A 72,089-nucleotide genomic window follows, 5' to 3' on the forward strand; every position below is an offset into this window, starting at 1 on the left:
AATGTGCTTACCAAATCCTCAGCGTATAATAAAATTTCCTTTCTGAACTGCATCAAACTAAAAAACAAGGCAAAAGGAAGAATGGAAAGAAAATGCCAGGCATTTGATCGAGCAAGTTGGTTTTCCTACTAAACGCACAATTAAGAGCTTCTCACTACTTCTCAGGGCATGTTCTTATCTCATCTCCAGTAGCAGCTCAAAACTGATTTTGTGATTTCTCTGACTAGGTCTCAAAGTTTCAGACAACATTTGCTTCCATTTGTAAAGTATTTTAAATCTGGATACATCTGTTGGACATAAACCATGCTGCACCTCTTTGAATTCTTGATGCAGAGGTTTTATCAGGCCTACACATCTCACATACATGTCCCCAAAATGATGTCTTACAGAGTTACAGAACAAATCACTTCCCCAATTTCAATGTCAGATTCAATGACTAAGTAAATCTTCATATTATTCTGGAAATTAGTTAAGCAAATTTTCTTTTAAGTCAGTGGTGATGCACGTGGAAAACAAGGTAGGGAGACACAGGTTGGTTGGAATTTTTATTCTTTTATGTATTTTGTCCATGAATTTCTGGTTGGTCTCTTGATCTTATCCAATTACCACTTCCATTTTTCTGAATTTCATTGGGAAACGTTCATTTGCAGCAACTGCTATATTCTGGATTGTCATTGCAAATTGTTATTATTTATGCCTCTTTCCCTTTTCAGTTTGATATGCCAGCTTTGATCAGAATCACTATTTCTAAGAATTTTTTTTTTTTCCTGAGGAATCCTTTCCCTGAGTTAAAATCTGTTGCCAGTCTTCCTCTTTTTCTGCTTGAGGAAAATGCACCCTGAGATAACATATGAGCCAATCTTCCTCTATTTTGTATGTGGGTCACTGCCACAGCATGACTGCTGATGAAGGTTATAGGTCCATGCCTGGTAACTGAACCCAGGCCACTGAAGCAGAGTGTGCTGAACTTAACCACTAGGCTATGGGGCCATCCCATAAGAATGTTTTAATTAAAACAATTAAGAAAAATACACACCTGTTTAGATTATTATCATTCCATATATGCTTAAGTACATGTAAAATACCTTTACTATTCAAATCTATATAACCTTTTGAGTTTCTGGTCTTCCAGCCTGTTATAGCCTCTTGTCCCTTTAATGCAAATAAAATACCTCCAGCTTTCATCCCAGATCCTACTGAAAATCTCCCACTTCTATTACTAATACTTCTGATGATTCCTGAAGAGTTGCTTAGGGTCTTCTATGACTTCTCATCCCTGATACCAGTTCCCAGACCTAGTCTCAATTATCACCTGTTACAGCTGTCTTTTTTCCCTTCTGTTCTGTCCATGTGCTTATTTTTCCTCAGCTTTAATTCCTTAAAAAATAAATAAGACCGTTGTCAGCAACATGGCAGAGTGAGCAGTTTTCTTTGTCTCTCCCCCTTTGAACTCCAACTAAATGGACAGTCACTGACCAATGTAGGATATTCTCAAAGCACCTCTGGATGCCTGAGAGACCTGTGCTGCTATACATCAGAAAGTGGATGGACTACCCCTGTGGAGGAGATGGAGATAGTTGAAAACTCTCTGGTCCCTAGACAGCCTAGTACATGTGAGTGACTCTCTCCCAGCACTCACAGCACTGCCATGGTCCCAAGGGTGGGTGTGCACATTGGTGTGACTGTGGAAACAGGTGACTGCAGCCCTAAGCCACCCGTGATTGCCCTGTGTACCAGTGGGAATATCCACGGTCCCACAGCAGCCTCACGGAGAATCTCTCATCGGCCCCAGTGGAGAGGCCCAGTCCACCAAACACAAAAGCTGGGAGACCTTGGAGCAAGAGTGGTTCAGCCAGGTGAGTTACCCACTGGCTGCATTTAACAACCACAGCTCTATTGCAGCTCTGAGGGGGCAAGTGAGATCCAGCAGGAGTGCAGAAGTGCATGGGAACAATCTGGAGCCCCAGCATGACTGCTCCTTGGTCCAGGGGGAAAATCCATGGTCCCACAGCAGTCCCAGGGAGATCATCTACTTGGCCCTAGTGGAGAGGCTTCACCCACCAAGCACAAAAGCTGGGCAACCTTAGAGCAGAAGTGGCATGGCTTGGTGAGCTAACCACTGGCTGCATTAGATGCCCATAGCTCTGCTGTGGCCCAGAGTGGGCAAGTGAGAACCAGCAGGACCATACAGTGGCAGAACTTTGAGTCTGGGTGAACGAGCTCCCAGCTGCCACAAAATCCCCTAACACCACTGAAGATCCTAAGGATGGAACACGTCTAGGCGGGTCTGTGGGAGCACACACCAGTGATCTGAAGCCCCCCTGTGATTGTTACCACAGCTGATGGGAGACCCCACAGGGCCACTGTGATCCCAAGAAGGGGCCCAGGCTCAGTCAGGAACAGTAGACAGGGATCCTGGTCAGCACAGATTACACAGCTGCTTCCAAAGGCAGGAAGTGGAAGCAGTAACCAAACTCTATCTCTATGCAGAGGTGCAAATCCACGCCATCAAGCAGTTAAAAAAATATATTACTTCTCGAGAACAGAAGAAAATGACAAGTAGCCAGGAAACAAACTTGAAGACACAGAAATCTGTAACCTAAATGACAGAGAATTCAAAGTAACTATCATGTAAAAACTCAATGAATTCAAAGAGAACACAGATAGACAACTCAATGCTTTCAGGAGCTATGTCACAAGAAAGCTTGAGACTGTAAAGAAGAACAAATCAGAACGTTGGAGATGAAAAGCACAATGGAGGAAATCAAGAAAAATCGAGACTCTCTGAACAGTATGGCTGATAATATGGAGGAGAGAATTATCAGTTTGGAAGATAGGAATGTAGAAATACTTCAGAGAGAGGAGGAGAAAAAACTAAGACTAAAAGGAAATGAAGAAAACCTCCAAGAAATATCTGACTCAATTAGGAATTGTGACATAAGGATTATAGGTATTCAAGAGGTAGAACAGAAGGAGAATGGAGAAGAAAGCTTGTTCAAAGACATAATATCTGAGAACTTCACAACCTGGGGAGAGAGATGGAAATCCATGTGACGGAAACTAATAGATCTCCAAATTTTATCAATGCAAAAAGACCAACCCCAAAGGCATATAGCTTGCAAAAGTCAATGACAAAGAGAAAATATTAAGGGCAGCAAGGCAGAAGAAAATAAGGTACAAAAGAATTCCTATCAGGGTGTCAGCAGATTTCTCAGCAGATACCTTACAGGCTAGGAGAGAGTGGAATGATATATTCAAAACTCTAAAGACAAAAACTTGCAGCCAAGGATACTCTATCCATCAAGAATATCCTTCAAATATGATGGAGGAATAAAAACTTTCCCAGATAAACAATAGTTAAGTGAGTTCACCACCACAAGACCACCCCCACAGACACAAGAAATGATCTGGAAGGCCCTTATACCTGAAAAAAAAGGAAAGGGGTTACAAAACAATGAGCAAAGGAGATAAGTAGAAAGACAAAATCAGAAAATTGCAGCACTCCATCAGAACAGGTTAGCAAATGCTTAAGTATAACATTAAAGATAAAGGGAAGGGAAACATCAAGAATAAATATAATCTTGTCATTTTAACCACAAACTCAAAACTAAAGAAGAAAAAGATATCTGACAATAAGAACCTAGAAGGGGAAGAGGAATGGGATGGAACCAGCTTAGTCTAAGAAAACAACCGGCTATCAGAAAATGGACTTTCTCATCTATGAACTGTTTTATACAAACCACATGCTAACCACTAAACAAGCAAATTACAAGTAAAAATAAAACCAACATAGAAAACTACCTCACTGAATTGGTAGTCTGAAATCCATGGGATAAGAAACAAAGGAAATGCAGAACAGGAAAATAAGTGATAAAATGGCAGCATTAGGCCCCACATTTCAGCAATCAGTCTAAATGTAAATGGATTGAATTCTCCAATCAAAAGACACAGAGTGGGAGGATAGATTAAAGAATAAGACACAACAGCTGTTCCTCCAGAAAACATACCTCAGCTCCAAAGACAAACACAGACTCATAGTGAAGGGATGGAAAAAGATATGCCAAGCTAACAGTGAACGTAAGAAAGCAGGTGTCACCTTACTTATATCACATAAAGTAGACTTCAAGGCAAAACAGGTAAAGAGAGACAAAGAGGGGCAGTTTATAATGATAAAAGGGACACTCCACCAAAAGGCATAACACTTATAAATATATATGCACCCAACACAGGAACACCAAAGTCTATGAAGCAACTATTAACAAAACTAAAAAGAGATATCAACAACAATACAGTACTAGTAGGGCACCACAACATCCCACTAACAACAATGGATAGATCATCCAGACAGAAAGTCAACAAAGAAATTGTAGAATTAAAGGAAAAACTAGACAAGATGGACTTAATAGATCTATATAGAACACTCTGTCCAAAAACAGCAGGTTATTCATTCTTCTCAAGTGTGCATTGAACATTCTCAAGGATAGACCATATGTTAGGAAGCAAAGCAAGCCTCAACAAATTTAAGAGAACTGAAATAATATCAAGCATCTTTTCTGACCATAATGCTATGAAACTAGAAATTGATTGCAAGAATAAAGCTGGGAAAGGGGCAAAGATGTGGAGATTAAACAGCATGCTACTGAACGACCAATGGATCATTGAGGTAATCAACGGAAAAAACAAATATTATCTGAGACAAATAAAAATGAAAACATGTCACATGAACTCATTTGAGATGCAGCAAAAAGAGTCCTAAGAGGGAAAATCATTGCAACACAGGCTCACCTCAATAAACAAGAAAAAAATATCAAATAAACATTCTCAAACTACAGCTAACAGAATTAGAAAAAAAAGAACAAACAAAGCCCAAAGTCAGTAGAAGGAGAAAAATAATAAAAATTAGAGCAAAAATCAATGAAATCGAAACAAAAAAGACAGGAGAAATGATCAATGAAACAAAGAGCTGGTTTTTCTAGAAAATAAACAAAATTGAGAAACCCTTAGCCAGGCTCACTAAGAAAAAAAGAGAGAAGACTCAAATAAATAAAATCAGAAATGAAAGCGTAGAAATCACAACAGATACCACAAAAATACAAAAGACTATAAGAGAATACTGTGAAAAACTATGTGCCAACAAATTGGACAACCTCGGAGAAATTGATAAATTCTTAGATTCTTACAACCTCCCAAAAGTGAATCAGGAAGAAAAAGAAAATCTGAATAGAACAATCACAAGGAAAGAGATTGAAACAGTAATCAAAAACCTCTCCCAAAATAAAAAGTCCAAGACCAGATTGTTTTTCTGAAGAATTGTACCAAACATTCAAAGAAGATTTAATACCTATCCTTTTCAAATTATTTCAGAAAATTGAGGAAGATGGAGTACTTCATAAGACATCCTATGAGGCCAACATCACCCTGATCCAAAAGCCAGAAAAGGAGAACACAGAGAAGGAAAACTACAAGCCAATATCACTGATAAACATAGACACAAAAGTCCCTAACAAAATATTGGCAAACTAAATACAGCAATACATTAAAAAGATCATACATTGTGATCAAATGGGTTTTAGACCAGGGACACAGAGATGGTTCAACATCTGCAAGTCAATTAACATGATATACCACATTAAAAAAATGAGGAACAAAACCACATGATCATCTCAATAGACACAGAGAATGCATTCAACAAGATCCAACAACCATTTATGATAAAAACGTTCAATAAATGGATATAGAAGGAAAGTATCTCAACATAATAAAAGCCATATATGACAAACCCATAGCCAACATCATACTCAATGGGCAAAAACTGATCTCCATCCCTCTGAAAAAGGATCAAGACAAGGGTGCCCACTCTCACCACTCTTATTCAACATTGTACTGAAGGTTTTGGCTTGAGCAATTAGGCACAAAAAGAAATAAAAGGAATCCAAATAGGCAAGGAAGAAGTGAAAATCTTGCTGTTTGTAGACAACATGATCTTATAATAAACGCTACAAAAATCCATTGGAAAGCTACTAGAAGTAATCAACAATTAACAGCAAAGTTGCAGAGTACAAAACCAACTTACATAAATCGGTAGCATTTCTATACTCCTATAAAGAACTAACAGAAAGAGAGCTCAAGAACACAATCCCATTCAAACTCACAACAAAAAGAATAAAATATCTTGGAATAAATTTAACCAAGGAAGTGAAAGACCTATACAATGAAAACTACAAGACTTTCCCGAAAGAAATTAATGTCAACATAAAGATATGGAAAGACATTCCATGCACATGGATTGAAAGAATAAACATAGTACCAAAAGCAATCTACAGATTCAATGCAATCCCAATCAGAATCCCAATGACATTCTTCACAGAATTAGAACAAAGAATCCTAAAATTCACATGGGGCAACAAAAGACCCTGAATTGCTAAAGGAGTCCTGAGAAAAAAGAACAAAGCTGGAGGCATCACAATCCCTGACTTCAAAATGTACTACAAAGCTATCATAATAAAAACAGCATAGTATTGGTACAAAAACAGGCACACAGATCAATGAAACAGAATTGAAAGCCCGGAAATAAAACCACACATCTATTGACAGCTAATCTTTGACAAAGGAGCTGAGAATATACAGTGGAGAAAAGAAAGTCTCTTCAACAAAGGTTGTTGGGAAAACTGGACAGCCTCATGTGAAAGAATGAAAACTGACCATTCTTTTATGCCATTCACAAAAATAAACTTAGAATGGATCAAAGACTTACAGGTAAAACCTGAAACCATAAGACTTCTGGAAGAAAATATACGCAGTACACACTTTGACATCAATCTTAAAACGATCTTACCGGACACCCTGTCTTCTCAGACAAGGGAAATAATAGAAAAAATAAACAAATGGGACTTCACTAGACTAAAGAGCTTCTACAAGGCAAGGAAAAACAGGATTGAAACAAAAACACATAAACTGGGAAAAAATACTTGTAAATCGTATATCCAACAAAAAGTTAATCTCCATAATATATAAAGTACTCACAAACTCAACAACAAAAAATCAAACAACCTGATCAAAAACTGGGCAGGGGATATTAATAGACATTTCTCTAAAGAAGATATATGGATGGCCAAGAGGTACATGAAAAGATGTTCATCACTGATCATCAAGGAAATACAAATCAAAACTATACTAAGATATCACCTTATACCTGTTAGAATGTCTAAAATAACCAAAACAAAAAGTAATGAATGTTGGAGAGATTGTGGAGAGGAACCTTCATTCACTGCTGATGGGAAGGAAAACTGGTGCAGCCACAGTATGGATATTTCTCAAAAAAATAAAAGTAGGAATATCATATGACCCAGCCATCCCACTACTGGGTATCTATCCAAAGAAATTGAAATCAGCAATTCAAAGAGACCAATGCACACCTATGTTCATTGCAGCAATATTCACAATAGCCAAGACGTGGAAGCAACCTTAGTATACATCAACTGATGATTGGATAAAGATGAAATGGTATACACACACACACACACACACACACACACACACATACACAATGGAATACTACTCAGCCATAAAAAAGAATAGAATTGTCCCATTCACAAAAACATGGAGGGACCTTGAGGGTATTACGTTAAGTGAAATAAGCCAGATAGATAAAGACAATGTCTGTATGACCCCACTCATACGTGGACGATAAATAAACATGTGGACAAAGAGAACAGATCAGTGCTTACCAGGATAAAGGGGGCACGGGGGGTGGACAAAGGGTGAAATGGTGCATCTATAATATGACTGACAAATAATGTACAACTGAAATTTCACAAGGTTGTAAACCATCATAACCTCAATAAAATGGAAAATAGAAAATAAATAAATAAATAACAAGTCTATAGCAGGACACTTTGACTGAAAGTTTGAGGATAACAGGAAGATAGTGGGAAAGTAGAGATTAAAGCCCAAATAAGAACAAGGAACAAATTAAACACTTGCCATCAGTATTATTGCAAGTTCCTATTTCATCCTTCATCCTTGCTAATTTGTATTTCTTACCCTTCATAATTCTCCCCAATGCAACCTTTCCACCATTTCCTGGGTATTTCTTCCTCTCAACAGCTATTTCTAAACTCCAAAATTTGTCTTTTCTCCAGAGTTTTGAGAAGCCAATTCCTACATTTTTGACTATATTATGTGTAATTATTATATATTATATAAAGTGACATAACTCCTAAATTGCATTAGTCCTTTAATTTCAGTATACCTTCTCTCTCCATTCAAATAAATAACAGCAAATAAAAATAAGCAGACAAGCATTCAAAAGCCATTAACAGTATTTATCTAAATTACTCCAAAAGTGGATCATTCTTATAAGAACCACTTAAAGTTTAAAATGGAGGTTCTTGGACCTTATCCTAGACTTATTTATTTGGAATCAGTGAGATGTTGGCACAGCAATTTGCTTTTCAATGAGTTGGCAAAGTCATGCTCAAAACCACATAAGACTTGACAGCAATCTATGTGAAATCAAGAGTATTTTTCTCTCTTCTGAGAATTACAGCATCCTCCTTAGATCTCTTCTCAAATAACAGATATATTTTTTATTTTTATCTCAAATAATTTCCACTCTTTTGAAACATAGAGCTTTAGAAAATGTTTCTTTTAATATTTCAATGAAAAATAATGAGATATGTTAAGAAATGTAAAATGTTTTATAATCACATTTATATAAGTGGAATTTTTCAGTAAAAATGTTACAACAATGACATCTTCATTGCTTGGAATTCACCACATGAATTCATCATTTATGAGAAAACAAAGTTTATGCAAGTCATCGTACTAGACTTGATGAAAATATAAAAACTGCCCTCCTGAAACTTACAGTCCGGGGGGAAGACTCAATATAAGTACAAATTGGTAGCAAACCAAATACAACTTGATGGTGAGTATTGAAAGAGCCCACAGTGACAATTTATGCATACAGAAAATATTTTTAGCTGTAAACCAATTAATGACCCATAACTATTTTTTAAGCTGTTGTTAAGTTGAAAGTGACTGGATGTTTGCAGATGGCAATAAACAAATGATGGAGGCAGTAAAAGAGTATGATTGTGGAACAATTAGTTAGGAGATAAATATCATTGTTTAAGGATTAAATGAGAACGTATGCAAAAGAACTTAAATTAAGTGATTCTAAAGCAAATATTTCATAATATTAGTGTAAGTAAATGATACTTTAAATTGCATGATGAATAATAGAGAGCTATAGCTAAACAAGTGAGTTATTGACCATGATTTGAGTACCAGGAAATCCATATAATAAATATAATTTTGTTTAATAAATAAATCAAATACTGAAAATATAAAAACATTGGCACAAAAATTATTGAGGCATTTGCTAGATTCAATAACTTCAAGAGTTTTGATAAAAAAATTAAAAGTTAGCAAAAAGATATTTCTTAAGACCTGTGAAATGTTAAATGCAAATTATACAAAAACATGCTGTCAATTCTAAGTACAGTCTCCAAATTTTCTTATAAGAAGAAATTTTTCAAAATGATAGCCATAAAGGTTAAATATGTTGCAATACAGCTTTTGTATTCAATTTTTAAAAATTGACATGTTTAATTAGGTAAATTATCAGCGTAGCTACTGTCATTGATAATTTAGTCATTGTTTGCAATTATTTATGATTTATAGTAAACTATAATCAACTATAGAAACAAACCATAATCCTTAAAGTCTTTAGCATGCTGTTTATCATTGCATAAGTTTTTGGCTAAGGCGTAGTGATGACTATTCTCACAGAGATGACAAACTGAGAATAAAAAAAAGACATCAAATGATTTTCAACATCTCAGATGATCTCTAAAGATCGTCAGTAAAATTGAGTGTTTTCTAAGCACTGTCACCAAATGTAGCATTTAGGAAGATGGAACTGAGGGACTGACGGTCAATTAGAAGTTCAAGGACACTGTGATATGATGCGTCTCCTGATTATAGGGGGGCGTAACTCTAATGGAGAGTAAGTGGTTGATATCAAGATGAGATGGAATGACAGCTGTTAAGTAAATATCAAAGAAAGGGTCTCTTTTCAGGAAAGGTTACACTGAAAAGAAATTTTCAGTTTAGTTGTTAATTTTTGTTGGCACAGTCAGAAAAAGAGACACTGAGAATTTTTTTAAGCATAGAGTTCTGTAGGACATATATTAACTTTGCAATTGAACAGTGAAGACAGGAAATTCAGCACCTTCAGTGGTATGAGATCTATTTGCATAAAACGAATTTTATTTATAATTTTGTTTTTTTAAGCAGTATAAAAGCTTAGAATTGAGTTGTATACAGCAATCTATCAGGAAAAGAGTGAATATTACATTATTTGAAGGCAGTGGAGGCTTTGGGAAGAAAAATGTGCAGGTAATATTATAAATATAGCATCACAGAACACAAAAATATACTCACAAAAGTACAGGACATATCATTAAATGAGTGATTCAAAGGAGCATTCAAAAATTGATGGACAAAATTATTGCCTCAATGATCATATGTGTTCATCTACAAGGTAACATATTTTGTGTTCCCATCTAATAACTTCCATCTACAGTTACAGGTGATAATAAATGAGCTGGTACTTGAAGAAAAAGTGGGACAGCCAACATACAATGACGTTAAATTTAGAGAATTCTAGACAGAGGAAGCAGCGTTAACAAAGACAAGGTATGGAATAAATGGGCATATTTTGGAGTAGTTGGAATATAGGATGAGAGAATAGTATATCAAGGCAGAAATATAGGCTAGGTAGTCTAGGAACTGACCATATGTATTTTGTTTTTATGCATCAAATACAATATAATTTTCCTTAAAAAGTATCAAGAAAAAATTAACTTTATGAGATATTTTACATACTAATGATTGTAGTATAGAGATATGTTTCTAGAAGATTTAGACTGAATTAAGAAAATCTGCAAATAGAAAGAGCAGTTACAGAGATATTAAATTACTCATTTTATAGCTGGAGATGTGCTGGGCAAAGACTGTAATATTATAAATTAAAAAAAAGGGTGCACTTATGAAACATTTGGGATGATTCATTATTTACTCAGTGATGTACTAAGAAGAAAGAGTCGTAATTATAATAATTTTTCAAGTCTGTATGATTTTATAGTAATATGACTGAAGACAACAAATATAACGAAAATAAACATTTGGAAAAGGAATAGTGATTTTAGTACTGAAAGGTTTAAGTTGTCAGTGGGATATCCACTTGGAGATAATATGTAAATGACAAGTATTTTCAGAGAGAGCTCAAAAGAGAAAAAAGATGTTTGGACAATCATTATTATACTTTTGTATTTTGAAGTTTTTTGTTTTAGTTAACTTTTGCTGTGTAAATCATCCTAAAACAGTAGCTTAAAGAAATTTAAGCAGTTATTTAATGGATGCATTTGCAGATTGGCAAAACATCTAGGTGGTTCTTTTGGACTGGATCATTCTTAGCCAATCTCAGCTGGGCCCACTCGTGTTATCTTCAGTCAGCCGGTGGGTTGACTGTGGCTGGTTCATTTGTAAACGTCATTCATAAATGATATCTTGGAAAGCTTGGGTTACTATTCATGTGGTCTCAACCTCCAGCATGCTAGCCTAGGTTTGTTCACTTGGCTTCAGAATTTTAACAGAGGGACCAGGAATATATAAAGCCTATTACAGTTAGGGCTAAGAAGATGCGTACCACCACTTCCACTACATCTTGTCAAAGAGGGCCAGCCCAAATTCAAGACGAGGTGAAGAGACCCCACTTCTTGGTGATGGAACCTATTGCAAAGAGGGAAGGGAAGAATATGAGACCATATAGGATAAATTTAATAGGAAAAATTCAAGTTCAGTAATTTTTTAAAAGATGCCAATAATAAAACAAGAAAAGTAATTTTCGATATTATGTTGAAGGTTGAAACAATGAAGGAAACCAATTAAAACCAGAAAAGGTCAGATGCCTAGTGCAAGGACTATAAGAGAATTGTTTAAAGAATTACAAATCAAAAAAATCTAATCTCAAAAGTACTTATTTCAATATTTAGTTTGTTTTCATTATGTACATGTTAGTGGTGAGATAGTAGTGCTGTGATAATCAACTGCTTCATTTAACTTCTGGCAGTTTTCTGATGGAATTAGTCACTTTTACTTCTAATTTTATAAACTCATTATATCCTTTTTTCCGTATTTTAAGAAATCTAATTTAATAGATTTTACATGTTAGAGTATTTTTAGGTTTACGGAAAAAAAATGTGTTCTAATTACAGAGACTTCCCATATATCCCCTCTCCTGCACATAGTTGCCTCTATAATTAATGTCTTGTTTTAGTGTGGTACACTTATAATTGATGAGTCAATATTGATACATTATTATTAACTGAAGTCCATATTTTCATTAAGTTTCACTCTTTGTGTTTTACATTCCATGGGTTTTGTGACGTGTGTAACATATATCCACCATTATAGTATCTTACATAATAGATTCACTGCCCTAAAAATCCCCCATACTCCACCTATTCATCCTTCTCTCCCTTCCCCTGAACTCCTGACCAACCACTGATTTTTTTATTGTTTCATTAGTTTTATCTTTTCCGGAATGTCATAAAGTTGGAATCACAGAGTACACAGCTTTTCCAAATTGGCTTCTTTCATTTAGCAGTATGCATTTAACGATCCTCCATGTGGTTTTGTGTCTTGATAGTTCAATGCTGAATAATATTGTGTTGCCTGGATGCACTACAGTTTATTTATCTGTTCACCTACTGAAGGATATCCTGTTTGCTCCCAAGTATTGGAAATTATGAATAAAGCTGCTAGAAACATTTTTGTGCAGGTTTTTGTGAGGGTGTAAGTTATCTATTCATTTGGGTAAATATTGAGGAGTGTCATTGCTGGATCACACATAGGAGACTGTTTAGCTTTGAGAGAAATTGCCAAACTGTCTTCAACAGTGGCTGTAACATTTTTCATTTCCTCCAGCAATGAACAAGAGTTCCTGTTGCTCCACATCCTCACCAGCATTTGGTGTTGTCAGTGTTTTGAATTTTAGCCGTTCTAGTAGATGTGCTGTCGTATCTAATTGTCATTTTTATTTACAGTTCTTTAATGACACATGATATTGAGCATCTTTTCATATGCTCATTTTCCATATGTTTCTCTTCTTTGGTGAGAAGTCTGTTTGGATTTCTGCCCATTTATTAACTGAGTTGTTTGATTTCTTATTATTCAGTTTTATCAGTTTTTGCATATTTTGGATACAAATCCTTTATCAGATATGTTTTACAAATATTTCTTCTGTTTTGTGGCTTGTCCTTTCTTTCTCTTAACAGAATCTTTCACAAGGCAAAAATTTTTAACTTTAATGAAATACAGCTTATTGATTTTTTCTTTCATGGACTATGCTTTTGGTGGTATATCTTAAATGTCACCACAAAATCCAAGGAAGTTTACCTAGTTTTCTTCTGTTATAGTCTAAGGGCTGTTTTTCCTCATTTAATTACTTTTGCTCCATTGTCAGATATCACTTGACCATATTTGTGTCAGTCAATTTCTGGGTTCTCTATTCCTTTCCAGTGATCCATCTGTCTATTATTTCACTGATACCACATTATCTTGATTACTGCAGCTTTATAGTGAGTCTAGAAGTCAAGTAGTATGCTTGATTTGACTTTGTTCTTCTCCTTCAATATTGCAGTGGCTATTCTGGGTCTTCTGCCTTTTTATATATACATTATAATCAGTGTGTTGACATCTAAAAAGTAACTTTTGGGGATTTTGATTGAGATTATGTTGAATCTGTATATTAGAGTGGGAATAACTGACATTCTGACCACATATATTTTTTTCTATTCATAAACATGAATATTTTATTATTATTTGCATTTATTTCGATCTTCTTTGATTCTTTCATCAGAGATTTGTAGCTTTCCTCATATGGATCTTATAAATATTTGTTTGATTTATGGCCCGATGTTTTAGGTTTTTTTATGTTAATATAAATGGTATTGTGTTTTTAACTAGAAATTCTAAAAGGTTGTTGCTGATATATAGGAAAGCAATTGACTATTCTATATTAACCTTGTGTCTTGCAACATTACTGTAATTGCTGATTAGTTGCAAAAGTTTTTTGTTGACATGATTCTTAATGATTTAATTAATAATGTTGATTTCTTCATAGATAATTAGGTCATCTGCCAAAAGTAAGAGAGTTTGTTTCTTTCTTCCCGATAAGCATACATTTATATCTTTTTCTTGTCTTATTGTACTGGTTAAGACTTCTAGTATGATGTTGAATAAGAGTGGTGAGAAAGGGGAGACATCCTTATACCTGACCTTAGTAGGAAAGAATCAAGTTTCTCACCTTTAAGTATGATGTGAGCTGTAGATTTTTGTGGATGTTCTTTATCTAATTACAGAAGTCCCCCTCTATTCTTAGTTTTCTGAGAGCTTTTATCATGAATATTTGTTGGATCTTCTCAATTTTGTTTGCTGAATCTGTTGACATGATCATACAAATTTTCTTCTCCAGCCTATTGATGTATTTTGGATCTTTTTACTCTTTTCATATGGTAAAAACACCTAACATGAGCTCTACTCTCTTGACAAAATTTTGACTGCACAGTACATTATGGTTAACTATGGGAACTATGTTTTATAGCATATGTCTAGAACTTACTTATCTTGTATATAATAGAACAAAATATTATTCTGGCTTCTCGTTGTGGATTGGATTGAATAATGAACATTATAGAATTAGGGAGATTAGAAAATTGAAATGATTTAACTTAGGGACAATCACTGTTTGGTCCAAAAGCTATGGTGAATATTATGGAGAAAATTCAACATGGAATATTTTTAGATCTGTTTTGGAATTAGTACTGATGGGGCTGGCAGATAAATTAGATGTGGAAATTAATGGACAGTGGAGAATAAAAAAAGACTTTTATACTTTTGTTTGAGCAATTAATGTCATTATGTGAAATGGAGAATTTAGACAAGGAACAGTTTGGGAGAAAAGAGTGTAATTAATAAACCTGTTTAGGGCGTATGTCTCAAAGATGTCATTTTTAGCTATGATACACCTAAAGAGTGAGTGAATGCAGAAAAGACAGTAGCATCTAGTGCTCATTTTTGGTTTTAGAACATTTAGAGAGTGAGTACAAGAGTACAAGAGTAACTTCCAGTAAAGGATACTGGAAGGAGCAAGAAAAGGATGATGTTAGAGAAGTCATAAGAAAAATAAAAATCCTTCAAGGAGATGCGTTTAATCATTTATCTTAAAAGCTGTTGTGACTTTGTGTTGGAACATTGTGTTTTGATCTATTACATTTGTATTTTTCTCTGTATTATCCTCGCTAGTACTAGTAAGAAAAGCCCAGTACTAGCAGTAAAGGAGACATAATAAATGTATTGCATAATAAAATATGTATAATAATAATATAATATTGGCATTATATATTGTTATAGATATAATTGTGTCCACTAAAATTTATGTGTTAAAACCCTAACCCCCAGCACCTCAGAATGCAACTCTATTTGTAGACAAGGTCTTTAAAGAGATGACTAAGTTAAAATAAGGCCATTAGAGTGATTCCCTAATCTAATATGACTGATGTCCTTATAAGAAAAGGAAGAGACACCAGGAGTGCATGTGAACAGAGGGACAACCATGTCAAGAGACAACAAGAGACTGGTCATCTAAATGGCAAGGAGAGAGGCTTTAGAATAAACCAAACCTTCCAACACCTTGATCTTGGATTTCTAGTCTCTAGAAATGTGAGAACATGGATTTCTGTTGTTTAAGGCACTCAGGCTGTGGTATTTTGTTCTGGCAGCCCTAGTAAGCTGATACACATATACAATCGTTATACAATCGTGCACTGCATAATGATGTCTGGGTCAACGACGGACTGCATATACTATGGTGGTCCCATAAGATTAGTGTCACATAGCCTAGGTGTGTAGTAGGCTATAAGATCTAGGTTTGTGCAAGTAAACTCTATGATGTTTACACAACAAAAAATTGTCTAACAATGCATTTCTCAGAATGTATCCTCCATTAAGAGACACGTGACTATATTTATTGATTTTAATATATCTCTTATTTGTATATAATTATTCCTCAGTTGTCTTGTTTCTATAAGTAGCTACCTCTAACAAGTTAAATAAGTCATCAGTCTCTCTGAGACACAGCATAATGAAGTTAGAAGAAGCAGAGGTGCACTAAGTCATATATAATTGAGTTTTACAGAAGTCGAAGACAGTAATGTTAGAAAAATGCCCAAGTTATGTGCAATGTCATTGACTATGGAGGACCTGGTCATTAAAATAATGGATCATTATTACTTCATTAAAATAATGAAAATTAATAGGAATGATGGTATGATAAATCCCTCAAAAGAGACTTGGTTATCAATGGAATGAATAAAAGGGGTCCTAGGGAAATTGATTAGGCCCTCAAATATTATTGGTAAAATTAAAAATTTTATGATCAGATTATGAAAGTTCAATCTGAAGTGAAGAAAGGTATATCTCACTGGTTTGTCAGAAAACCGGCAAAAATTTCAACACTTTATTCATCATTTGTTCTTTTGAATAATTAGCAAATTTTATTATAACCTAAAATGCATTACATATAAGGTAAAGTAGTTTTTTCTATAGTTTTAATTTTTCTAGATATGTCCCTATTGAAATTTTCACCATAAATATGTGCTTATTTTATGAGTGAATTCATACCAAATCATCGTTTTGAAGTAATCATTAGCTTTCAATAACAAAATATCCTCTATGTCTGCAAGTTTCTCTCAAGCTTACCACAAGACATCTATAAAATATTTGTGTCTGTGCACTAAGCAGATAGAAATATAGGTCTATTTAGGATGCTACCAAAAAAAATGATAAAATTATCTTGATAATTGTTTTATAGCTTTATTCTGTTTAGTATAATAACAAATAATAATGCTAGAGGATGTATGTCCAGAACTTTAGAGAAACATTTACTTAATTTCACCAAGAGTATGATATAATAATCTTCACGAAATGATGTAAACATCTTCATATTTACAAGAATGGAAATTATTTAAAAAACATTTGGGTTTGGATAATGTCTGGTAAATGCTTTATGAACAGTTTACATCTCTCATGGAGAAATTCCATATTTAATATATGCTTCATATTTCATTTAGTGTTTAAAGAACATAGAATTAGTCATTTAATAGTAACTACCTGCATTTGCCATGTACACAAAATAGAAAATCTAATATTTTCGACCTGATGTTTGATTTGACTACATTTAATAACTTAGTTTTATATTTTCTTATTCTCCCTGTTGAAAGAATGACACCAACTAGTTTTTCCTGTCCTACTCACTTCAAATTTAATGAAATAAACGGTTTCTCAAAAAAACAGAACATTGTTGAATAATGATACTTTTTAAATTCTAATTATTATAGGCATAGAATTCCTTTGAAGTTGACAGCAAAAGATTGTATTTCTGATGTTCTTTTTAGTCTGGCAATTACTGAACCATTGAATAAATCTCATTATAACTATTTTCTGAGAAAGAATGGAAATATAATGAGGAAATGGAACAAAAATAGTGTTTGATCCTCCATCTGCATGTCAGTAAGATCGTTTTTTACTACAGACCCGTTCTTGGTGTATATGTTGTAGCTAATGTCTGTTATAGAGATAAAAATACGCGAAAGTTTGCATCGCAGTCTGTTCGAGGGAACAGATAACTAAGTGTTTTTGCCATCCTGTAGACTTGTTTTTACATTCCTTCATAAATCTGTCACTTAGGAAGGTGATCCAATTAATGTTCTTGAGTTAACTGTTCAAATAAACACATTTTTTTTTGAAAGTAGAGAGAAGAAAGGCAGAACAGGTGGAATGTGAACTTGCCTTAGAGCTAATTTTTCCCAAAATCACAATCCCCTAAATGTATAAAATTTATAACCCCCCCCAATTTTTCCAATGACATAGAATTCAGCTAATAGTAGGTTTATAATCATTTGCTTTTACATATTTCCAGCTATCTGTAAAAAAAAGTATCCACAGGGAAAGTTGTATTTATGTCACTTCATTCTCTTCGTAGTCTTCCAGAGGACTTACTATTCATGTCAACATTCCGTTCCCCAGAAACAATTAAGTCTGCTGTGAAGTAATGCAAATAAATCAATAGGTAGAGAGAGACACAGAAAGACAGACAAATAAATAAAAACAATCATTAAACTGTCCTAAAACTCTCATGAAATATCCAAGCAATTAGCATGGATCTTAAGCCACTCACTGAGATGCTGGATCAGGAGAGGAAGGAAAAGGAGCAACATCTATCCTATGAGCTGAAGAGTTCAGCAGTGGCCCTGAGATAGACAGTGATCAGAGTAAATAGGCCATTCTTTTCACAGACAAATAACTGTTTTCTGTGATTGCCAGATAGGAAATTTAAAACAAATAAATAAAATGTTAAATATAAGACAAGTATTATAACCTTCAGTTAATTTGCTAACGTATAAAAAATATCCATGAGAAAATTCAAAACTTGACTTTATTTAAAGATCTTAAGAAAGGAATTTCAGCCAAAGGCTGCCTTCTTCCCATAAATCTATCTCATGAGAAAGAGCGCAAACCTTAATCTTACCTGATTAGTAGCCCCTGAAACTGCAGCACAGCAAAATTGGTGGATGGATACCACAATTGTGCAACAAGTAGCACACTTTCCTACCTTATAGAAATACTACCTCCATTTCTCCAGCTACCCAGTCAGCAAAGGGCTCACTGGTTAGTTATTTAAACAACACACACACACAATCCCTTTGCCTCAATGATTGTTTTTCTATTTATGTCATCTCTATTTGCCATCTCTCTATAATAGTAATTCATGCTTGTTTCTAATAAAACAAAAGAAAATTCTTAAAATAATGAATATACACATGCACAGATATTTTACTACATGTATATACACTATGTATATAATTTAAAAGAGTTTAACTCTGGATGAGCCACAAAGACACCTCTGATGGTCCAAGACTTTGCCTTAGACAGGAAGACTTCTTCAACTGTAACAGGGTAGATAGAGAAAAATTGTGTGCAGATGAATTAAATTTTTAGTTGGAGTAACAGGGCATTTCAGGGAAAGTTTTTCACAGGTTTTTGTCAGTTTATTAGATTCTTGCTGCCCCATCCCTTCCAATTCTTCACAGCTAGTTTCTGTAAGACGGATTTTCTGGGAGGTGGCCAACAGCATGTGCCACTTTGACATCGATAAAATGTCACATGAATGAAAAGAACAGTGTTTTCCTGGCTGAGTTGAGGGCGCAGATGTTCCTGAAGACAATGCTCAGATTTATAAATTATAATCACAATGAGATACCACTGTACACCCACAAAAATACCTAGAATTATAAATACTGAAAACAACAAGTTTTTGCAAGAATGTGGAACAACTGTAACTTTTATCTATTGCTACTAGTGATGTAAAACGCTACAACTTATTTGGAAAAGATGAAAACTTCTTATAAAATTAAAAATGTACTTACTGCATAACACAGCAGTTCTACTCCTAGTTATTTATCCAACAATAATGAAAGCACATCTCCATGCAAGGGATTTTATACACAGAACGTTCATGAAAACTTTGTTCATCATGGCCAAACCTGGACGCAACACAACCATGAATCAAACTATTTTGTGTTTATACAAAAGACTACTACTCAGAATACAAAGAACTTAGCTGTGGATACACACACAACATCGATGGCTTTCATTGCTCTCTCTGTGGAAAAAAAAAATAGCTGGACACAAAACAACAATATCCTGGTGGCCTCAGGGTGACCAAGCTGTGGCTGTTGAATGAGAAGTACCCCAAACGGAAAAAATTTGAGTTTTTAAACATTTTATGTTTTGAAATGGATATAAGCTACATGGATGAATACACTTGTTAAAACTTAGCAAATTGTATGCATAGGATTTGTGCTTCTCACTGTATATACATTTTACCTAAAATAAAGAACTGTAAACAAAAATTATCCAGGCTTTTGTAGTTTTTCTCCCCACTCTACTCAGCAGTTAAGTAAAGGGGTACTAAAAACAAAAACTGGAGTCAAACTCAGAGTTGTGAGAGAGCAAGAGAACAGCAAGAGACAGAAGTTGAAATCATTAGGAAGAGTATGGTTAAAACGAAGAGCTATGGGGGTTGACTGTAGCGGGAAGGAACTGAACATTGGAGGGAAATCAATGGGCAAACGCAGAGAGGTCAACTTCAGTCAAAGAAAAGGTTTAGAGGGAGTAGCCAAGAAAAATGCTGGAATCATAGGAAGTCGTAGTCAGAGAGTTCAAAGTTCAAATTTAAGATTTTTATATGATTAAACAATTCTAAGTTTAACAAGGCCCAGGGTTTGTAGACGTGGGTGATGGACTGACATACAATGGCATTTTAGTTTCTTAGGGTGCTGTAACAAAGTATTGCAAACTGAGTGGCCGAGAACAGCAGAAATTTATTATCTTGTGGTTTGGGAGGAGAGAAGTTCAAAAGAAGATAGCAATTCAAAATCAAGGTGTGAGCAGGGCCATGAAAGCACTAGGAAAGGATCTGTAGCAGGCCTCCTGGCTTCTGGAGCCTCAGGTATTCCTTGGCTGTAGATAGCATTCTCCCTGTGTCTTCACACAGTCTTCTTTCTGTACCTGACTCTCTCTCTTCACCTGGCATTCTCGCTATGTGTGTGTTTCCGTGTGCAAATTTCCCATTTTTCTAAGAACGCAGTCATAACGGATTAGGGCTCAAACTAATGACCTCATCTTAATTAATCTGCTACACCTTATTCCCAAATAAGGTCTCTTTCTGAAATACTGGGGGTTAGGACTCCAACATATGAACTGTGGGTGACACAATTCAGCATGTTACCCATGGATAGGGAACTGGGTTATTAAAGGAAGTGAGAAGTTAGTTAGATGGATATTGAGAGTGGTGAGCAAGGGATGATATGGTTATCTGACATGGAGGAAGGGTAACAGTCTAGACATGGCATGGGGAACAGAATAGGTTGCCACCAAGGAGTGGATAAAAAAGTAATAATTTTTTGAGGGAAAATCATGTTGACTTTATATGCAGGCTGAGAACGCAGAAGAATTGGATTGTTGTTAAAGGTGGCACAGTGAAAGCCCGGGTGGAACAAGCGAGGTCAGAGAGAGCAGTCTACAATGTAAGCACAGCTGACAGGGCCTCCCTGGCAACCCAGGCAGGAGCGGATTCTCCCTCTCAACAGTGTGCTTCCTCACTCATTGCACTTACAAGATTTGCTTAAAATGACACAACAATCTATGTCCTTTGCTGCTTAGGAAGAAAAGGCCAAACTCTGTTCCTTGAAGGGCTTTGCAATAGCTGTTTCCTATGTTTGAAACATATTTGCATGGCTGGGTCAGAATGTCATCTGATTCCTAGTCTAAATGTTACTGTATCAGAAAAGCCTTTCCTGCCAATGGACTAAAAAATGGCTATATGGTAAATATCTCTCACATCTCATCATCTTTTAACTATTTGCATAGAAGGCATCACTCTCTGACAAATTTCTAATTTATTTCTATTTTATCTGTCTATTCCACCACACCACACTGAAATGAAGAGGAACCTTAATTCTGTTGATCTCTTCTGTGTTGCCAGAAACCATGGCAGTGATTGGCACAGGGAAGCCTTTAAGAAATATTTATTGGTTTATTTATTTATATTTTTTACTGAAGTAACGTTGGTTTATGGCATTATATAAACCTCATATATACATCATTGTATTTCAACCTCTGCATAGACTACTTCATGTTCACTACCAAAAGAAATATTTGTTGAAAGAAACATAATGTCTGTTTCCTCATTCCACAGGCACATAGCATATTCAGCACACAGCACAGAACCTGCCATATATTAGGTGCTCAATAAATAATTTTTAATTTGTTAATAAATAAATAGATGAATGACTAAATGTAATAAACATTTCAACAATTACCAGAGATAACACAGACTGAGGGACATGATTAAATTTTCCAGATGAAAGTTTCAGGATGAATTACTCCCACCAAAATACTAAGAGATATGGCAAGTATGTGGGGACTGGATAAAGGTCCCAAGAGATATTCAGTTCTAATCTTCAGAAGCAATGAATATGTTACCTTACATGTTAAAAGGCACTTCCCAAACGTGATTAAATTAAGGTCCTTGAGATAGGGAGATTATCCTGGATTATGTGGGTGGGCCCAATGTAATCACAAGGGTCCTTATAAAAGGGAGGCAGGAGAATCGGTGTTAGAGGGAAATTGATGCAATGGCAGAAAGGGAAGCAAGTTAGGGAGAAATTTGATGATTCCTCACTGCTGGCTGTGAAGATGGAGGCAGGGACCACAAATCAGGAAATACAGGAAACCTCTAGTACAGAGAAAAGACAGAGGAAAAAACTCTCCTGTAACGTGTCCAGAAGGAATGCTGCCCTGGTGTACCCACTTTAGATTTCTGATTTCCAGAGCTGTGTGTGTGTTTTAAGCCACCAAGTTTGTCATAATTTTTTATAGTAGCAATAGGAAACTAATACAGTGGGTGAGGGACAAGGACGGGAAGGTTAGATTCATGGATTCGTTGAACATGTGAAGGGATCCTTAGATAGTAAATTTGATTTGCCACATTACATTTATAATGCAGTTACTATATTACAATATATAACTGAATATGTATTATGCATACGTATATTTATATAGTTTTCTTACATGATACTGATAAATAGAATAAAATGAAATTGTTATTACCTAGTTACTATATATTTGTCAGTGAACTAAGATTTTAAAAGCCAGACATGGTTTTCTACTTTAGTCTTATTAGAAACCTAGGATTGCCCTCTATATTCTCTATCCTTTAGACTATGCATAATTTTATCTCTTACAAAAACAGGAATCCAATAAATGGAATCCTTTAATGCTGCCTCAAAGTAGACTAAATCTAAGTCATCAAATGGCAATAAAAAGCGAAAGTTTAGAGTTTTTATGTGGTTACTACTCAAATTATGATCCAGAGATCAGCAGTATCCCCATGGCCTGGATACTTACTAGAAATGCAGAATCTTACTCCACCCAACTCTTTAGAAGCAGAATTTGCATTTTAATAACACCTTCAGGTAATTTGTATGTGTATTAAATTTTAAAAAGCACCAGATTGTTTCATCTGATCAGAGAATAATGAACACACATCTTTGATGTAAGTCTGAAGATAACCAGAAGTCATCACTGTTGTCAAGGCAATACTAGCAATTTATGTTATTATATTTGAAATATTTAATCCTTAAAATTGAAACCACCAACTACTAATTGTGACTGAATATTGTACCTTTAATTACGAGTACTGCTGAGGGTTGTGGGGGTGGTGGAAGTCATGCTGTTTGATATATGAGAATTTTCTTTATTTCAAAGTGGTGGTGGAAATGTCCATAACAGAAGGAAAATGACCCTATTAAGTTGAAGAAGTCAACAAGATCTTGAATATTAACAAGAAATTCAGCCTAAAACCCTTGTAAAACCCATGTACAAATGAGAAAACAATATGAAAAGTGTTGATTTGATTAATGTTTGAATTATAAATTAAATTATACTTATTGTGCTATCCATTTGGCTGATTTTTAAAAAATATTACATGAGCACTAATTAAAGTGACTTGCAAAATATGAAATAAAATCCTCACATACGTCATTTAGAATAAATGTCTTATTTTCTGAAGACAAAGATCTAAAATAAAGCTATTTAAAAGGAGATCTCTTAAATATGATTGATAAAAATTTCAATTTAAATAGCTTCCTCTGGTATATTGATTATAATAAATCAACCGGTGACATAGATGACACAAAATTTAAAATCAGAATACAGCCAAAAAGAAAAGTATGGCCATTTAAGCAGAGGATTAAATAAAGGATTTATAAGAGAGAATCTTATTTTATTATAATTATCTTGTCTGAATCTTTTTTATGTATTGTCAAACTATACTCGTTTTGTAAATTTTCTATAGGAGAAAATTATTTATTTACTTTTAACAACCTAAAACTTAATCTTATTTATAGTATTATAGTTCTCTGGTATTGGAAGTTCTTTGGTATACTTAACATAACATGCATCCAATTTTTACAGTTTTATGCTGATCACAAATAATTCTTTCTTTACTCCACTGTTTCTCTCCAACCTTTCAGACCTGTCATGTAAATATACAGTACCCACAATGTCATTCCTTGAGAGTCAAAATGAAAGAAATCACGTTTTGAAGATATAAACATATTCAGGATATTTCATTATTTTCTTTATTGTTTAAGGTATTGGTGAAAAAATCCATTACATTTAAAATTGAAATAATAATGAGATATATCACAAGTCATCAAGTATGCTTTCTTTTCATAAAATAAAATCAAAACAACAATGACTAGATTGATTAGGTGGAATTCGATTTTTCTACATTTAGCATGAAAAATGAGAAACAAATTATTTAAAATCAATTCTATGAGAGTAAACCATATCTTAGGCAGTATTAATATAGATAGGAAATAGATTGCGCATAGATGGATGTTTGGTAAACAGTCTCGTATAAGAGACAGATAAATGGATAGATGACTGATAGCTCATATGTAAACTCAGAAAACACATTGCTGTTTTGTATAAAACTGCTGTATAGATTAGAAGACATGTATTAAAAATAGTGATAAGCCTTGTAAGTCCAGGTGTACTGTGAGGTATAGCTGGCTATGTCAGGAAAACAAGCCCCTTCATTATTTACTAGCTGTGTAAATATGCTAGTTACTGAACTTCCAATTACCTTCCTTTCTTTTCCTGTTAAAAGGTGTAGATTTATAAACTCACCTCCTAGGGATAAAGTTGAATGAATCTATTAATATTTAAACAATAATTGCATCAAACCAAGTATAGGCATCATGTGAAAATAATGTGAGAATAAATCTGAGTAATATATCTGGATATCTCAGATTATATCTGCATGGATATAACAAGGTTGTCAGTATCACATATATATATGAAATAGGCATAGGTCAACATTTAATTCAGAGATAGCACCAACAAAGTGTCAAAATAATGAATCAGTCTATCATGACATTTTTGTACTGAACATTTAATTCAAACATAAATTCTTTCTTTCCTTTCCAAGAGCAACTAATATATCTAAAATGAGATATATCTGCTCTTAGATTTAATATTATAATATAAATATATAATAATATGATTATTATAATTATATTGATATAATTTGTAAATAATTATTAATTTATAATAATGATATAATATGTTAAATGTAAAGGACTTTGCATGTACTCATAAGCATTAATTAGGTAAATAATAAATATTCCATTGAGCATGACTAATAGAATATCACATTTGCCTGTTTTGATACAGATGCATCTTTTAATAATTCCCCTAGAGAAAACAAAGATTCTTGAGCCTCTTATTTGGTCAGGAATCTTGGTTCAGATGCTTCTGGCGAGAAGAGTTAGGCAGAATCCTTCTCTCTAGCCTTTTGTGTCCATAGGTGTGAGTCACTTATGTCTGACCAAGGGCAGAGTTTTATTTTGGGGGTTTTTCTCCAGGTTTATTGAAGTATAATTGACATACAACATTGTATAAGTTTAAGATGTACAATGTTTTGATTTGATACACTCACATATTGCAGTATCATCACCACCATAGCATTAGCTAACGTCTCCGTAAGTCATATACTTATCATTTGTTCTTTGTGGTGAGCATATTTAAGATCTACTTTCTTAGCAACTTTCAAATATATAATACAATAATGTTAACTGCAATCACAATACTGTGCAATAGATCCCCAAAACTTATTCATCTTTTAACTAGAAGTTTGTACCCTTTGACCCAAATCTCTGCATTTCCTCCACTCCTAGCCCCTGCTAACCACCATTCTACTCTCTGTTTTTACAAGTTCAGCCTTTTAAGATTCCAAATATAAGTGATATCAGATAGCATATGTCTTTGTCAGTCTGACTTATCTCCCTTCGAACAGTGCCCTCAAGTTCCAACCATGTTGTTACAAATGGCAGGCTTTCCTTCTTTCTTATGGCTGAATAATATTCCAGTGTGTGTGTATGTGTGTCTGTGTGTGTGTGCATGTGTATCACACCTTTATCCATTCATTCATTAGTAGACATATAGATTGTTTCCATATCTTGGCTACTATAAACAATACTGAAATAAACATGGAAGTGCAGAAATCTGTTTCTTGTTTTCCTTTCCCTTGGATGTATACCCATAAGTAGAATTGCTGGATCATATGGTAGTTCTATTTTAAATTTTGAAGAACTTCCGTTCTGTTTTCCATACTGGCTATACCAATTTACATTCCCACAAATAGTTCCCTTTTCCCTACTTCCTCTCCAAAACTGGCTATCGCTTGTCTTTTTGATGACAGTCATTCTAACAGATGATCTCTCGTTGCGGCGATCTCTTATTATGGTTTTGATTTGAATTTCTCCGATTGCCGATGTGGAACGTCTTTTCATGTGCCTGTTGGCCATTTGTATGTCTTCTTTGGAAAAATGTCTGTTCAGTTCTTTTGACCATTTTTAAATCAGATTTTTGGCATTTTTGTTATTGAGTTGTATGAGTTCTTTATATAATTTAGATATTAATCCCTTCAATATATAGTTTGCAAATATTTTCTCCAGTTTCATAAGTTGCCTTTTTATTTTGTTGATTGTTTCTTTGCTGTGCATAAGCTTTTTGCTTTGATTTAGTCCCACTTGATTATTTTTATCTTTGTTGTTTGTGCTTTTTGTGTCATAACCAAAAAATTATTGCCAAGACCAATGTCAAGGAGTTTTTTCCCTATGCTTTCTCCTATGAGTTTTATGGCATTAGGTCTTACATTTAAGTCTATTTCACTTTGAGTTCATTTTTGTGAGTGGTTTAAGATAGGGGTCCAATTTTATTTTTCTGCATATGGTTACCCAATATTTCCAACACCATTTATTGAAGACACTATCCTTTTTCCACTGTGTAATCTTATCTCCTTTTTCATAAATTAATTGATAACATGCATGAGTTAATTTCTGGGCTTTCTATTCTATTCCATTTATTTTGTGTTTGCTTTTATGCCACTACCAAAGTATTTTGATTACCATAACTCTGTAGTATAGCTTGAAATCAGAAACTGTGGTGCCACCAGCTTTGTTCTTTCTCAGGATCATTTTGGCTATTTGGAATATATTTTGGTTCCATACAGATTTTAGAATTATTTTTTCTATTTATTTGAAAAATGTCTTTGGAATTTTGATACGGATTGCATTGAATCTATAGATAGCTTTGATAATATGGAAATTTTAACAATATTAATTCTTCTGATCCATGAACACAGGATATCTTTTCATTTGTTTGTGTCTTCTTCAATTTTTTTCATCAGCATCTTGCAGTTTTTATTTTACAGATGTATTTCACCTCCTTATTTGGATTTATTTCTAAGTGGGTTTTATTGTTTTTAATGCTATCACGAATAAGATTGTTTTATTTCTTTTTCGGATACTTCAGTGTTAGTGTATAGAAATGCCATTGGTTTCTGTATGTTGATTTTCATTGATGAGTTCTAATAGTTTTTTGTTTTGATTATGTTTGATGTTTTCTGTTTGATGAGGCACCAAGTAAATATGCGGAGGACTAAAGGAATGTAGGGAAGTGGAGGTTGGCTGTCTCTGCCTTATCTGTAAGTCTGGATTTCAGTCTTCACAGAGAAATTACAAAAACTGAGATTGAAGGAGTCATGCTCAATGTGAGACTGAACAAAAGCAACGCCAGTGATAACATATGAACAAGATTTGAGAGCAGAGTCACTTATCACAAAAATCTGTGTACAGACACAAACAGATGCTCTCAGAGAGCTCACAAGAAAATATCTCTATATCAAGACAAGCAAGAGGAAAACCTTAAATAAGTGTCTGGTGGTCTACTGGTTAAGATTCAATGCTTTCACCATTGTAACCTGGGGTTGTTTCTCGCTCAGAGAATCACCCCCCCTGTCTGTTGGTTGTTATACCATGGCGACAGTGTGTTGTAGTGATGCTGAAAACTATGCCACCAGCATTTCAAATACCAGCAGGTCTACCGACAGTGGACAGGTTTCAGGGGAGCTTCCAGACTAGACAGACTAGGAAGGAAGACCTAGCCACTCACTTCCAAAAAAATTGGCCATGAAAACTCTATGTGTAGCAGTGGAGCACGGTCTGCTAGGGCTGGAAGATGAGAGGATCTCTCACACACACACACACACACACACACACACACACACACACAAAGACCAAGCAGGGTTTCGCTCTGCTGTACATATGGTCAGTAGGAGATGGAATCGACTCAATGGCATTAACAACAACAAAAAAGTAGTGTAAGATGGAGAGATCAACTTATATTTCTCTCACTTAACAGAAGCTTTGTTACCTGAACAAATTTAAGAAGATTTACCCTGAGGCCAGTAGTTTTGGACGACTCCAGAGACCAAACTTTGCCAGTGACTGCAGAAACCATCCTCAGGTGTGCTATTTTACTTTTCACTCCATCAGCAAGTTAGAATTACAAACTGTCCCACTGAGGATACAGATGTCCAGTCTAAGGTTTTTATAGTTATTTGGGCTGAAGACTCCCAGGTAGGTAACTAATAAAAAGATATAGGTTTAAAACATCAAGATTAAATATCGGCATAAGTGTAACACAAAGATTGAGAAATTCTTAGATATGTAGTGTTTTAAATGATGGTTAATAGCTTAGTGTGTTATCAATCAGTTTTTCAAAAAATTGATCCCAAAATTATTGTAACAAAGACCCCATACACTGATAATTCTCATTAGCTATCTTTCATCTTCTTTATTCATGAATAGAATAGATAGATAAGATTATAGAGAAAAACATTAATTTTCAGAATAATTTTCCAATTAAAGCTTTTATATAATGGCTACAGAACAAAATTCAGGATCTCTCTTCATCTTTCATCTAAAATAGAAGCTAGGCATGTCGAGATATTTTAAATGCAGTCCTTGCAGAAAAGGCTTACACTGAGTCTTCTCTTTCACAACAAATTACTCTATTCTGGTCACAGCATGCTTTAGGATTGTGACAACCTAGGGTAAGAAAGGTCAGCCCTGTCTCTTCACTTTATGGATGAGGATATTGTGATCAAGTCATCCATACTTAGTAGCGAAATTCATGAACCCAACTAAGAGTATGCCTTGCCGCTGTGCCTACATGGTTGCTGAAAACTTAATCTAACTTATTGCTATATATTAGGTGGGAAAGCTGGGAGCCAGAAGGGTCAAATTATTCGCATGTGCTTAATATCTGGTAGTTTTCAAGAGACTAGAATAAATGTATCCTGATTTCATTGTCTTTAACTTTCCGTGGTTATTTTTGTAGCATTGCTTTCTGTTACTCTCCTAAGTTTCCCGGAGGACAAGGATCATGGTCCACATTATGAATATTTTAAATAACTTCGAACAATCTTTCATGTTGCAGGTACTCAACCGGTGATCATTGAAAAGGTGAATGAATTCGAAGGAAATAATTCAGCCAACAAGATAATGAATTAACATAACCAACATTGAAAGACAGGAAAAAGCCTCATTCAAATTAAATTTATTTGTGCTAAGGCAAAGAATATAAAATAATACGGCAGGACTTTCTTATTTGAAAGTAAAGCAATGGTGGCTTTCTAAAGTAAGGTCACACAAACTGAGAGTATAACACATACTTATCTCTAAAATATATTATTCTTGAAGCTTTTGAATTTCTAAAAATGCATTATTATTAAAGCAGACATAGCACAGCTTGTCTAACCTTTGATGTTGGATGACTAGTTTTTAAGCTCTGTTTTCTTTGTGGTTAAATCCTTGGTTGAAGGGTTGGCAAATTTGCCAAAATAAAATAAAAATTTAAAAATGCCAGATGGCATATATCTACATCACTAATCAGTAGACTAAAGTAAAGAGAGATTACAAAAGTATAGTGACATTTACATTTACCTTTTAATTTCAATAATGATGGTGATATTTTTCTTTTAAATGTGAGAATGTTTATTTTATTCTATAATTCTTGGCTTATTGTCTAGTGACAGCTTGCTCACATTTATTTGGCTAATGTACATTTACCAAGTCAAACATAGTATAAAGTTCTCACAATTTTGTTATAATGTCTTATATTTGCAAAAATACTTAAGTCTAAGTGATTGCTTATAAGGAGTTATATGAACATGTTTTCATTAGTCCTTTATTAAAAAGCAAAGAATTTGAGGAAAAATAATATACAACTGGGTATTTTGTGTGCAAGTATATTATGTGGAAAAATAAATTCATTGACAACCTGAGCATCACAAATGCATAAGCATTCTTTATTGTCCAACCTCAAACCTGATCCCCTTTTAATACGATCATGAGCTGGAACAAATACATTTATATGCAAATAAAATTTAAGCAAATATTAGCTATATAAATTGTATATATGTAAAATTCAGAAAATATGTATTTTTTAATAAATTCAACAAAAATTTCCTGACTGCCTACTGAAGTTTAGGCATTATATTAGACAGTAAGAATACAGGGATGCAATCTTCTGCCTTCTAATACAGTGATCTGCCACCATAGCTCTGGTTCATTATTACTTACAGAGCTAATAAAGATACCTAATCCCACTTCTGCAAACTGCAATTCAGAACCTCTGAGACAGATCCTAATGAATTATATTACAACTCTGTGATTCAAATGTAGAAGTATTTTTGAAAAACCAGCCTTCTCTGTATGACCCACTGCATGAGGAAACATAATTAAAATAATTCTAAGAACACCATAGAAAGATGCCCTGGATACAAAATGATCGTTGATGATATATATCTGGCTCATTGTATTTTTCCCCAAAACTCATTTTATAAGTCTCAGATTGCTTGACTTGGGTTTTAATAGTTAGGAGGTAAGATACTACAAAAAAGTTTTTGCAGAGCATGAGTTATAGGGTAGATGAGGTTGAAGAGGCAACCATAGACAGATCACGAAGTGTGCTGAGCATTTTGGAATCTTCCTTGAGACAACAGAGACTCATTACAGAATTTAAGTGAAAGAGTCATACCTCTGTTCTACAAAGCAAGCCCTGGCTGCAGAGTTACCATCCAGAGTCTCGATTCTTACAGGAATTGGAGACTACATCTCCCAGCATGTCCCACCGTGGCTGCAGGGCTAGGCAAGGCCCCTTGAATCAGAGCAACACGGTAAACATTTGGGAAAAAAAAAAGTCAGAGATAGTAGAATTAGTAAATGAAGACTTTAAAATAGCTGTTATAAAATTTATAAATATTTAAAGTAAAATAGGAAGATAATGGGAAATGACATGGGGGACATTTTTAAGAAGAAACAAATAGAACTTTTAGAACTTGGAGATTATATATAATATGTATATAATATATAATATATAATATATAATATATGTGTACATGGTCACTGAATTTACTTAATAGCAGATTAAATGCATAAGAAAAGATTAGTGCAAATTAGAACATAGCAATAGGAATTATCCAAAAAGAAGTAGAAAGAGAAAAGAGAGTGAAGAAAAACGAAGGCCTCATCAACCTGAGGAATAATATAAAATGGTCAAGCATATACATATTAGACTCACAAAAGGGCAAGAGAGAAAAAGGGCAGAAAAAGATGAGCTATCTAATAAAAGCCCAGGCAGATAGTCGAAGACAGGAAGAGTACAAGCAATGGAATAGGCAGGCAGTTGCTGTGTTAACATACACAATATTGTACCTGCCATTGATGAAGTTGGTGCAAATTGATCATGTAGTTAAATTGGAAATTAAAGCCTATTTAATCATGTGGAAGCTATTTATTTTTGTCACAAGCTTGTCTAGGTGCTTGGCAGTGACTTGAACTCTAAGGTGCATTCTAGATTGATTTTTAGAATGGATTACACCAAGAAAAGAAAGAGGGCAGTGCAATTCTTTAGGAGACATCTCCTATTGTCTAGTAGTAGGAGACAGTGAGGGCCTGAATTTGTCCACTGGCGAGCTAAACAAGAGGATGGGTTTAAAAAGCTTTATTAAGGTAGAATAGCACTTAGCCAGTGACTGAATAAGGCTAAGGAATAATTCATATTAGATTTGAAATTTTGACACATCAAAGAAAGAAAAAATTTTGTAGAGAGAGAAAATATGTTCTAAAATAGAAATGTAAATAATTCAAAGCACTGCCAGGACAAGAAATTACAAACGTTAAGAATATACACTATAGGGCTAAACCTTGTGAGATCAGAATTGAAAATTTAGATTTGGAAGTTGTTTTAGTTTTGTTATCTCCCTAATGCCTAAAACTGTTCTAGTAAGTTTTTTGCAAAAACAGTTTTTATTTAATTAATTGATTAATATTATTTCTGTATAAGCATTTGGAGAAGACTGCAATATTTCTCACGTTGAGAAGTAAAGGAGAGGAAGCCATAGATACTTGGAAAGACTTACAGCATTTACTTAGAAGACTGAAGCCATAAACTCAAAGAATGCACTGTAAGAATGATTGTACTGTAGAAATTTTATGGAAGATATTTTACCTATTACCAAAAAAGTTAAAGGATCATGCATGGGTACTAGCTTTTGTTAAGGCTATTGGACGTGTGAAATTGAACTGAGGACACAACACACTGATTGTTTATTAAGGAAAAGGTGAGACACTGTATATTTAACTAGGTCACAAAGCAATGAGAATAAAACTGATCTGAGGTAATTTCTCTCCATAAACTTAAAATACAGCCAACATGAATATTTCCAAATGTTAATGCTTTTAGTGTGCAACATAGCAGTGCATGGCCATAAAGTGTTCTGTGCCAAAAGCAGCATAATCATCTAATAATAAAAGCATTGATTAGAAGGAAGTAAGCAATTGTGGCAAAGTCTATGGAACCGTTAACATTTCAAAGTATTAAGCTGCACTGCATTCTTTTTAATATGCTGCCTCAGATGGCCTTTCCATTGCTAAATGTTGGAGAGCATGTATGAGCTGTGGCACTGCTACTATCTGCTGTCAAGGTTAATCCATCCAGATCAATCTTCGGTATCTCGGGGTTGTTTCTATCCTGTTTATAAAAATAGTACAATTAAAATCAGCTATGTTTCATATTAGTCACATGGAGGACTTGTATACTGATATGTAGAGTAATTTCATAATGTTTTCAATTTATTTTATTGCAAGAGCAGTAAATAGTAAGTATTTTAAAATATCTCTTTGTCTTCCCTAAGAGACACCCCACATTTCTCCTGGTTTTCTATAATGGCTGGACAATTATGCCAGTGATGAAAGTGTCACATTCAATTCATTTTCTCTCACTTTCTAAAGTAGTCATTACTGATTTTATACATAGATGGATAGACAGACAGACACAAACACACACATACATACTGTGCTTCACACATATGTACACAAATTATAAAGACGTTTGACGGAAGAGATAGCTCTTTTAATCAAAATCATAAAAATGCATCGAAAAGGCTGGTCAGTAACTCAAGAGCTTTATATGGACTATGTCCACTTATTAGATATAGAAGAAGACTTGCAAATAATGTAGGTATTTTTGCATTTTGTAAATCTGTACTGTGAATTTTTCTCACCTATGGCTGTATCTGTGTAGTCTTCATTATTCATTTACTGGACAATTATTAGATGCATGATATGTCATCAGGCTCTAGGAATGTGATCAATTTCTCTCCTAAACCAAATTATGACTCTCACATAAGTACTGTATAATTTAGTTTAAATATAAAATCATTAATTTTTCATTTTAGAAGATGTCATCTAAAGGCATAAAAAAAAGGCTACCAGTTTACATCAGCAATATACTTAAGAATAATGTTAATGCATTCTAAACTCATTCCTGGGAACTATAATTATATAGCAACTTGGGAGAAAGGAAGAGAGTAAAACCTAGTGATGGAATGTAGCAATCCATTCAGCAGTTATAGATCAGTAGTAGACATTTAGTCTCCTTCTGGAATTTTTAGAAACTAGCTCCTACCTCTATAATCCTCTTTATTATCATTTAATGACTTCAAAACAAAAAGAAAATAATGACATGGCTCATGTTTTACTTACACTCTTTCTTACTTTTTGATGATTTGGGGAAATATCTGTCCGAAATACTACTACTATATCCACAAGAATATACAAGATTCTGATTATCAAAACCATATATTTGCAACAACAAATATGACCCAAGTGTTAACCAAAACCAAATTGGGGATAAATTCGGAAAGAAAATGGGTTTGAAGTTTATCTGCAAAACATCAGAACCACTTAACTGTTTGAGAGAGTTCACTAAATGTTAGGATAAGGTGAGGAGAATTCATATGGCTCATTATTATCAATATGTATGTTTTTGGCATTTTAAGTCTACTTCCAAGGATTTGACTTCAGTATGTTAAGCGTTAAGACCATTTCTTAGGTCAATTGCAGTTTTCCATACATCAACTGACGAATAGTGAGCTATGACATGGTACCACATATCTAGTCAACAGTTCATTTGTGGTGCTGTGACAATTTATGTTATACAACAATATTTGATCAATTATTCAATATATTATTTAATTTACTCTTTCATGCAATTAGGTACTGGAAAATAAAAATCACTAATATTAGTAATGAGAAGTCTAGAATTCCTGTTCTTAATGCAATTATAACCTGGAAATAACTAGGTTTTCCAATGCAGCAAATTTTTAATATCGACTGCAAAATTCGCTAATTTTTAAGCATAGTGCCTATATATTCCATGGTGAATAAAAACATAAAATTGAAAATATATCCAAATGCTAGAAATACAATATCAAAAGTTGCCAAAAATTTTGTAATATATTTCACTCTTCAAAACTATATCTTTTACATAACTCTAATGTCTATTACTTGATTTTGGCAATTTGATTGGTGGTATATATTCACCAATCTGTCATGTAGTAAAGAACAGATTTTTTTTTTTTTTTTGGTGTGAGAGATTGTCCCTGAGCTAACATCCATTGCCAATCTTCCTCTTTTTGCTTGAGGAAGGATGGCCCTGAGCTAACATCTGTGCCAATCTTCTTCTATTTTGTATGTAGGTCACCACCACCACATGTCCTGATGAGGGGTCTAGGTCTGCAACCAGGATCCAAACCTGGGAACCCAGGCCACTGAAGTGGAGCACGCTGAACTTAACCACTATGCCACTGGGCTGGCCCCCTGGTATTTTTTGATTAATCAGGTGTGATTTATGTCGTTTATACTCATAACATCTTCTGTTTCTTGTTTTAACAATTAAACTTGTTAACTAATCAGTTTATCTCACCTTCACTTTTAGAAGAGAGATGGAGGGAAAGAAGCAATAAGTGAAGCCAAGCAATTCAAATAATACCCCAAATTTAATTAGGCTGTTGTAGTTACAACAATACTATTGGCAACAAGGATTTGGTCAAAGGTCTGTCTTTGTTTAAATGTGATGAAATGTTCTGATACAGGCAACTTTCTGGGGGGGAAACATCCTACCAAAACTGTGAGTCCCACTGGATGTCTCAAACAGTTATTTTAGCATTTCCAAATTATCCTCAGGATCCGTACTTGGTGATTCTTAGTGCCACCAAGAGCTTACAAAATCAAAAAAAAAAAAAAAAAAAGACAAATAATACAAGAGTATAGTTTCCTGGCAATATTTCTTGCATGTACAGTAAACAGTATTCTACTATTCTTACTGAAATAGAAAGAATAAAGCATAAAATAATAAGTAATCAATGTTAAAACATAATTTTTAAAACTTAATAAAGAACTTATGTATTGTAAATGATCTAATACTAATGCTAAATAATAAACACTAAATGCTAAATAGTAAAACACCATACAATTACGTTCAATTATTAGACTTTAAAACATTAGCTTTATAAAAAGTTGATTGTATCAAAATGCTAGACTCTAAAAGACTAAAGAAAATTCAGATTACATTTTCTTGGCTTCCAATTTCTTGTTGCATGATGGAGAAAATAAAATCAATAAAATAGAATAATTGGAGTATGATATATGGTGGCATATAAACAAGTGTTATAATATTTGTTAAAACAATAATTTATATAGTTAAGTTAGATTAAGAAGGGAGCATTATAGAGTGGAAATATTAAGGAAGGAGATATTAAAGAGACAGTATCTGTTATGGACTTGACAGGATATTTTTGCATAACTAAGATTCCACCTAACTTCTCTTCTATTTTCTGAACCATGCATGCCATTTTTATCCATATCACTCCAAGAATGGATGTCAGTACCTATTTGATTCTCTTCGAAAGATTAACAAAACAAATTAATTAGGTACTGTAGATTTTACTAAAGAGTGTGCAAAGAGGAAAACATTACATTATACATTTCCACAAAATAAATCAATACAAAATCTCCTTAGACATATCTATTTTCCAATGTCCAATGTCCCTACTCAGATTTTTCTCATGTATTTCTTATACAGTGACAGCCTTGCTAGAAATGTTTTTGTTCTCCTCTCCTGGATTTTCCTGAGACTTTCAAGTTCTCTTCATTATGCAGAACATATCAGCCTACGCCCAAGTCTTACCTTTAAGTTTGCATGTCCCCATTCAGAAAAAAGTGCTTTCATTTTACAGGATCCTCCACTGAGTACAGTTTTAAAGTCTCTCTTTGTGTCTTTGAGAATATTCATAATTCTACTCTCACTTAATCTAATTTCTTAAACAATTATATTACATTCTTAAAGAGAAATTGGGGGAAGATATATTTTTTACTAAAATGTACAGACTGAATCATAAAAGGAGAAGATCAAGCAAAGCACAGAATAAGAAATAAAAACGGGCTGTGTAGAGTAAAATAGGAAGTTGAAATTTTTGGAATAAAGTTCTTATCTTTGTACCTAGAGGAAGATAAATTTAAGTTGATAATAGAAAGCCAGGTGATTCTTTTTTGACTCTTGAGTACTATAAGGGATTAGAATCCAATGTGATAAGTATCAGCAGCACCCTAGCAATTGTGACAGTCACAAAGTACGAGAACTAAATTTAAAATACAAATGTGGTGATGGGTCACAGATTGGGTCAAAAGTGAAATAGAGTGTGAGTTGATAGAAAAGAAGCCTATTGAAGCAAACCAAATATGGCGTGATTGGGTTTCAAAACAAGTAGGAGCAATGAGATAAAAAGAGTGAATCTGAAGACTTAAAAGAATAAATCTCACGCCACACTAAGACATATGGTGGATTTATGTTTACACAGAAAATTTACAGGGTTAGAAACATCTAAATTGCAGACATGTTAATTCTGAAAGCAGTCAAGGGCAAACAAACAAAGTATCTTGTACTGTACTAAACAGTAAGTCTAGAAATCAGGTTTCACAAGGCTAAAAATAAGCTTAACCTCTTGAAAAATATGTATTTTACTGTATAGGTTCTTTCTTATCTGTTTTGTGAATTAGGGAATTTTCCTACGATTTTTCACAAAATGAAATATATCCTTATTTTTTTTATTTTGCATATACGGATACTAGAATATCTGACTCTAATTCCGAACTAAATGAACATAATTTTGAGAATGGGTTTCTTAAACTGTGTATATTCTGAGTGGTCTCTAAAATGGGGTGGCTATGTTACAAAAAGCTTAGACAGGCATGCTAGCATCTTTGTGGGGAGGAAACTATTAGAACTTCTTACATATATTTTAAATTTGCTTTTTTTAATATCGCTTTTGTATATGTTTAAAATGCATATACTTGGGCCAATGTGTGTATATATATATATGATTTATAGATGAGTATATTTATGTTTAATAAATATGTATGTTTTTATATGTGTGTATTAGTATGTATACACATGACGTCTTAATTCTTTTGCATAATGAAAATGATCTGAGATCCACTGTTATAATCATGGCTGAAGATACCCATAGACAAATATCAAACTATATTAAATTATATTTATGTTTCTCTTCACAGCATTGTTATACAGAGGAGAAACAGCATCTAAGCCCCTCCCAGTCCAGCCACAACAAGGCTCTGCCGCTTTAGAAAAGAGGAAGATCCTTAGCTCTTACTGGAGGAGAGGCTGTGAGCCACAAAGCAAGGTTGTTGGATAAAAAGGCCCTCAGAGGGGCCAGCCTGGTAGCTTACTGGTTGGGTTTGCACACTCCACTTTGGAGGCCCAGAGTTAGCATGTTCAGACCCCTGGCTGAACCTAGCACCACTTGTCAAGCCATGCTGTGGCAGCATCCCACACAAAATAGAGGAAGATTGGCACAGATGTTAGCTGAGGGCCAGTCTGTCTCACTGAAAAGAGCAAAACAAAAGGCCCTCAGAAGAACTGGTAGCCTTCTCTTGAGCAAGCCCTTAGTCACACTCATTACCTTGGCCACCACTGTCCCAGGACTGAAATGAAAATTGCTCAGAGGCCGCATAACATCAATATCGAACTGGTTTCCTGCTTTTCTCAAAAGACTACCATGAGGAACTTCATGGGTCTCATACACCCCTTTACACCCTTAGAAACCCATACAGCATAGATAGCTTTTACACCTTATACACCATTAGAAACCCAAGCCTCCAGGTCTGCATGTCTATTAGTCTGACATAACTTGTTATACAACCTCCGAAACCATCCTATGATATATTTTGACGGACAAGATCTATAATCAGCAAATTTCCTCAAATTTTCAAATTATTTCTGCATGTCCATCCACCTCTTTATAACAGAAATTCAGTTGTATCCTGACAACTATGCTATCTCCAAAGCCTTCTCAAATGAACGTGTTTTTATTTTCTTTTTGTTTTTCTTTAACCACCACCTAAATTAGGACTTAGAGATAGGTGAAAACAAAACAGAGCAAAACAGAAAACTACTCTCTGAGCATGTTTTCTATCATTCTAATTCAGTTTTTTTTCTACAAACATTTTGACCTTACTGAAAACTCCAATTGCTTTTTTTCTGTGAAACTCTTTCCCCAGCCCATGTCTTCATTTCCTGTCCTGCTCAACTTCGATTCAGTGCTCCGTAATTATAACAGCACCTTTGCAAACACTTTTAATTCCCTTTCCCCTTGTCCATCTGTTTTACCTGATATCTAATTAAACTCAATTTTCTGCCTTCTCCATGACTGCACACATCAGAACTGGCTTCTCACCTTAAATCCAAGACTACAAATTTGAAATGATCAGTTTACACTACTCGGAAATCTGCCTGTATTCTTACACTTTAAAAAATTTCCTACTACCCAAAATCTTTATTACTCATTTTCTATATCCCTTTTAATTTTCTTTTTCCCTCTTCTTTCTTCATTCTCAGCTAATGACCTTGGCTCACGCTTCATTGAGAAAACAGAAACAATCCGAAAGGTCTAATTTCATCTTATCGGGAGCAAATGCACAGTACATGCATCTGTGTTCTCTGCCTTCCTTCTTGCTACCATGGATGAGAAATCCCTGCATTTCCCAAGCCACCGGCAGGCTCTTCACTTATACTTGGTCTCTCTCCCCTCTTTGTTCCTCAAGAAGTTATTCCTACTCTTTCCTACACTATCAGTTTCTGCATTTCAACTGGCTCATCAATATAGACATACCAATTCTATTTGTTGGTGATCCCTGATTTCCGAAACTCAGACTTCTTACTCACCATGCTGACGTCGATTTCTTATAGCAACTTTAAATTTAGCATGTTAAAAATATCTTGATTCTTATTGCTGATGCTCCCATCACATTCTCTTTTAATCTTTCCCACTTTAGTAAAGATCATCACTTCCAATCAGTTCCTTAAGTTGAAAATTGAGGACTTTGAGGCCTGCCTTCCCCTCATGCCAATACATCAGTAACTCTTAGTCTTCCCTGTATTCAAAATCTGTGTTAATTTCTAATGTCTCTATTTTGCAGTAGCTCTACCATCACTATGCTAATCTCTTCTTGGATTACTTATAGCTTCCTATGTATTCTCTCTACTCTCACATTTTACCTTTATAAACTATTCTCCACGCAGTTATGTAAAACTCTTCAGAGTCTTCCATTGACACTTGAAATAAACTAAACATTCTTCTAGCTAAAATAGCTCTATATCACCTGACTTCTTCACAAGCCCTGAAAGATGATCTCACCCTATAATCCTCTTTCTCGTGCTTCTATGTTCCAGTCACACTGTCCTTCTTTTCCTTTCTCGAATACATGGAACATGTTCTTGTTTTGGAGAATTTTCTTGGAATATCATTCCCACTCGATCTTTCCATAAATACTTCTAATTTGGTATATATGTGTTACCTTCTCAGAAAGGCAATTTTTTAAAGAAGATTAGCCTTGAGCTAACATCTTCTGCCAATTCTCCTCTTTTTACTGGGGAAGACTGGCCCTGAGCTAACATCTGTGCCCATCTTCCTCTTTATATATGGGACACCTGCCGCAGCATGACTTGCCAAGCAGTGCATATGTCTGCACCTGGGATCTGAACTGGTGAACCTAGGTTGCTAAAGTGTAATGTGAGAACTTAATCACTGCACCAGCGGGCTGGCCCCTGTAGAAGGGCATTTTTTAACCACTCAACCTCATGGAGCCACGCTGTCATTGTACCATATCATCCTGATTTATTTTCGATATAGCACTTGAACATCTGGTCAATTTCTTGTGTAGGTATTTATGAAGTTGTTGAATTATAAGCTGTCTCCTTCAATGGTATTTAACTTCTCTCTTCAATGCTACATTCCCAAGTCCTAGCAAAAGGCTTGACACATTGTAGGGTCTTAGTAGATATTTGTTGAAAAAATAATTTTGAGATATTCATTGACTTTAATATTGTCAAGAAAGGATCAGTAACTCTCAGTGTAATGAAGATCTACTTGGTCCCCCTTTCTTTGGGATAGACTGAAGACCGTGTACATCTTGCTTTGGAATCTCACAGCTAACGCCTCCAAAATCTAGAAGCCACTTTGTCACCTCACAGTGAAGACTTCACTTTAGAGGTGTATTCAACATCCCCACAGTAGACAGTAGTGGATAAGCCTACCTTCTACAATGTTCAGAAAAACAAAGAATGTTATTAACAACACTCAGTAATTTTCGTACTTTCCCAAACTGTGCTGCACTACAAAAGAGAATAAACATTATGCACAGGATCAAGGGAAAATAAATTATTATTAACTTAGAATAAATTTTTTATTTTTTATTTTTTATTCTACAAGTTAACAAAGCCCCATTTAGATACTGTTGTCCTGAAAAGACAGTACATAATAAAACGAAAGCAGGTGAAACGTATACTGTCGTCCAACTTTCTTTCTTTTTTTTTTTGAGGAAGATTAGCCCTGAGCTAACATCTGCTGGCAATCCTCCTCTTTTTGCTGAGGAAGACTGGTCCTAAGCTAACATCTGTGTCCATCTTCCTCTACTTTATATGTGGGACACCTGCCACAGCATGGCTTGACAAGAGGTGCATAAGTCTGCACCCGGGATCCAAACCAGCGAACCTCGGGATGCCAAAGCAGAACGTGCAAACTTAATCACTGTACCACTGGGCTGACCCCTCATCCTACTTTCTAAATGGATTTTGCACGTTTCCCACAAACTATTCTTATTTGTAGTAATTTGGAATAGTAAAAGGAAGAAAAAAATAGAATGAAAACCAGGCAAGGACAAAATTTAGTCTTACTTCAAAAAATTTACCAACATCTCGTCAGTATTTTTGGCAATTATTTAGGTAATTATATCATCTACTATGTGATAATGATGAATATTCTGTAGAGGCTAGCTTTTTACCATGTATGCATGCTCAGAGAATTGAACACTGTGTTGGGCTTTTGTTTTTGTTTTTAATAATAGATGAATGGAGTAAACAGCAGACCATCTTCCTGTTTATGTTATTTTCCACTCATGGAAATTTTAGAATCTCGCTTTTGTAGCATCATGCATCTCATATATGGACACGAATAATAAGTGAATTGAAGATTTACGCAATGTGCCTAAGAAAAGGGCCATCTGGAGGAGGAAATAGGGGGGTGTCATTAGCTGGGTCAGGAAAACTGTCCAGTCTTCTCTGATCAATCTCGTATGGATTTAGTTGGAGAAAAATTTCAGAAATTAATGGAAAGGGAAATAGATGGATAAGTGCATAGAGAGAGATAAGTGGAATTCTAAGCACTTTTTAATATGTGGAAAGAGCACAGTAAAATTGTGTGGAGATACAAACAGGCACTTTAATAGGCATAGATCCAACTTTGTCTGTGTAATATACAGACATTTCAATAACCAATCTGAAGCTCTGTCTATATGGATTAACACAAAATCATTATCTTGTAAGTCATATAGTTCAGAGAAAGAAATGATTCAGAGCAAAACATGTCTCAGATTTTCTATGTAACTTTTCTCTTGCGATAAGAGATCTCTGCTACAGAATATTAAATGTTTAGTCCAAAAGAATGAGGGTAGAACAAACCAAGAATTGTTCAAACCACAAAGTCAATGGCTTAGAAAAGGCAGAAACTTTTTAACTTCACTATCAGCTATGTGACATCTTTTCATTCGTAGTGTGTCAACAACTTAAAAAATATATAACTCAAGGCATAGTAGAAGATGCAAATGATGAAAGGGTCTAAAGTAAACCAATGGGAAATTAAGCCTCCTCTTGCCCTTGCTGGAAGACAGCCTCACCATTTTCCATTTTATGCAAGTTGAAAATCTGTAATACCTTTAATATACTCAGCAACAGCTCATAAGAATTCATTATGCAACACCGGGCACTCGATATAGATATTCATTTCTATTCCCCTTGACTTATCTCTTCCACATGCTGTTTTTTCTGAGGATGTAATCTATGCTTTGGACTTGCTATTCTTTTTGTCAACTGTGTTTCATTTTATGCATGCTGACTCCAGCAATAGAGATCTCCTGGAATTGGCAAAGCAGCTCTATAAATGGATACTCGAACAAAAATTGTCAGTTTACCACATGGAGATCGAAACGAAAAAGGACTGAGACAGATCATTTTCTCAATATAAATCTAGATGTGAATATTTTTTATGGAATAACTTAGATTCTGGCTGATTTAAAACAAAAGACTATTTTATCTCTCAACGAATGTTCCATGTTTTACGAAAGATCATAGATTCACTACATTCAAATCATGTCACATAAGCAGAGTAAATCTAGATTCTTTAAAATAAAATCAAATTATTTTAGCTTAAAATTTTCTCCAATTTTGTTAATACATGCTTTTTTACTTGAATTTAGTGAGTTAATAAAAATAATACAAAAACTATGAGCTCTTTTAATTGTAAAAGTATTTTTTTTGAGATTTTATAAATAGTTCTTCTCCCTTGTTAAATCAGATGTAGGCTTTAAAACATCTCACAGCAGCTATAAGGTCTAAAGTAATCATTAGTACTATCAGAATATGGTCACTTCTGTTAAAAAAAAAGCTTTCTGAAAGGAATATCAAACTTTATTCTAAGGGACTAATTAGCATTACATAAACTATTAGAATTACATGAACTATGACAGGAATTTCAAAAAGATCACTAGTTTGGACCTTTGGTCTAGAATAGACTTCAACAACTGTTCATCCTACGTACTTCTGTAGTCTTTCTCAACCTCCGAGTTTTCACTCGAAGGAGAAAGATCCAGATGCCAGCTTGTAATAGGTCGTAGCGAATTCTGCTACACTGAATTAGGAAATAGGTGTGCTTTGCAGCAAGAAGTAAAGTATGTAGCTCTGAAATGGCTGGGCATACAAAATATGATGCTTTGTAAGCATTATCAAACTGGGTTATGGGACTGGAACAGCAAGAAATTATAAAGTTCAGATGTTAAGCCTGAGTTAGATGGGCTGTTAAGTGCCCCACCTTGCCCTGGACACAAATGGAGGAGAAGACAGCAGGTAGCACGCATTTCTGGGCTCATCAGTCCCAGCAGGCATCTCTCTCCATGTTAACTTCTGAGACCATTGAATTCCAGAAGCACTCCCTCTAGAAATATGGAGGCACAGTGGAGCTGCCTTCTCTTCCGCCATCATGTATATTTGACCTTCTATGTTTCTTTTTCTTTGCTTCCCTGCTGAAGCAAAAGTTAAAAGGAAAAAAAAGGAAAAGTAATTTTAACCAAGTTATAAATATACCTTTATATGCAGACTTTATTTAATAAATGACTCATATTTTCTCTCAGATTCAGAAGTACACAGGAACCACGTCTTTGACCATTTTTCAACTGAGTTGTTCTCAGTTTCACTTGTTTTCAAGTTTAATTTTCCATGGCTGAAAAAAAAAAAGAGAGACCGAGAGAAGGAGAGAGAGAATAGCCATCTTCAGCACCGCTTACTAAACATTTTGGAGATTATTTTCAGGTCTACCACGAAAATCCATTCCAATTTTTTGCAAGTTGTGGAAACACAACTCAAATCCCACTTTCTTCTGAGAATTTTCATTATTCCAGTTTTTATTTAGTACTATCTTTTGAAAATATATCATAAGCTTTCATAGCACTGAGATGTTGTGTTATGTAAAGTAAAACTCCAGTGAGACACTTGGTATCTGGTCAGCTCTATTTATTTGGTGGTCAATATTCTTTTCTGAAACCTAAAACCAGAATGAAGACACAACAAAACCCACTTATTGTGTTTGTGGATGATACAGACTTGGAAATATTAAAAATCTGAACAGGCAAGAAGATGAATCAAAATCAATACAAAAAAAATGTAACAGGAAAAGTAAAGACTCAAAATTAGTTAAGATAATTAAAAACTTTAGGACCAGGAGATCAACCCAGAACTGAGTGCTTCACGGTTTACTATTACTACAGCTCACAATAAAAAGGGGGGCAAGTTATATGTTTCAAGTTAAATGTGCAGTCATGATGTAATATGTGGCATGTCCATAAAATACAAAGATTCAAATTTGGGCTACATTTCTCAAGGTATAATATATAGAGTCTGTTTTATTGACATGTATGTATTTCTTTATCTGTTAATAATTCTGATTTTTCGGTTATCTTACTTTTAGTAATTTTGTGTCATACTTTTGATGTTGAATTATTTTATTCCTGTGTACATGCCATCTAGTTAGCACCACAGGGCCTTTGTAAATGCTATTTCTCCTAGCTTTGTACTTCCATTTCCATTTTTGCTTTATTGAACTTTCAGCTCTCAGTTCTATCAACACTCAAGGGAAATCTTTCTAAACCAGGTCAAATACCCATATTTCATTCCATCAGGTCACCATGTGCTGCTCCTCTCCCAAACTAATGACAGTTGTAATTTTACACTTAATTCATCATTAATTGACTAAAGTTCATGACTGAGACTCAGGAAGCCTTTCTGTTTTTACTCATAATAATATCTTTAGTGTTCAATTCATGTCTTTTCACGTATTTATTAAATGTATGAATGAGTACATAAATGAAAATAATAAATGGTAAAGATAGTCTAATTTTATACCTTCCGTGTTTCTTGATTTTTGCACTTTATTTACAGTTTGTTCTCTTTTTACTGTAAAGATTCTATTTGTTTTAATGTTCTGTATTGGCTTAAAAGTAGAAAGATATCTTTCTTGGGACCGGCCCAGTGGCACAGCTGTTAAGTTTGTACGTTCCGCTTTGGTGGCCCTGGGTTAGCCGGTTTGGATCCCAGGTGCAGACATGGCACTGCTTGGCAAGCCATGCTGTGGCAGGTGTCCCACATATAAAGTGAAGGAAGATGGGCAAGGATGTTAGCTCAGGGCCAGTCTTCCTCAGCAAAAAGAGGAGGATTGGTGGCAGATGTTAGCTCAGGGCTAGTCTTCCTCAACAAAAAAAAAAAAAGTGGGAATGTATCTTTCTTACCTTTTTTCCTCATTTTGGAAAATTTTCTTGTTCAGTGAAGTCATTCAACCACACCTCTTTTTGCATATCCCAAGCATGTGACTTTATAATATTTTTTGATTATTACAAAAAAAAATCTCAATTTAGAGAGATGGTTTTCTTCTTAATTTTCAGGCAATATTGCTTTTTCCTTATGATATATTATCATTTTATTAGCTCCGTGGTGTATATTTTTTATTTGCTCTTTTTTATGCTTATTCATTCTTGAATATAAAGATATGTATTCAATATTTGTACCTCTACCTTATATTAGGATGCAGACTTCTTGCTCTCAGATTTACCATTGAAGTTCGGTATTTCTATTAGCAGTACTCTTGTTCCAGGAATATCATGGAAATTTGGGGGATATGGGTGCAGGGGAGAGGATGTGGCAGTATTTTTGTCTTCTAATGAAATGGTCTTCAAGCATTTTTGCTTTTCAAGTTTGCTAAAATTATTTTTAAATAATTATGGTTCCTCATCAGGCAATTGAAATTTCAAATATATAATCACGCAACTCTCACAAAAAATATATGTATAAATTTAAACTTAAATTTTTCCATTAGGTCGTGGCACTTTGACTTTATATTTTTATGAATGAGCTGTCATCTCAAGTATTACTGGTATTCAAGTGAATAAATTAGAACTCAGAGGTATTACAGATTTTGACAACTAAATATTAAACTAAAGAAATAATTCTTTGGAAATATATTTCTTCATTAGACGATTTTAGCTATTTCTTTGGATGATTACTAATTATTGTTTCAATGAAAATAAAATTTGGTATCAACTATTTTTCTGAGTTGCATTTCCATGTATGGTTATTGTGAGAAATTGTGCTTTCTTATAAGAATGTCACTCAATTTTTTTAATTTATCTTTTTTTCCTTTATTTTTTTGTAAGATTGGCACCAGAGCTAACACCTGCTGCCAATCTTTTCTTCTTCTCTTCTTCTTCTTCTCCTCCACCTCCTCCTCCTCCTCGTCTCATTCTCCTTCTTTTCTTCTTCTTCTTCTCCTTCTTCTCCCCAAAACTCCCTGGTACATAGTTGTATACTCTAGTTGCGAGTGCTTCTGGTTGTGCTATGTGGGACGCTACCTCGGCATGACTTGATGAGCAGTGCCATGTCCATATCCAGGATCCGAACCGGCAAAACCCTGGGCAGCGGAAGCTGAGCACATGAACTTAACCATTCGGTCATGGGGCTGGCTGTGATTTTCTTATTATGCACCAAAAAAATCACAAAGTGAACTACAAGCACTGAAGATTTTTAGTGAATTTTAGTCTGACGTTTTGAATATATTCACTTTCAATTTTTGAAAGGAAGAAAACCGTAGGACTTTCAAAGAATTTTTTACCCAGTTTTGGAATTCCTTTTGTGGTTTCTGAGAAATGTAACAAAAATTTTTGCCAATCTTGGAAAATAACAATTAATTTCACCTGTTGTTCTTTCACTTAGGGGAACTCAGGAAAGCTTAGGTGATTAATTACTTTTTATTTTAATATACATTTGCCAAAAAATATTTCTTCCTTTCCTTCTTTCTTTCATTTTTGTTGTGGTAACATTGGTTTATAACATTATATAAGTTTCAGGTGTACATCATCATATTTCTATTCCTGTATAGGTTACATCATGTTCACCAACCTCAGATTAATTACAATCCATCACCATACACATTTGCCTAATCATCGCTTTCTTCTTCTCTCCACCTCCCTTCCCATTTGGTAACCACCAATCCAGTCTATCTCTATGTGTTTGCTGTTACCTCCTATTTATGAGTGAGATCATACAGTATTTGATTTTCTCCCTCTTACTTATTTTGATTAGCATAATATCCTTAAAGTCCATCCATGTTGTCACAAATGATGAGGCTTTATAATTTTTTATGGCTGAGTAGTATTCCACTGTGTACATATACCACAACTTCTTTATCCATTGGTCCCTTGATGTGTACCAAGGCTGCCTGCAAGTCTTGGCTATTGTGAATAATGCAGCAATAAACATAGGGGTGCATATTTCTTTATGCCTTTGTGTTTTCATGTTCTTTGGATAACTACCCAGCAGTGGAATAGCTAGATCATATGGTAGTGCTATTCTTAATTTTTTGAGGAATGTCTATACTTTTTTCCATAGTGGCTGCACAAGTTTGCACTCACATCAACAGTGTATGAGTGTTCTCTTCTCTCCACATGCTCTCAAACACTTATTGTTTCCTGTCTTGTTAATTATCACCATTCCGATGGGAGTAAGGTGATATCTCATTGTAGTTTTGATTTTCATTTCCCTGATAGTTAGTGGTGTTGAACATCTTTTCATGTTCCTGTTGGCCATCAGTATATCTTCTTTGGAGAAATCTCTGTTGAGACATTTTGCCAATTTTTTAATTGAGTTGTTAGTTTTTTTATTGTTGAGATGTATGGTTCTTTGTATATTTTGGATATTAACCTCTTATCAGATATATGATTTGCAAATATCTTCTCCCAAATGTCAGGTTGTGTTTTCATTTTACTGACGGTTTCCTTTCCTGTGTAGGAGATTTTTAGTTTGATGTAGTCCAATTTATTTATTTTTACTATTGTTTCCCTTGCCTGGTCAGACACGGTACTTGAAAATATGTTGCTAAAATCAATGTCAAAGAGTGTACTACCTGTGTTTTCTTCTAGAAGTTTCATGGTTTCAGGTCTTATATTCAAGTCTTTAATCCATTTTGAGTTAATTTTTGTGTATGATGTACGATGATTGTCTACTTTCATTCTTTTGCATGTGGCTGTCCAATTTCGCCAACACCATTTATTGAAGAGACTCTTTTCTCCATTGTATGTTCTTGACTCCCTTGTCAGAAATTAGCTGCCCAGACATGTGTGGGTTAATTCCTGGGCTCTGTATTCTGTTCCATAGATCTGTATGTCTTTTTTTGTGCCAGTACCATGCTGCTTTGATTACTAAAGCACTGTAGTACATTTTGAAATCAGGGAGTGTGATACCACCAGCTTTGTTCTTTTTTCTCAGGATTGTTTTGGCTCTTAAGGGTCTTTTGCTGTTCCATATAAATTTTCGGATTTTATTATTCTATTTCTGTGAAAAACGTCATTGGAACTTCCATAGCGATTACATTGAATCTGTAGGAAGTATGCACATTTTAACAATGTTAGTTCTTCCAATCCAAGAGCACAGAATCTCTCTCCATTTCTTTGTGTCTTCTTCAATTTCTTTTAACAATGTTTTATAGTTTTCAGTGTACAGTTCTTTCACCTCTTTTGTTAAATTTATTCCTAAGTATTTTATTCTTTTTCTTGCAATTGTAAATGATATTTTATTCTTAATTTCTCTTTCTGCTATTTCACTGTTAGTATACAGAAACACAACTGATTTTTGTATGTTGAATTTGTATCTTGCAACATTACCATCTACATTTCTTAATTTTAGCAGTTTTTTGGTGGACTCTTTTTGGTTTTCTATATATAAAATCATGTCATCTGAAAATAGTGACAGTTTTACTTCTTCCTTTCCAGTCTGGATCCTTTTATTTATTTTCTTTCCTGATTGCCCTGGCTAGGACTTCCAATACTATGTTAAATCAGAGTGGTGAAAGTGGGCATCCTTGTCTGGTTCCTGTTCTTAGATGAATGGCTTTCAGATTTTATCCATTGAGAATGACATTAGCTGTGGATTTGTCATATATGGCCTTTATTATGTTAAGATATTTTCTTTCTTTACCCATTTTATTCAGAAATTTTTATCATAAATGGACGCTGCACCATGTCAAATGATTTCTCTATATCAATTGAGATGATCATATGATTTTTATTCTTCATTTTGTTAATACGGTGCATTACATTGGTGATTTGCAGGTGTTGAACCATCCCTGCATCCCTGGAATAAATCCCACTTGATCATGATGTGTGATCTTTTTAATGTATTGATGTATTCGATTTCCTTCTATTTGTTGAGGATTTTTACATTGATGTTCATCAGTGATATTGGCCTGTAATTTTCTGTTTTTTTGGTCTGTTTGTCTGGTTTTAGTATGAGGGTACTGTTGAATTTTGTAGAATGAGTTAGAAAGCTTCACCTCCTCTTCAATTTTTTGGAAGAGTTTGAGAAGGATAGGTATTAAATGTTTGCATCTTTGATAGAATTCACCAGGGAAGCCATCTGGTCCCGGACTTTTATTTTTGGGGAGGTTTTTGATTACAGTTTCCATCTCGTTACTGGTAATTGATCTATTCAATTTCTCTGTTTCTTCTTGATTCAGTTGTGGAAGGTTGTATGATTCTAAGAATGTTTGTATTTCTTCTAGGTTATCCAATTTGTTGTCATATAGCTTTTCGTAGTACTCGCTTGTAATCTTTTGTATTTCTGATGTTTCCATGGTAATTTCTTCTCTTTCATTTCTGATTTTATTTACTCAAGGCTTCTTTTTTTCTTAGTGAGTTTAGCTAAAGCTTTGTCAATTTTGTTTATTTTCAAAGAATCAGCTCTTTGTTTCATTGATATTTTTCTACTGTGTTTTTAGTCTCCATTTCATATATTTCTGCTCTGATTTTTATTATTTCCTTCCTTTTCTACTGATTTTTGGCTTTGTTCTTCTTTTTCCGGTTCCTTTAGGTGTGCTGTTAGATTGTTCATTCGAGATTTTTCTTGTTTGTTGAGGTAGGCCTGTATTGCTATAAACTTCCTTCATAGGACTACTTTTGCAGTAACCCATAAATTTTGGCATGTCCCATTTTCATCTTCATTTGTCTCTGGGTAATTTTTTATTTCTCCATTGATCCAATAGTTCTTCAGTAACATTTTGTTAAATCTCCACATATTTTTTACTTTTCCTATTTTCTTCCTTTAGTTGATTTCTAGTTTTATAACGTCATGGTCAGAAAAGATTCTTGATATTATTTCAATCTTCTTAAATTTATTGAGACTTGTTTTGTGGCCTAATATGTGATCTCTCCTGGTGAATGTTCCACGTGCATTGGAAAAGAATGTCTATTCTGTGGTTTTTGGATGGAATGTTCTGTATATATCTACTAAGTCCATCTAGTCTAATGTGTCATTTAAGGACAATGCTTCTTTACCAATCTTCTGTTTCAATGATCTATCCACTAGTGTAAGTGGAGTGTTAAAATCCCCTGCTATTATTGCGTTATTCTCTATTTCTCCTTTTATGTCTGTTAATAATTGCTTTATATATTTAGGTACTCCTATGTTGGGTACATAGATATTTATAAGTGTTATACCTTCTTGTTGGATTGTTTATCATTATGTAGTGTCCTTCTTTGTCTCTTGTTACAGTGTTGGTTTTAAAGTCTATTTTGTCTGATATAAGCATTGCTACACCAGCTTTCTTTTCATTGTCATTTGCCTGGAGTATCTTTTATCATCCCTTCACTTTCAGTTTGTGAGTATCTTTAGGTCTGAAGTGCGTCTCTTTTAGGCAGATATATATCTTGATTTTTATCCCGTCAGCCACCCTATGCCTTTTGATTGGAGCATTTAGTCCATTGACATTTAAAGACACTATTGCTAAGAATGTACTAATTGTGTTTTTTCTTTTTACTTTTTTCTCAGTGTTTTAGTAGTTTTTCTTTGTTCCTTTCTTCTTCTCTTGCTCTCTTCTCTTGTGGTTTGATGGCTTCCTTTAGCATTACGTTCAGGTTCCTTTCTCTTTTTCGTGTATTTATTATAGGTTTCTGGTTTGCGATTACCATGAGGTTCGTATATAAAAACCTATGTATGTAGCAATCTATATTAACTTGGTGGTCTCTTTAGTTTGACCTCTTTCTAAAAGCTCTATTGTTTTACTCCCCTCCTCCCACATTTTATATTTTTGGTATCATATCTTAGCCTCTTTGTTCTGCGTGTGTATCTATTATTCTCTTATCATGGAAATCGATAATTTTAGTGCTTTTTTTTGACATTCATATTAGCTTCATGGGTGGTTGATCTTCTACCTTCATTGTATATTTGCCTTTACTGGTGATTTTATTTCTATTTTTTGTTTTGATAATTTTCTTATACCTATTTTTGGCCTTCTCTTTTCTGCTTAAATAAATCTCTTTAGCATTTCTTGTAAGCTTGGTTTCTTGGTGATAAAATCCTTTAGTTTTTGCTTGTCTGGGAAACTCTTTACCTCTCTTTACATTGTGAATTATAACCTTGCTGTGTAGCATACTCTTGGCTGTAGGTTTTTCCTTTCAGCACTTTAAATATATTATGCCACTGCCTTCTAGCCTGTAAGATTTCTGCTGAGAAGTCAGCTGATAACCTTATGGGGTTTCCTTTTTATATAACTTGTTGCTTTTCTCTTGTAGCTTTTAGGATTCTCTCTTTATCTTTAATTCTTGACATTTTAATTATAACTTGTCTTGGTATGGGCCTCTTTGGGTTTATCTTGTTTGATGCTCTCTGTGCTTGCTGTACTTGGGCGTCTGTTTCCTTCCTTAAATTAGGAAAATTCTCAGCTATTATTTCTTTGAATAGATTCTCTGCCTGTTTGTCTCTCTCTTCTTCTTCTGGGGGAAGGAACACCTATAATATGGATGTTAATGTTCTTGATGTTGTCCCAGAGGTCCCTTAGACTGTCCTCATTCTTTTTAATCTTTTTTTCTTTTATCTGCTCAGCTTGAGTGATTTCCTCTAGTCTTTCATCCAGCTCACTGATCCATTTTTCTGTATCATCTACTCTGCTATTGACTCCCTCTAGTGACTTTTTCGTTCCCAGCATTGTATTCTCATTTCTGATTGGTTATTTTTATCTTTTCCAATTATTTTTGAAGTTCTCACTGAGTTCATCCATTCTTCTCCCAAGATCAGTTAGCATCCTTATGACTATTAGTTTGTACTCTTTGTCAGGTAGATTGTTTATCTCTGTTTTGTTTAGTTCTTTCTCTGGGGTTTTGTCCCCTTCCTTTACTTGTGACACATTCCTTTCTCTCCTTATTTTGCCTCATTCTCTGTGCTTATATCTGTGTATTAGATAGTTCAGTACAAAATCCCAATCTTGGAGAGATGTCGTTATGTAAGTGACGCCTTATGAGACCTAGCAGTGTGCTTCCCTTTTGTCATCAATTCCAAATATTCCCAGAGTGTCCCACGTGTGGGCTATATGTATCCTTCTATTGTATCAGGGTTGTTCTTGCCACAGGTGCCCGAAGAGGCTAGGCTGTTCCTTGGCCAGCTGGTTGTAATGCTCAGCTGCTAGTGGCTGCTATGGTCCTTTTAATCACTTTAAGTTTTCAAATACTTTTACAATCAGTTCTCTGTCAGGGATAATTGTTTCAAGAGTAATTGTAAATTTGTTGTGTCCATGGGAGGAGGTGAGTTCAGATTCTGCCTACACTGCCATTTTGACACTGTCTCCTAAAAATATTTCTGATCAAATAGTTTATCTTTAAGTGCTTAGATATGCTGATTTAGCTCACTTGACACAGAAAATATCCATCACATAATCTAATAGAAAAGGCAATCTTCATTTCAAACCCAACCAACAATAAGACTTACTTTCTGTTGAAACATAAATCTACTATAGTTTTCTGTAGAAATAAACATTGATGTATTGTTTAGCATATAATAAAAGCCACTATTATATTATATAAAGGGAAAAAACAACTTTATTGAGTGCATTATGTAAAATGGACTAATAAAGAAATCCAAGTTCAGGTTAAAATGACACAGATCTAGTATAAGTTAGTTATTTATTGTCATACAAGAATAATTATGCTACTTTTTGTTAATCAATTTTTGATAATGAAGTGTAGTTAAACAATATATTTTATAAGGATCATGATAAAATGCATATTACTTTTCAGTAATTGTGAGAGAGTGCATATATTTATCATGTGTTTACCTTTTGAGACTTTCTTTTAGAGATCATAAGTGAACTTTTAGATGTAATTCCATTAATTTTATTTTGAATCGTGATTAATTTTTCTTAAACTAAACACTAAAATCTTTAGAAAGGCTCTGTGTTATCTTCAGGGTCACGTCTTCTCAGTTTATAGACTATTGCTCTGGTAGAATTTGCTTAAGCTTGCATATTAAATACAGTTCATTATACATAAATACTTTCATCCATCTTCTTTACTATAGTTAAGATAGTTTTGTAAATGTTATAAGTGTAGGTAAGTTGTATCCTCTCTGGATATCATTTCAAGATAATAAAAGGGACATCAAAAAATATTCTATATCTGATAGGACTTAAAATCGCAAAATTAGATTGATGTAGAGCAACTTGGCTTAATCTGTGATACTTCGCATGCACTTATATCTCCACTGAACTTAGGAACCAAGATCAGAGTTCCCATTCTTCTGATCATCAGATATGCTTTAGATGCAGGTTGGGTACTTTGTTATCTGTATTGCATGGAAGGTTACATCCTTTATCATGTATTGGAATTGTTGTTTTATTAACTCTGCTTAGAGTGTCAATATTTCCCTCTCCCTGACTAAGGAACTTAGGATGCTTCACATTTCCCCTTGATTTTCTACATTTTCCTGGATAGTGCATTTTTACTTATGGTATCCTAAGAATGTAAAAATCAGAAAGCTGATGGTGGTGGAATGATGGCTAAAGTACAAATTTGGGTCAGGCAACTCAGCAAATAAGAACTGGGCAATGGCCCTCAATTTGTTTAGATTACTTTCTGTTCATTGTAGTCACTGTGTCCTTGAGGGAAAGTATATAATAGAATTAGTTTGAAAAGTTTCCTACCTTTTCATGGGTTATTAATCGACTTGGAGTTCAGTATAAAGGGTACGTTTAGTTCAAAATTGTCCTTTGTAATCCACCTGTGTGAGTTGCATAATTAGTGGAAAATCCCTCTAAAATATGGTTCATGGCATTCTATTAATTAGGATTAGAAGATTGTCATCAATTTTGATATCTCTGTGTTTATCTACAGGGGTATTTTCATGAAGGGTTGGGATAAACTATATTAGATATTGCTTGTTAATACCTGCTTTGACTAGGGAATCACGTCTGCTATTAAGAGGACCAAAATTATTTTGGTTTTCAGAGTTTTGGAAATGCTTTGTTTGATTATAAATTGCTTCTTCTTTTAGTGAATCTTTCATGTATCTTATTCATCTTTATTCCAACTTCAAATTATGCTAGTCCTGGCTCTCACCCTTTGAGGACTGATTCATTAGAGACAGTCATTTTGTTTAATACTTCCTTTATTTCATCGTAAGACATATTTCTAAATACTGGTTTCATTTCACAACTCTCTCTTCTAATAAATATGGAGCAAAATGTACATCAAAACTACTACTTTCATCCTTCTCCTACTATCTTCCAAATTATCCACTATTCTTCATCATATGCACCTTCCACACATTTCAATTTTTTTAAGGATATATCAACTTGATTATTGTGTATTCTACATTTAATACCTAGTGTTCATTCTTAACTTCACGTCTTTTTAATGTTTAATCCGTATTCAAATATCTCAGATCACTGATAGTAACCTTCATCAAGCAAATCCCAGCTATATGTTTGCTCAGAATGTAAATGTATATAATTTTATTTAAATAGTTATATTTGGTGTCAGTCAAGTTATAAAATAATGTCATCTAATTTGTATTAAAGTGTATATTTGATATTTCTCCATGACTTTGAGTGATATGATTATTTCAACAGTCTCACAGTGGAATTGTTGCCATATTCATATGTCATCACATCTAGAATCCAAAATTTGTTAGGATTAAAGAAGCATTTTAGTCATAGTAAAAAAAAAAAAAACATATCTTGAAGGTGTTGGAATGTATTTAAATTAAGTGTGTTTCAAATTGTTATCATTATTTTTCCTTCTCTTAGAACCTAAGGGAGTCTTTCTCGTAATGTATACACTTCTTGAAATTTCAGATCTATAAGCACTCTATGTGTTTATTTTTTAAACTCAAAACATTTTTGTCTCGGTCATCTGTTAAACTTTATATTTGTAGTTGCTTTCTAGATTTAAAAAAAATTCATGTCTTAAAAACACACTTGAGATGTGTTTATATTATTTTTATTATTTCATCTGTAATGTAACTACCATCTAACAATTGAACGTTTTAATAATTAAAATAGTCTTTTCATCCTCTATTGTCTTTTCATCTTCTATATTATGGTGAATATATAAACTACAACAGTTAGTGTACCAGTGATTGTGTTTGTTGAGGTGTATTAAAATATTTAGTTAAATGGCATCAGATACAGGAAAAGAAAACTTTCTTCTGTATCCCTATTCTCCATTACAGCCATTCTCCAGATGCCTTTGATGGCCATGGAATGTCAATTACTTTTGTTCTTCTCTGTTGTTTCTTATTTGTTACTTGGCTTTAATTCAATACTCTGAAACAAGGAAAAGGAAAGAAACATATTTTGAAATATTTAGTGTACGATAGCTAAATTATTTTCAAGTGCTGTGAATAGTGAATCATCTAAAGAAAAACTGTGGAGGCTCTACAAAACAAAGCATCAGAAATCTTTCCTTTAGCCTCAATTGTTACACCAGTTGCCATGATGTTGGGAGGAACTAGAACTGGGAAGAGACTGGAGAACTTAGTGAAATTTTAGAATTTATGGAAATTCAGTGCAGTTTCATAGAATCAACTTTGGACATGGGCATTCTCTGAACCCCATAGTAAAATTCATGCATCTCTCAATCTTGCTCTCCTTTTTTAGGCCCCAAGTGCCCAAATAGCTAAAATGCGTGTGTGGAGGAGAAAAGTGAGAAAAGTTATTAACAGTGCAAATTATTTGTCACTTTATTGTTAGTTCATGTTTCCTAGGTATTTTCCGGATTGACTACTAAATTCTTGGATTACCTAAATATCTTCTAGCATCTTCAGCTCCATTTAGCAGAGTCACCCATGCAAACAGTGAGGGAGAGAATGGCATGCTATCACAGAAGGGTCTAGTATTCTCTGACTTGTAAGAATTATTCATATCAACCTAGAGCTGACCATGATAAAGTGTAGCTGAAAATTTAATCCCAGTTGAAGGAAGCTGGTTTATTAACCTGTGCCTTTGACACTAGCTTGTATGGTCCTTATTTAACTCTTAAATTTTCTAACTGCAGAACCATAAAATCACTCTCATCTTTAATTTTGTTTTTTAAGATGACTGAAAAAAATATACAACTAAGCTACTCTTTTAGATATATTTGTTGGCTGCAATGTATAAACTAAGTAATTTTACTTATTATTGCTTGTGAACCTATATTTCACCAGCAAATAATATTCAGGATGCTAGCCCACTACATCATGATAGCAGACTAGCCACAACGTAGAAACAGGCAAGAGTGTCTGAAAAAAAGATCTTTCGACAATCCATATATTATATATTATATTATATAGTATCTACAATAATTATAATATATATTATTATATATTATCTATAATATAAATGTTATATATAACATCTATACAAAATTAGAGAATAAATTTAAAACTCATAAATATCTCCCAGAGTTTTTTCTAAGTGTATTTATGGTATCAACTTTAAAAGTTCCTCTCAAAAATAGTGGCTTAGAAACATATACCTACACTGTTTAACTCTTTTAAAAGACCATAAAAAATATTTTAACCAAATATATTTATTTGATGTGACTACATATGGCATCTTAAAGTAAAGGTTTTTATTAACCATTTTATAAGAAAGATACAGTCGGGATATTAGGGCATTGCTGCCCATGACCACATGCACCACTTCCTTTCCTGCCAAAGTAATTGTGGTCATGCAGCTTCGACCTCTGTTTGAGCAAGATATTTATCCGTCTTTGTTTTAATCTGTCCTAATTACTTTGGTTTCTTTACCAGCATCACTCACAAAGAACCTAATTGCTTTCTTGGAGATGCCAGCCCTACTTGAAATCACCAATATGCTTTGTCACTGAAGGAGACACTGAGCATCTGGTACCATATCATCACCTCCTCTTCTCATGAAAAAGCAGCTGCAGCTGGTTTTAGTAAGATTTCTCATTTCATGTTCAGGGTTATAAAGAGGTTGATGTCTTTTGTTCTATGAGATAATCCTCTGAAGGAAGGCCGGGTTTTAAGAAGCTTCTCCAGCATTTAAGGCAGCAATGAGGCACACTATGTTTTATGTCATGGAGTCACACAGAATATTTCGTCCTAGTCTTCCATGAAGTGATACACAATTTTTATTGACTACTTCTAAATTAATTCTACTATCTTGTTTATGTTATGCTGTGTTATTTCTAACCCAAGCCATCTGTACAGATGTAGAAGGTATTCTTATTCTAGCACTTTCATCTCAATTGTAACTTATGCTTCCTCTTGTTAGTAAGTCATGATTTAGAAAACTTCCTCTATTTTCTATGTCCATCATAAAGAGTTTCAGATAATGAATTCTGAGTGCATCAAAAAAATAAATAATTGGATTTTGTGAAGGAAGTCATTAATACCAAAATGTCTTTAATCATCACTTTATAGGTTTTCAAAATATCTTCCTTTTAATCCCTTGTCAAGATAACAATTGAGTAACAAAAAAAAAAAAACACACACACACACAAAAAACCCTACAATAACATAAATGACTCATTTTCACACCAAATGGCTTATCCATACAGGTAGTGCAGGAGGAATATTCTATTAGGAGACCCAGGAGGCCTGTGCCCTGAACCTACATGGTCAGTAACTTTGATGTTAACACTAAATCTCTTTTACCTATTCTTCTACCATGAAAATAAAACTACTACTTGCAAGCGTTTGAGACAGATATGAAGGTTTAAAATATTTTGGCCTCTTTTTCTTTTCTTAATGTTAACTGAGGACACAGACACTCAATTTAACAGAAAATAGATTAATATGACTGCACATACCCACAACTGGGACTCAAAAATTTCCTCCACTCACCTTACATGGAACAAGGGTAAGTTTCAAGATAGAATCAGATGATAGAAACAATGATATTAAACCCCTTATTTACAATAGGAAGATTTTTCACTTTTTCTTTGTAGAAATCTAATTCCACCCAATGATGTTTCTATTCATCCACTTGAATTCAAGTGGATTACCACTGAATTCAAATTCATGTCGTATGACTCCACCACAGGTTATTTTTTTCCCAATTTAACTGATAAAATTAGGATCATGATGTATGAACTCTCAACATCCTATCACCAAACCTTTGTTAACCATTAATTCTCCTTTGTGTGTCTAAAAGTCTTTGACTACTAATATATCCCTTTCTTTTCCTTTTTATACAAAATCTTTTTGAAAGAGAAATGTACACACATGCAATAAGAATGAAGGCAAACCACTATCTCATGCCATACTCAAAAATAAACTCAAAATGAATCAAAGACTTGAAGATACATCCTGAAAGTATAAAACTCCTGGAAGATGATATTGATAATACACTCTTTGACAGCTAACTAAAAAGGATCTTTTCAAATACCATGGCCTCTCAGATGAGCAAAAGAAAAGAAAAAATAATCAAGTGGGAATTCATCAGACTAAAGGGCTTCTGCAAGGCAAAAGAAACTAGAATCAAAACAAAGAGACAATCCACCAATTGGGAGAAAATATTTGCAAATTGTATATCTGACAAAGGGTTAATCTCCATAATATATAAGGAACTCACACAACTGAACAATAATAAAGCAAAAAACCCAATCAAAAAGTGGGCAAAGGAGATGAACAGACATTTTTCCAAAGAAGATATACAGATGGCCAATAAACACATGAAAAGATGTTCAACATCACTAATCATCAGGGAAATGCAAATAAAACTACACTAAGATACCAAATGTTAAAATGGCTATAATCTCTAAATCTATAATCTAAGCGTATAATCTAAGAGTAAAAATAACAAATGTTGGAGAGGGTGTGGAGAGAAGGAAACCCTCATACACTGCTGGGAGAATGCAAATTGGTGGAGCCACTAGGGAAAACAGTATGGAGAGTCCTCAAAAAACTAAAAATAGAACTACCATATCACCCAGCTATCCCACTCCTGGGTATCTATCCAAAAAATTTGAAATCAACAGTCTAAAGTAACATATACACCCCTGTATTCATTGCAGCACTATTCACAATAGCCAAGACATGGAAGCAACCCAAGTGTCCATCAACCAATGATTGGATAAAGAAGATGTGGTGTATATATATACAATGGAATACTACTCAGCCAGAAACAAAGACAAATTCTTCCCATTTGCAATAACATGGAAGGACCTAGAGGGAATTATGCTAAGTGAAATAAGCCAGTCTTAGAAAGACAAACACCAGATGATTTCACTCATATGTGGAATATAAACAAGTACTTGGACAAAGAAAACAGTTCAGAGGTTACCAGGGGAAGGGGCTTGGGGGATGGGCACAAGGGGTGAAGGGGAGCACTTATGTGGTGACAGTCCAGAAATAATGTACAACTGAAATCTCACATTGATGTAAACTATTATGAACTCAATAAAAAAAAGAACTGTACATTTGCTGTCTCTGCTTTCAGTTCTCAATTCACTGAATCTGACTTCTACTGAATCTGACTTCTACTGAATCTGCTTAGCATGGAGATCACTTGTGATTCATTTCTAAATCCTCTGTAACTTTAGTAAACACTTTCATAGTATTTGCTATGTAAAAGTCACTGTTCTAAGAGCTTCACAACTATCCTTTATAAGAGAACATTAACAGGAAATCAGGCTCATGATAAAATATCATTAACAAATGTTGTTAATCTTTATTCAGAATTCATTGCTGCATTTGGCATTTTTTCTGCTTTCTTAAAAACTCTCCTTTGTTTTTTCCCCATGATGAAACTTTCACTGGGATTTCTTTTATACACCCTTAGTCCTTTTCCTTAGGCCTCTTCTTGGGCTCCTTTTCAAATCTTAGCATCTTATTTCTCTACTCTTTTTCCTTTACATACTTTACTCGGGTGATTCAAGCACTCCAAGGGCTGAAATGCAACTCAAATCTAGTTTTCTTCCCTTGGCTTCAAATTCAGTGGGTTTTTTTTTTTTTTTTTTTTGCTTATTTATAGTCAATAAATGTTTCCACTTGTCCACAGCCTTTGAAAGGGAAGAATTACAAACTAAAAAGTGTTAACCTCAAAACCAATCTCCCTCAAACTTCCCCCATTTGCAGTAGACGTTTCACTACCAATCTCATTCCGAAAGCCAAGTAAGAGTCTCCCAAATTAGTTCATAGATATTTGATTCTACATCTTTAATACTTTTAAAACTTTGGCAAAAATTTGCAACACTGTAGAATGTATGACTATTTATTTAGTTCTCTCAATCTTTATGAGAAAAATCAATAAGCAAAAGATAGGCAACATTAGCTTGGTCTGTTTTCCAGAATGTGAATATTTTTTTCAAAGCTATTTTTTTTTTTGATGAGGAAGCTGGCCCTGAGCTAACATCTGTTGCCAGTCTTCCTGTTTTTGCTTGAGGAAGATTGTTGCTAAGCTAACAACTTGTGCCAATCTTCCTTCATTTTGCATGTGGAACACCGCCTCAGCATGGCTTGATGAGTGGTGCCTAAGTCCACACCAAGGATCCAAACCCTTGAACCCCGTGGTGCCAAAGGGGAACACGCAAACCCAACCATCATACCACTGGGCCAGCCCCCAAAGCAATTTTTAATGTTTGAAAACTAGACATTTCACTTTTCATATATTATCAATTTAGATTTAGAACTTATTCAATAAACAATATTGCTTCATCATTAAATACTTGAAGGCTTATAATCACAGGAAGAAATAAGAAAACTAAAGCTCAATCTACAATCTAGATGAAATCTACTCATTTTGTATAATGGTCATTTTAATTATATCTCCATTTGGTTAAGATTTCATCTAAAATGTAAATGATTTCCTCTTTACCATTACATACGTAGCGTTCTGCAATATAGATCATAAAAAATGATTATTAAATTTGAAACAATATTAAGCTAAATAATTTAGAATATTGAAAATGTTTTTAGGGTAGTTATTAACAAATCATTATACATGTTTTCTAAGAGAGATTTAAGTTGAATATACATCATTATCATGTTCTGATTGATTTAAAACAGGAATGCTAAATATTTTCCTCAGAAATCAGTGTCTGAATCAGGTGAATTAGATAGAGAAGTTTTCTTAAAAAATAACGTTTATTGTGAAAATGATATGAAGAACCACATAGGAATTCCTTATAATAAACCCTCAAAGAGTATTCTGGATTCTTTGAATGACCAGAAGTATACAAAGCCAGAGTTTATAAAAGATGAACACAATTAGGGATGAAGTGAGAAGGAGTAGTCATCATTTTTTAAAAAATACATTTTATTTTATCAAAAACTACACACAATATTTTACTATGCCAAAAATTTTAAACTTTAGAAGAGAACATAAGGAAATATTAGAAGGTCCCTTCCTACATCTATTCTCATTTGTTAATTCCTAGAGGTAATTGCAGTTTCTGGCTCTTTCTTACAAAACTAAATTTGCAATCATTAAATTTAGTAATTTATTTTTTATTATTTATATGTGAGTAGTATTATATTTAGATACTGTATTTTAAAACATGCATATGTCATAAAAAGTTTTTCATGTTAACTGCACATGAATTGCCTCCATCCTTTTTTAGGACTACATATTACTTCATCTTATTGGTGTCCCATAATTTATTTAGCAATCTTGTATTGATGGATATTTATTTCCTTTTTAGTTACCTTTTCCTTCTATTACCAAAAATCTTACAAAGAATTTATATATGTATATCTCTCTATCATTTGTTATGCCACTGTACCCTGTGTCCTTAGGAAGGATAACTTTCTTACTCTACGTCACGCTGCTTATCTTGTGTTAATCCCATGCTCACCACACATCTCACGTTGATTTTTCCCACTGCTGCATGTATATTCAAAGAGCAATTTCAGACTCTAAAAATACATTCAATTTAGCTAAATCATGAAGTTCTCCCTCAATAGTCAGCTACATTTACTGTTATCCCTCCAAACTACTTCTAGGCTTCTAAATTAGTGACAGTGTCTCATAACTGAAATTCATGACAACTACAAAGAATTTCCTGCAAGGAGCAGTTGCCATATATATCACTTGTTCCTCTTCTCAACTTTTTTTTTATTCTTGGAAATAAACTGCAAGTACATATTTATTTCCAGACTCATATGTAAAATAATTAGTTGTCAATCCAAGTCTGAGTAAATATAAAATAAAACATCTGTTTTCTTTTAATATAAGCTATATTCATTTCAGAGATCTTTTTAACTTAATGAGAATCACCTGACAGAATATGTTGAGGATCTGTATTAAAAATCTAGCTATGTCTGGGGCCAGCCTGGCGGCATCATAGTTAAGTTCTCGTGCTCAGCTTCAAGGGCTCAGGGTTGGCAAGTTCAGATCCTGGGCGTGGACCCACACACCGCTCAAGCCATGCTGTGTGCCACATACAAAATAGAGGAAGATTGGCGCAGATGTTAACTCAGTAACAAATTTCCTCAAGCAAAGAGAAGATTGGTAACAGATGTTAGCTCAGGGTCAATCGTCCTTACACGCACACACACACAAATATATATATATATATGTTTTATGACACAATTGTATTTTGCTCAATTATGATGGGTGCTGCATTTTTTTGTGATATTATTTTAATTCTGTGGACTTATACTTTGAATAACAATGTAGTAACAAAGCTCATAATCGTCTATATGGCAGTGCCCTCTCCATCTGCTTCCTTTCTGACCAGACTTGGTTCTTTAAGTTTGCATGAATGATAACTAGAAATATTCAAAGCTGTTAAGTTTATAATCATATGCCAACCTAAAAAGTGGTATAAAAACAAAGTTTAAGGTCATATGAAAACTCTCTCTTCTTCATATCAATTAAGGAATAACAGAGATCTTTCTCTATGCCAATCTTTTATTTACTCTCCATTTTATGCTCATTTTTCTTCTCTTATACTACTGCTGAATTCTGATGAGGATGCAATGTCCAATCCAATCTGTTCAGCCTTCAGGTAATTACTTTGTGTATTTAAACTTTCATTCTGTTGAAATAAGATGAATAAAATGCCAGTGAACAAAATGGCACAGTGACCATTTGAGCAGCAAGCAGAGGTAATTGTCAGTCTTAACCTTTGCCAACCCAGTGGATGTTGTTTGATAATGTAGTTGTCAGGGACATTTCTCCAATGACATTCCTGCCTGTCTAGGCACTGCATTTTTAAGGTTGAAGTTCTACCATTATAGAATCTTCTTTTATAATTAATTTTGAATTATGGAGATTCCAAATTGGAAAGCCATGAATGGCCAGTACATTAAATAAATAGTGAATCACTTTAAAGCAGATAGAAATTACTAAAATAGCCAAATGACTGTTTCAAAGTCTAATCCAGTGTACATATGCTGCAATAAAATAATTAAAAGTAATAGGAAATTAAATATTAAGGAAACGTGTGTCCAGATTGAAAGAATGAGATTACGGAAATTATTTATTTATTTTGATTACCCTACAAATTCAGTAGGCACACAGAATCTCACACACATAAATGTTTTCAGCTTTGGTTTTTGCCCTGATATCTAGGGCAATGTAGAAAAGAAATTGTTTCTAATTGTTTTTCTTTAAAATAAAACGTGAGATGATCTAGGCAACTTTCTCAAAACAAAAATTAAATCTGGCTGTTGATTTAACTACTGCTGCCTACATTCTGTAATGCGTAACTCAATACCCAGGCAACTTCACTGACTCTGTGTCATAATGAGATCAATCTCCTTCATCAACAAAGGGAACTTTAATGTCGCCCTCTCCCCTGTTGTTAAAAGTGTCTGTCTGCCACTTACATTGGTCATCCATGGAAACTGAGGTTGTAATACAAACCCTCCACACTTATATAATAATTTACAAAATATAATTACATGTGCTATCTCGTTTAATCAACAATCTAGCAATATCTCAAATTATTCCCATGTTTAAAATAAAGATATTGATACTATAAAACAGACGTACCTGGCATCAAATTAGTAAGTCTTAGAACCAGACTTGAACTTAGAGTTTTTCTCTCCACAGATCATAACCTCGACCTGCTCCACAGGAGATGCACAGATCCTTCTCTAACATAGCATGCAATCCTTTCAACAAGTGAGAAATAATACACCAATGACCTGTGGTTGGCACTATTGTTCTTAATGTAAATATGCTATCAGGATTTTCCTCTTCCAAGACCATGTTTTCACTTTATAACTCGAGAATATATAAATAAATTGGCTGTGTACCAAAGTCTGACACTTACATGTAAACTAGAGGCTATTTTTTAATAATTTATCATCCAGAACTATCCCTCTGAGGAAATTTAACATTCTTATGGTGTTTCCGTCTTTGTAGAGAGCCAAGTAAAATTAAAAAGAAAAAAGAGTAGATCTTGATTCAATTTTCATAATGGTGCCCTTGAGAAATTTATCCTAGTTCCTTCACGTCTTGAAAATGCAGAAGAAAGTATGTTAGTTCAGTTAAATCTTCCCTCCTGGATTCCCTTTTTGACTTCCTATTTTGACAATGGCAATATTATTCTCCCATTTTACTAGTCTAAAAAACTCAGTGATCTTTCATCTTTAATTTCTCCCTCTCCTGTACAACTTAATCAGATACCCTGACTCCCCATTTCCTACCTGAGAACATTCTCTTTGCCACTTGTTCTTTGTGCAAGTCAAACTGTGCTTCAGTTTAGTCAATGGTGAAATAGAGATAATAAAAGTATCCATCTCACATGGCTCTTATAAGTATAAAATGTGTTATTATTTCTTATATGTAGAGCCTTTTGCACAACATCTCGCTTATATTAAGTAATACATAAGATAGCAATCTTAGTTGAGTACACAAAATCCTTTGAAAACTACATTCCAAATTTACACCAATTCCCGGCCATTGCATTCAGTATTTCTCAACTGCCAAAATGATATTGTTAGTATCTTCTAAATGTGTCATCACAAAGCCATTGCCACACCTTTCCCCTAAACTATGTGAGTTATTTACAATGTCCTCTTCTATACTTTAGAATGACGCAATTCCAAGTACTAATAACCAGACACCTTTCCAAAGTAATTTTAAGCCTTTCCTCACAGGTAAATCTCTCCGAACTCTGGACTCATAGGACTTATAGTATAATTTATAAGATTTTTCTGAGGATAGAATGATATGAAGAGTTTAGTCTAATGCCTGATAAATAGTATTCAGTAAATGTCAAATATCATACATATATATAAAAGTGATATATAGAACCATTATTTATTAATTATGTTCACTACTACTTGACTGTCATGCATTATTTTGACAAATCCTGTATTTCTGTATTGTCTTCTAAAAAATATTTGAACATGTGCCTTTCATAACCATGTTCATCTTGTTTTGTCAATTCGACTGTAGATTATTTTAATTAGATAAATATTATGTCTTCAAAATTTATCAAATATGTGCCAAATTTTGACAAAAAAATTGTAACGGCACCTCTACCCACTGAATTCACTTTAAAATATAGGATTCATTTCATTTCCTAAATATAATAACATGAAGTTTAAAATGAGTATTAAGCCACAGAATTTTGTATGAGAAGCTTCGCAAGAGAAAATGAACAGTTTTTAAATCCCTAAAACAAAAATGGAAGAAGTATCGTTCAAAACATATCAGCCATGTGTTCATTATTTCCTGTCAATGAATTGTAACAACTGTTTGATCAGTTACAGTTGCTGGAATGTAACCAGGTTTATTCTAGTGGCCTGGGAACATGAATTATTGAGTAATGGAATGGTTGGCCTCAATCCTCTTTCCAAGAAGATCAATTAGATGAAAGAGAACATTAAGGCTCATCAATAAATCATTAAATCATCAATAAAAAATTGAGGGAGGAAAAATATTAAATGAAGCCATGACTATGTGAATTTAAGTATGTGTGTTGTAGGGGGGGTGTGTGTGTGTGTGTGCATCTTCTCCAACTCATAGATTTAAATAGACATGTAAATTTTGGCTTCATAAAAAAAGTTCATTAGTTGAGAGAAGGCCCTTATTCCATACATTAACATCCTTAATAACAAACATATGTGAATCCAAAAATTGGTAAAATTTCTCTTTCTTTAAAAATCCTTGATGTTCAGAAATTTTTTCTTCATAGAAAAATCTGTAGAAAGAGAGACTATATTTTTGTGACTTTTTCTCTCTCATCGGTTCTGGCTGATGGCAGTGAGCTTAGCTCTCATTCACATGCGTGACCACTTGCTGACAAAGTCACTGCCCTATTCCACAGTTTTAATTATAAAAACTATTAAGAGAGAAGGATTATACCCAAACCACTTACTACACCAATGCATAGCTTGCTTTCCTATTGTCTTTAACATCTAAGGATGGCATTCATTAATTTTTAATACTTGAACTCCCTCACAGAGTGAAAATTTAAATCAATATTAGTTTGTGAAGATTCTTTCGTATCATTTTCTCCCCTCAGATTACAGGACAATACTCAGACCTCTTAGCTTTCATAGCATCTCCTTTCCCGTGTAAGGAAAGGATATATATTCTTAGGTATTAAACAATTATTGCATGAATGTATACTTGTTTTACAGCCTCTGTTTTAGCTATTCGTCACATGGAATAATTTATGCTTCATGTAAACTAGAAATGGGCTTGTAAAATATGAGGCTTGTTTCATACTTTTCAGAATCAGTAGTAATATAATAAGAAAATATTAGCACAGAAAACGCTGCAAGAAAATATGAGAAATTTTCATTAGGAATTGTTATCTATGCTATGTAAAACACTGTTAAAATTATGTATCAAAGTTAAAGATAGTAGAAGAGAAAGGAACAAAATTAAAACAAACAAATGGAATTAAAGATAAAGCAAATATAATTAACTCTAGCATATTATTCAAAGTGATCAAGGAAAACAGAGGCATGAATACATTTAAACAGTAAATGAGAAAATAAAAACTTTCCTATTCATTTTAATTTGAATTCAAAATATATACAGGATTTTTTTACATACATACGTTCATGATTACACCTTGCTCAGTTACATTAAATTAATATGTGGATAGTTTATAGTAACCTAGAATTATATTGGTTGCTAAGAGAAAATTCAATATAAAATATGCTACCTAGCAAATGTTTAAGATGAGTCAGCTTTGACTGTACTGTACACAATTCAAGCGAAAGTGAAAATTTGACTTTACTCGAAGTACACAGGGCAAGAATAAGGTGTTTTACAGATCTGAAATTAAAGTCTTCTTCTAAGAATTTTATTTGGGAAAATAAAAATTTGGGAAAAAATGACGTCTAGAAGTAATGGTTTTCAATAGATTATATATTAAAACGTATCTGAGTAAACTTAAATAAACCTCTAGATGACCAGAGTGTATCCTCTAAGAAATCAAGTCAACATGAAATTTAGAAAAAGAAACCTCAAGTTCATCACCGTGTTTACAACATTGGCCAAGATCTAATTTGGTATTCTGAGTAGCTCTGTTCTAAAGAACAACTGGTTATAATAAGATGATGATAGCATTAGATTTTGAGATCACCTAATAAACACTTTTTCTGAATGTGTATCACCAAGAAACAAGTTAAAATCAAGTTTTCTTCTATTTAGGGAAGAATGTCTTTCTGTATTGAGAGATTGCAACAAAATCAATCTTGACCATAGAATGTGCTGTTCAAACAAGATATTATCACATTACACTAAAAGTAGTAGTTCACGGGGCCATGTCCTGGTTAAACTGTAATTGCTCGAAGGACAAACGATTTCTTTGTTCTTTCTGTATCCACTCAATCTGGTAGAGGCCCTGGTGTCTACGAATCACTTAATGTTTTTTGAATAAACCCTTTAGTCTTTTCTTTCCACTGCAAAATTAAAATATTTCATTTTTTGCGTGCAATATAACATTCCCAATCAGCAAAAATCAAGCTCAAATTGTGATTATTTTTTAAGATAGGAAACACTTATCAAAGGCCTAAATCTCTATATAATGTTCTCCTATCACCTTTTACTTTACCTCATCCTCTTTTTTTAATTAAGAGATGTCCAATCTCAGTTTACTCTAGAGAAACTGCTGAGCACAACAGTTATTTAATCTTGAAGCCTGTATGTTCTTAAAACTGGAACTTGGCATGGGTACAGCGTGAGCAGATGTTTATGGGAGTTCCAGAATAGGATAGACACTTAAAGATATTGAGTGATTCAGTGCACTGATTCTGCAAGCTGCTGTCAGAAAGCTGAAAGGCTCTATGGCCTTTCTGTGTATTGCTGTTTTCAGCAATAAAATTTGCATTTTAATCTGCAGGGATGTTCATATCTTTCTGCCAGCTAGTATCAGCATCCTGTCCAGAATCATCAAACTAGAAGCATGATGGCCTTGACAAATATTTTCATTTCACTTAGCAAATATTTCTTCCATCACTGAAAAGTTAACGCCTCCATAACCAGAACTTATATTACTTTGGAGGAGTCTAAAACTTCATTTATACAAACAAAAGTGATTTCATAAGGAATTATATTGCCATAACAAATCAACAGTTTGAATAAGGGAATAGTCATAGGCGTCTCCATAGCATCTGGAGCTCATAGAACTCAAAGTGCTCAAAGGGGAAAACATTGTCCTTAGTTATGCTTGCTCACTTTAGTGGAAATTACACATGCATATCAGAGTAGAAGCAGTTCCCGCTCAACTTACTGAAAATTATAATTAAAGAGATCCACACAGTCTCATCCAATTATATCGATGGACTTGCTAAAACCACTTATGTAAGCAGGAATATAAGTTAACATGGGTTGCCTAAAAAATACATACAAGAAGAAATCGCAACATCGAATTTAGAAAGAAGACCAGCCATCAAAACACTAATACTTTCAGTTGCTGGAGGGCTACTTAAATGAGATCAAAAGGAGAATAAAATAGGTTCTCTGCTTCATTTTCTCAAAGAAAATCAGTAAGTAAAATTTCTCCCAAGAGTATCCCCAGAGATGCTTGGCAAAATGTCCCCAAGCAAGCTATTGTAAATTCCAGAAATTTATTGAAGTTATCCTTTTACTTTCTGAAATTTAGATTAAAAAATAAGGACAAATTGTACAAACTTTAAACTTGAAACTTTATAGTGCATTATAATATCGCATTATATGAATAAAATATTATCCCTTTAGCTCCCATATCGCAGTCTTGTCTCATTTCTTTCACTACAATTATGAAACTCTCCACTTATTTCCGACTTTTCCTCCTCTTCTTAAATAATAGGCGCATGTTTATGACACTAAGCTCTAACAGAGGCACGATAGCACCTTGTTTCAGAGCCCAGCTCTGGAGTCAGAGACAACTGGTTATTAACATTGGCCTATTATGATCTCTGTAATAGTCATCCAGAAAGTCACTACTAAAGGATCAGTGTGAGTTGACAGCAACACAACACCAGTATTTGCCATCCCAGCATTGGCTGTCTTTCTCTCAACTTTGCGGCTCCAAATCATTGACAGACAGCAACAGCTTTCTGTCATCCCTACGACCGTCACCTTGCCCAGTTTACCCGTATTGTACCTAGCCAGGCTGATAATAAGGAAGCGTTGGCCGTGATGTGCTCTGTTATGACGTATATGAACACTTCATTTTCGGTACTTTCATTTTTTGTATAGTTTATTTTACGAAAATCCAGATCAGATATATTTAGTTCTATGCTATATGATCCTTGAAGCTAGAATCACCCATTTACTCATCCACAAAACTTAGCTCAGAGCTATATAAGCAAGAGGCGCTCACTGAATTATCATTGAGTTAAAGAAACTATATATAGTTAGTTACTTGACTTTCCTATTTAAATATTTACTGATAACTAGAAATAATATATATTGCACATACTTTTCTTTCTATTATTAAATATTATGTGCTTAGACATTCATGAATCTTTGGATCAAGACAAGAATAACATTCTGGTATTCTTTCTAATGGAAAATAATATTAAGACAATATTTTAATTTGCAATTGATTGCTCAGGATAAAATACACTGCAAAAAATGTCTACACAGTTTTCTCTTAAGCAGTTCCTCAGCACTTTCTGATTATTTTTCTATACTGCAAGCCATGTTTTGAATATTTTGGGACTTTTTGTGTTTTGCTGAAGAAGATTGGCCCTGAGCTTACATCTATTGCCAATCCTCCTCTCTTTTTGCTTGAGAAGATTAGCCCTCAGCTAACATCTGTGCCAATCTTCTTGTTCTTTTTTTTGTTGGTGAGGCAGATTGTCCCTGAGCTAACATCTGTGCCAATCTTCCTCTATTTTGTTTGTGGGATGCTGCTACAGCATGGCTTGTTGAGTGGTGTGTAGGTTTACGCCCAGCATCCAAACCTATGAACCCGAAGCCGCTGAAGCGGAGTGTGTGAACATGACCACTATGCCACCAGCTTGGCCCCTTCTGTTTTTTCATATGTGAGTCACTACTACAGCATGGCTGACAAGTGGGATAGGTCCACACCCGGAATCTGAACCTGGGCCACCAAAGCGGAAGGTGCCAAACCTAACCACTGTTGCCACGGGGCTGGCCCCAACATAATTTTCATTGAATCTTCTCTTTACAGAATTTATGGTAGCTACTATTTCTATAGAGTACTGTCCACTGATTAAGGATAATTCTGAACCTGACTAGGACCTTATATTTTATTAGTTAATGCTGTCTCAAAATTTCCTATCATTCATGTTTTTTCAAAGCCTTGTTGAAAATATAAATCCTCATTATTGAACACGCTGCCGGGTAGTAATTTCTACTGCTGATTTTTACCAACAAAGTAGAGCTTGGTCTTCTTATTAACATAACAGTTTTATTTGCTTTAACTTCTTCTACTTCTACTTAGAATCATTCTATTTCATCTGTTTGAAAGATGACTCTTGAATATTACCGTTTTCAGTTCTCCTCCTTTGCTGTCAATGTGGTTTTCAGTTTTGGATTATTTATTTATTTACATATACTTTTCAAAATGAGTACTTCTTCATCAACAGCAAATTATCTTTCAGGGTATATAGTTACCATGATTTTTGTTAACACTAATGACAGAAATGTAGATACGTGAGTTTAGGTGTTTGAAAAGGAACCGTCTCCAAATACTGCATTTATTGTTGCTAAGTGAGTAATATAAAAAGTTACCATTTAATTTCAAATACATGTAGCACAAATATCTATCTGCTTAATATTCCTCATTCTTAGTAGCAGATTGTTACCTTCCACACTCCCCATAAAT

Source organism: Equus przewalskii, chromosome 2 (assembly GCF_037783145.1).
Source record: "Equus przewalskii isolate Varuska chromosome 2, EquPr2, whole genome shotgun sequence".
Lineage (NCBI taxonomy): Eukaryota > Metazoa > Chordata > Mammalia > Perissodactyla > Equidae > Equus > Equus przewalskii.